General features: G+C 47.7%; 2 protein-coding genes and 1 pseudogene across 2 annotated transcripts; 2 read left to right on the forward strand and 1 right to left on the reverse strand.

Moving 5' to 3' along the window:
* The first annotated feature begins 18,163 nt into the window (after positions 1-18,163).
* Positions 18,164-20,657, forward strand: LOC123065915 (elicitor-responsive protein 1). The gene is made up of 5 exons (XM_044489108.1): positions 18,164-18,367; positions 18,473-18,538; positions 18,637-18,775; positions 18,895-19,033; positions 19,150-20,657. Exons 1-5 carry the CDS (start codon positions 18,301-18,303, stop codon positions 19,399-19,401), a joined length of 663 nt encoding a protein of 220 aa, XP_044345043.1. The 5' UTR covers positions 18,164-18,300; the 3' UTR covers positions 19,402-20,657.
* Positions 20,658-32,175: 11,518 nt separating this feature from the next.
* On the forward strand, positions 32,176-33,481 carry LOC123065916 (elicitor-responsive protein 1). Its single transcript, XM_044489109.1, has 4 exons — positions 32,176-32,491; positions 32,603-32,668; positions 32,787-32,925; positions 33,043-33,481. Exons 1-4 carry the CDS (start codon positions 32,425-32,427, stop codon positions 33,260-33,262), a joined length of 492 nt encoding a protein of 163 aa, XP_044345044.1. The 5' UTR covers positions 32,176-32,424; the 3' UTR covers positions 33,263-33,481.
* Positions 33,482-37,637: 4,156 nt separating this feature from the next.
* Positions 37,638-38,550, reverse strand: LOC123065917 (scopoletin glucosyltransferase-like; annotated as a pseudogene).
* Positions 38,551-71,804: the final 33,254 nt, after the last annotated feature.

Genomic DNA, 71,804 nt, shown 5'->3' on the forward strand with positions numbered 1-71,804 from the left:
CATGAGTCCGCCTCCATGAGCCTCTTGCAAAAGGAGAAAACAAAGAGAAGACTCGGGAATGCAAAGTTTGTTAGCTCTCATAAGATAATCATCCTTGATGTAATATTGTTCCCAAGATGTATGCATCAAACACTTAGCATAAGGAGTAGCAAAAGAAGGATCATGTGCATACAAGTCTTTGATGTGCTCAAAGCCAACAACATTCAACTCAAGTTTAGTGACAAGCGTGCAAATGCCGGATAGGGCATCCACAACTACGTTTTCCTTACCCTTAATGTACTTGATCACATAGGGAAAAGATTCAATAAAGTCACTCCATTTGGCATGACGCTTGTTCAACTTAGTTTGGCCTTTTAAGTACTTAAGCGTTTCATGATCGGTATGTATGACAAACTCATGAGGTCTAAGGTAATGTTCCCAAACATGTAGCACACGCACTAAAGCACACAACTCTTTATCATAGATGGGACAGTTAAGTTGAGCACCGGAGAGTTTTTCACTAAAATATGCAATGGCTCGTTTTTCTTGCATCAAAACTCCGCTAATTCCGGTACCACTTGCATCACAATGAACCTCAAAAGTTTTGTCAAAGTTGGGCAAAGCAAGAATCAGAGCATGAGTAAGCAAAGACTTGAGCTCATCAAAAGTGGTAGATTGCATGGGTCCCCAAACAAAAGGAGCATTTTTCTTACTCAAGGCATGCAAAGGAGCTGCAATAGTGCTAAAATCTTTCACAAAGCAACGATAAAAACCCGCAAGGCCAAGAAAGCTACGCACTTGCTGCAAATTGTTAGGTTGGGGGCAAGTTTTAATTGCTTCAATTTTAGATTCATCAACATGAACATCCTTGGAAGAGACAACGAAACCCAAGAAAACAAGCTTGTCAACACCAAATGTGCACTTTTTCATGTTTGCATAAAGACGTTCCTTGCGAAGGGTTTGCAAAACAGCCCTAACATGAATAATATGCTCTTTCATGGATTTGCTAAAAATAAGAATGTCATCAAAGTAAACCACAACAAACACTCCAATGTAAGGACGAAGCACAAAATGCATAAGACGCATGAAAGTATCGGGAGCTTCTGATAAACCGATAGGCATAACCAACCACTCGTACAAGCCAAATTTGGTTTTGAAAGCGGTTTTCCATTCATCACCTTCTTGTATGCGGATTTAGCCACTTTTACGATCAATTTTTGAGAAAATGGTGGCACCACTAAGTTCATCAAGCATATAGTCTAAGCGAGGAATGGGATGCCTATAACGAACGGTGATAGAATTAATGGGTCTACAATCAGAACACATTCGATAACTTCCATCTTGCTTAGGAACAAGTATAACCGGAACGGAACAAGGGCTTAAGCTTTCACGTAGATGTCCGTTGTCGATTAGTTGTTGTACTTGCCTTTGGATCTCCTTAGGTTCTTCGGGGTTGACACGGTATGGAGCTTTGTTTGGTAGAGGTGCTCCGGGGATGAGGTCGATTCGATGCTCAATGCCTCGTAGTGGCGGTAGTCTCGGAGGTAGCTCATCGGGGAAAACATCTTGGAATTCCTGCAAAAGAGATTTGAACACTAAAGATAGATCGTGAGAGGCGTTAGTTTTTGGTTCCCCATCCTTGCACACTAGGACAAAGTGCATAACACTTGATGGGTTCTTGCACACTTCTCTCATCTCACTTTTGGTGGCAAAAAGGACTAGGTTTTTCTCTCTAGGCGAAGAGGCGCTCAAGTGTGGCTTGTGACTCTCACTTTCTTTTGAGTGGATCACTCTCTCACTTTTTTCTCCACAATGGGTGGCTTGCAAGTAGGCGATCACTTGGCTAGGAGACATAGGTCATAGCACATATGCATTCCCTTTCATCTTAAAGCCATAGCGATTGGTACGTCCGTTGTGGATGACGACGCGGTCAAATTGCCATGATCGACCAACAAGGAGGTGGAAAACATACATCGGGACGACATCACACTCCAAAGTGTCCTCATATGCTCCAATTTTGAAGGAAACTTGGACCGTGTGCTCAACTCGTATACTGCCGAAGTCGCTTAGCCATTGGACCTTGTAGGGGTGCCGGTGCTTCCTCTTGACCAATTGAAGCTTGGTGCATAGTTCTTCACTTGCCAAGTTGTGACAACTACCTCCATCTATGATGACCTTGACGGACGTTCCATTGATGTCGGCCTTTGTGTGGAAGATCTGGCATATTTGGTCTTCTTCTTGTTGATGTTGAAGAGTCAAGACTTTGGAGACAACGAGAGCGGGGCTCAAATCCTCATCACAAAAGACTTGATCGTCTTCATCTTCGTTCACGCGCTGGTGCATGGCCACTTGATCAAGGGATTCCATCTCCTCTTCACTCATGGAGTCATAGGTTCCATCATCGTTGAGGATCATGGTGTGCTTGTTGGTACATTGGAAAGACTTGTGGCCTCGGCCGCCGCAAGTGAAACACTTGAAGGAGCTTGTCTTGACGGTCTCATCGGTCGGAGTAGATGATAAAGCGTGCGGCTTGAAGTTGCTTCTAGTAGGTGGAGGACGACTTGAGCTAGTCGAAGTTTTCTTGTAACTTGACTTGTCGTTGTTGCTTGAAGAAGGAGTTGGAGTCGTTGAAGCTTGGGTGTTGGAGAAGCCGTAGGTCTTGGATGAGTACTTGGCGTACTTGAAGTCATCTTACACTTGACGTTCGGCCTTGGTAGCTTGATGCATGAGCTCAATTATGTTGGAGTAGGGTTGGAAGTCGGCAATCTTCTTGATGGGATGATTGAGGCCATTCAAGAAGCGGGCCATAGTTTTCTCATCATCTTCCGTGACATTAGCTCAAATCATGGCTATCTCCATTTCCTTGTAGTATTCTTCAACACTCTTTGTTCCTTGCTTGAGGAGTTGGAGCTTCTTGAAGAGATCGCGATTGTAGTAGGTGGGCACAAAACGTGCTCGCATGACATCTTTCATTTGAGCCCAAGTGGTGATTGGTGGTTCACCTCTTGCTTCTCAGCGCTCAAGGACTTGTTCCCACCATATGAGCACATAGTCTTGGAACTCAAGTGATGCCATAGCAATCTTCTTCTCTTCTTCATAGTTGTGCAAACGAAAAAATTTGTCGACCTTCAATGCCCATGATAGGTACTCTTCGGGGTCATTGATTCCATTGAACTTGGGCATGGTGAACTTGAGCTTGCCATAGCGTTGCTCTTCATTGTGTTGTGGTCGATGGTGATGATGACGCCCTTGACGTGGAGGATAATCATCCTCATGTTGCTCTTGGCGTGGAGGGAGTCCATTATCAACTTGCTCTTGTTGAACTTGTGGTTGAGGAGGAACTTGTCAAGCTTGTGGTTGAGCTTGAGGAGATTTATGTTGCACTCGCGGTTGGTAGTTCCGCTCTTGGATTTCTTCTCAGAGTGCTTCCTCTTGATTGCGTCAATCCCGGTTGCGGTTGGCAATGGCTCGACTCGAATCTTGAAGGGCACATTGCGCCTCAAGAGCCTGTGCTTCACGTTGTTGTTGTTGAAGACGTTGAGCATCGGCGTCTTGTTACTCTTGATGTAGACGCGCTCGTTCTTCCTCTTGGCGACGTTGACGCTGTCGCTCTTGAGCTTGTGCAAAAGCAACTTGGTGTGGTTGAGGATGAAATACTTGCTCGTCGACTTGCTCTTGTGAATGCTTGTCGTGTAGAGGATTGCGAGATGCATGATGGTCTTGACGCGCGGCACGGCAAAGAGTGTTCGATGTCGGAGTACTTGTGCCGGAGAGGGAGTCGTCGGAGTGGCGACTTGAGTGGCTTCGTCTTGAGTACGACGAAGTTGAAGGATGGCGGTTCACCAACAAGGCGCGGATCTCGTCGATTCTTGCATCGTTCTCTTTCTTGTGAGCGTCGAGCTTGTTGTCGAAGTAGTCTCTTGTACGTTGCTCGGAGAGCCGCAAGTCGGTGGCGAGATTGTCGATGCGGTCGCTCATTGCTTGTTTCTCTTGATGCAATGCTCGTTGAGCACCGAAGAGGTGGCTCTTGGTTACAAATGAGGACATGTCATCGTCTTGCTCGATGAGGGGTGGATTGGTAGAAGAACTTGGCCTATCCATCATTCCAAGCAAAATGTGAGTGTTAGAAGGAGAAGAACTTATACCAAATGTACCTTGACCGATGTTGAAGATGGATCAAGATCACTCAAATGCGGACAATGAAATACACAATTGGTACCAATTCTTGTCGGTTCTCACACCTACACAAGTAAAAGCTTATGGTGGAGCTTGGTTAGGATGGTGGCACAAAACTTGATGCAATTGTAAGTGAGCTTCAATAAAGTTGGAAGAGATTCACAAATCTGCAAATGCAACAAGTAGACCAAGCAAGAAGTGGTACACGGAAACACACACGCAAAAAGATAAGTGGGATTGTGCACACCAAAAATGAGCCAAAATGTGGAGTCCACGAAAATGCTCTTGTTGCACAATACTAGAGAGACGCTAGCACGATTGCACAATAGGCGGATATGGAGCTTGTGCACAACCTACTATGCAAAAATGCAACTACCTCTATCCCAAGTATTCTATATGTATGGTATTTCGATGATATGATCCAAGATGATTGGATATGACAATCTTAATGTAGTATGATGCTATGGTTCTTGCTTATAAGCTCTTTGCTTATCTTTCCTCTTTGCTTAAAATCTTGGTTGGCTCTTCCACTTTTTGAGCTCTTTTCTCATGCAAAACATCACGAACCAAGATAGCAATTGTGTATGCGATGACAACTTCATGACACACAAGATGATGCCAATATATGAACCATTATGAGATGGTATGTATGCTATGGAGTATGATCACTAATGTGCACAAGTCACGTTGCCGGCAATACACAATGGCTAGTCTCGATGGGTAAGCAACGCAAAAGTAAGGCTATGTGGTTATCAAAGCAATTGCAAGGTATGACAAAGATGTCGTCGAGGTTACCGTCCTTGGCAATGATGAGTCCTTGCGAAGATGAGCGGTGGTGATGATGACGTTGAACCGTACCTATATAGCCGAAACACAATAGGACACGGGAACCACAACCCAAAATCTCAAAGACCAAAACGTGTCAAAATCGTCATAGGAGGTAGCGGTGAGCGGTGGTGGTGCTTTCGGAAAGTGGTGGAGGTATGCGGAAGTTGTTGGGGAATGTTGCAGAAAATAAAAAATTTCCTACGGTTTCACCAAGATCCATCTATGAGTTCATCTAAGCAATGAGTGAAAGGAAAGATGCATCTACATACCACTTTGAAGATCGCGAGCGGAAGCGTTCAAAAGAACGGGGTTGAGGTAGTCGTTCATGTCGTGATCCTATCACCGGAGATCCTAGCGCTGAACGGACGGCACCTCCGCGTTCAACACACGTACGGTCAGCATGACGTCTCCTCCGTCTTGATCCAGCAAGGGGGAAGGAGAGGTTGATGATGATCCAGCAGCACGACGGCGTGGTGGTGGATGCAGCAAAACTCCGGCAGGGCTTCGCCAAGCTACTGCGGGAGGAGGACGAGGTGTAGCAGGGGGAGGGAGGCGCCAAGACTTGGGTGCGGCTGCCCTCCACCCTGCCCTCCTTTATATAGGCCCCCAGGGGGGGCGGCCCTGGGAGATCAATCTCCCAAGTGGGGCGGCGGCCAAGGAGGGTGGAGTGCCCCCCAAGGCAAGTGGTGCGCCCCCCCCCCCCACCTAGGGTTTCCAACCCTAGGCGCAGGGGGGGCCGGGGGGTGCACCAGCCCACTAGGGGCTGGTTCCCCTCCCACTTCAGCCCACGGGGCCCTCCGGGATAGGTGGCCCCACCCGATGGACCCCCGGGACCCTTCCGGTGGTCCCGATACAATACCGGGTGACCCCGAAACTTTCCCGATGGCCAAAACAGCACTTCCTATATAGTTTTCTTTACCTCCGGACCATTTCGGAACTCCTCGTGACGTCCGGGATCTCATCCGAGACTCCGAACAACATTCGGTTTGCTGCATACTCATATTCATACAACCCTAGCGTCACCGAACCTTAAGTGTGTAGACCCTACGGGTTCGGGAGACATGCAGACATGACCGAGACGGCTTTCCGGTCAATAACCAACAGCGGGATCTGGATACCCATGTTGGCTCCCACATACTCCTCGATGATCTCATCGGATGAACCACGATGTCGAGGGTTCAAGCAACCCCGTATACTATTCCCTTTGTCAGACGGTATGTTACTTGCCCGAGACTCGATCGTCGGTATCCCAATACCTCGTTCAGTCTCGTTACCGGCAAGTCACTTTACTCGTACCGTAATGCATGATCCCGTGACTAGACACTTGGTCACTTTGAGCTCATTATGATGATGCACTACCGAGTGGGCCCAGTGATACCTCTCCGTCATACGGAGTGACAAATCTCAGTCTCGATCCGTGTCAACCCAACAGACACTTTTGGAGATACCTGTAGTGCACCTTTATAGTCACCCAGTTACGTTGTGACGTTTGGTACACCCAAAGCACTCCTACGGTATCCGGGAGTTACACGATCTCATGGTCTAAGGAAGAGATACTTGACATTGGAAAAGCTCTAGCAAAACAAACTACACGATCTTGTGCTATGCTTAGGAATGGGTCTTGTCCATCACATCATTCTCCTAATGATGTGATCCCGTTGTCAACGACATCTAATGTCCATAGTCAGGAAACCATGACTATCTGTTGACCAACGAGCTAGTCAACTAGAGGCTTACTAGGGACGTATTGTGGTCTATGTATTCACACGTGTATTACGATTTCCGTATAATACAATTATAGCATGAATAAAAGACAAATATCATGAACAAGGAAATATAATAATAATGCCTTTATTATTGCCTCTAGGGCATATTTCCAACAGTCTCCCACTTGCACTAGAGTCAATAATCTAGTTACATTGTGATGAATCGAACACCCATAGAGTTCTGGTGTTGATCATGTTTTGCTCGTGAGAGAGGTTTAGTCAACGGATCTGCGACATTCAGATCTGTATGTACTTTGCAAATATCTATGTCTCCATCTTGAACATTTTCACGGATGGAGTTGAAGCGACGCTTGATGTGCCTGGTCTTCTTGTGAAACCTGGGCTCCTTGGCAAGGGCAATAGCTCCAGTGTTGTCACAGAAGAGTTTGATCGGCCCCGACGCATTGGGTATGACTCCTAGGTCGGTGATGAACTCCTTCACCCAAATTGCTTCATGCGCTGCCTCCGAGGCTGCCATGTACTCCGCTTCACATGTAGATCCCGCCACGACGCTCTGCTTGCAGCTGCACCAGCTTACTGCCCCACCATTCAACATATACACGTATCCGGTTTGTGACTTAGAGTCATCCAGATCTGTGTCGAAGCTAGCGTCGACGTAACCCTTTACGAGGAGCTCTTCGTCACCTCCATAAACGAGAAACATGTCCTTTGTCCTTTTCAGGTACTTCAGGATATTCTTGACCGTTGTCCAGTGTTCCTTGCCGGGATTACTTTGGTACCTTCCTACCAAACTTACGGTAAGGTTTACATCAGGTCTGGTACACAGCATGGCATACATAATAGATCCTATGGCTGAGGCATAGGGGATGACGCTCATCTCTTCTTTATCTTTTGCCATGGTCGGGCATTGAGCCGAGCTTAATCTCACACCTTGCAATACAGGCAAGAACCCTTTCTTGGACTGATCCATTTTGAACTTCTTCAAAATCTTATCAAGGTATGTGCTTTGTGAAAGACCTATGAGGCGTATCTATCTATCCCTATAGATCTTGATGCCTAATATGTAAGCAGCTTCTCCAAGGTCCTTCATTGAAAAACACTTATTCAAGTAGGCCTTAATGTTGTCCAAGAATTCTATATCATTTCCCATCAAAAGTATGTCATCTACATATAATATGAGAAATGCTACAGAGCTCCCACTCACTTTCTTGTAAACGCAGGCTTCTCCATAAGTCTGCATAAACCCAAACGCTTTGATCATCTCATCAAAGCGAATGTTCCAGCTCCGAGATGCTTGCACCAGCCCATAAATGGATCGCTGGAGCTTGCATACTTTGTTAGCATTCTTAGGATCGACAAAACCTTCCGGCTGCATCATATACAGCTCTTCCTTAAGATAACCATTAAGGAATGCCGTTTTGACGTCCATCTGCCATATCTCATAATCATAGTATGCGGCAATTGCTAACATGATTCGGGCGGACTTAAGCTTCGCTACGGGAGAGAAAGTCTCATCGTAGTCAATCCCTTGAACTTGCCGATAACCCTTAGCGACAAGTCGAGCTTTATAGATGGTGACATTACCATCCGTGTTCGTCTTCTTCTTAAAGATCCATTTGTTTTCTATCGCTCGCCGATCATCGGGCAAGTCAGTCAAAGTCCATACTTTGCTTTCATACATGGATTCTATCTCGGATTGCATGGCTTCTAGCCATTTGTTGGAATCTGGGCCCGTCGTCGCTTCTTCATAGTTCGAAGGTTCTCCGTTGTCTAACAACATGATTTCCAGGGCAGGGTTGCCATACCACTCTGGTGTGGAACGTGTCCTTGTGGACCTACGAAGTTCAGTAGCAACTTGATCAGAAGTACCTTGATCATCATCATTAATTTCCTCTCTAGTCGGTGTAGGCACCACAGGAACGTTTTCCTGAGCTGCACTACTTTCCAGTTCAAGAGGTAGTACTTCATCGAGTTCTACTTTCCTCCCACTTACTCCTTTCGAGAGAAACTCTTTTTCCAGAAAGGATCCGTTCTTGGCAACAAAGATCTTGCCCTCGGATCTTAATTAGAAGGTATACCCAATGGTTTCCTTAGGGTATCCTATGAAGACGCATTTTTCCGACTTGGGTTCGAGCTTTTCAGGTTGAAGTTTCTTGACATAAGCATCGCATCCCCAAACTTTTAGAAATGACAGCTTAGGTTTCTTCCCAAACCATAATTCATACAGTGTCGTCTCAACGGATTTAGACGGTGCCCTATTTAAAGTGAATGTAGCTGTCTCTATAGCATATCCCCAAAATGATAGCGGTAAATTGGTAAGAGATATCATAGATTGCACCATATCCAATAGAGTGCGATTACGACATTCGGACACGCCATTACGCTGAGGTGTTCCAGGCGGCGTGAGTTGTGAAACGATTCCACATTTTCTTAAGTGTGTACCAAATTCGTGACTTAAATATTCTCCTCCACGATCCGATTGTAAGAATTTTATCTTTCGGTCACGTTGATTCTCTACTTCATTACGAAATTCCTTGAACTTTTCAAAGGTCTCAGACTTGTGTTTCATCAAGTAGGCATACCCATATCTACTCAAGTCATCAGTGAGAGTGAGAACATAACGATATCCTCCACGAGCCTCAACGCTCATTGGACCACACACATCAGTATGTATGATTTCCAATAAGTTGGTTGCTCGCTCCGTTGTTCCGGAGAACGGAGTCTTGGTCATTTTGCCCATGAGGCATGGTTCGCATGTGTCAAATGATTCATAATCGAGAGACTCTAAAAGTCCATCAGCATGGAGCTTCTTCATGCGCTTGACACCAATGTGACCAAGGCGGCAGTGCCACAAGTATGTGGGACTATCGTTATCAACTTTACATCTTTTGGTATTCACGCTATGAATATGTGTAACATTACGTTCGAGATTCATTAAGAATAAACCATTGACCATCGGGGCATGACCATAAAACATATCTCTCATATAAATAGAATAACCATTATTCTCGGATTTAAATGAGTTGCCATCTCGTATCAAACGAGATCCAGATACAATGTTCATGCTCAAACTTGGCACTAAATAACAATTATTGAGGTTTAAAACTAATCCCGTAGGTAAATGTAGAGGTAGCGTGCCGATGGCGATCACATCGACCTTGGAACCATTCCCGACGCGCATCGTCACCTCGTCCTTCGCCAGTCTCCGCTTATTCTGCAGCTCCTGCTGTGAGTTACAAATGTGAGCAACGGCACCGGTATCAAATACCCAGGAGTTACTACGAGTACTGGTAAGGTACACATCAATTACATGTATATCAAATATACCTTTGGTGTTGCCGGCCTTCTTGTCCGCTAAGTATTTGGGGCAGTTCCGCTTCCAGTGACCCTTCCCCTTGCAATAAAAGCACTCAATCTAAGGCTTGGGTTCATTCTTTGACTTCTTCCCGGCAACTGGCTTACCGGGCGCGGCAACATCTTTGCCGTCCTTCTTGAAGTTCTTCTTACCCTTGCCCTTCTTGAACTTAGTGGTCTTATTGACCATCAACACTTGATGTTCTTTCTTGATTTCAACCTCTGCTGACTTCAGCATTGAGAATACTTCAGGAATGGTCTTCACCATCCCCTACATATTGTAGTTCAACACAAAGCTCTTGTAGCTCGGTGGGAGCGACTGAAGGATTCTGTCAATGACCGCCTCTTCCGGGAGGTTGATCTCCAGCTGGGACAGATGGTTGTGCAACCCAGACATTTTGAGTATGTGCTCACTGACAGAACTGTTTTCCTCCATCTTACAACTATAGAACTTGTCGGAGACTTCATATCTCTCGACCCGGGCATGAGCTTGGAAAACCATTTTCAGCTCCTCGAACATCTCATATGCTCCGTGCTTCTCAAAACGCTTTTGGAGCCCCGGTTCTAAGCTGTAAAGCATGCCGCACTGAACGAGGGAGTAATCATCAGCACGTGATTGCCAAGTGTTCATAACGTCTTGGTTCTCTGGGATGGGTGCTTCACCTAGCGGTGCATCTAGGACATAATCTTTCTTGTCTGCTATGAGGATGATCCTTAGGTTCCGGACCCAGTCCGAATAGTTGTTGCCATCATCTTTCAGCTTGGTTTTCTCTAGGAATGCGTTGAAGTTCATGTTGACATGAGCGTTGGCCATTTGATCTACAAGACATATTTTGCAAAAGTTTTAGACTAAGTTCATGATAATTAAGTTCATCTAATCAAATTATTTAATGAACTCCCACTCAGATTAGACATCCCTCTAGTCATCTAAGTGTTACACGATCCGAGTCGACTAGGCCGTGTCCGATCATCACGTGAGACGGACTAGTCATCATCGGTGAACATCTCCATGTTGATCGTATCTTCCATACGACTCATGTTCGACCTTTCGGTCTCTGTGTTCCGAGGTCATGTCTGTACATGCTAGGCTCGTCAAGTTAACCCTAAGTGTTCTGCATGTGTAAATCCGTCTTACACCCGTTGTATGTGAACGTAAGGATCTATCACACCCGATCATCACGTGGTGCTTCGAAACGACGAACTTTAGCAACGGTGCACAGTTAGGGGGAACATCTTGAAATTATTATAAGGGATCATCTTATTTACTACCGTCGTTCTAAGTAAACAAGATGCATAAAACATAATAAACATCACATGCAATTATATAGTAGTGACATGATATGGCCAATATCATATAGCTCCTTCGATCTCCAACTTCGGGGCTCCATGATCATCTTCGTCACCGGCATGACACCATGATCTCCATCATCATGATCTCCATCATTGTGTCTTCATGAAGTTGTCACGCCAACGACTACTTCTACTTCTATGGTTAACGCGTTTAGCAATAAAGTAAAGTAATTTACATGGCGTTCTTCAATGACACGCAGGTCATACAAAAATAAAGACAACTCCTATGGCTCCCGCCGGTTGTCATACTCATCGACATGCAAGTCATGATTCCTATTACAAGAACATGATCTCATACATCACAATATATCATTCATCATTCATCACAACTTCTGGCCATATCACATCACATGACAATTGCTGCAAAAACAAGTTAGACGTCCTCTAATTGTTGTTGCATCTTTTACGTGGCTGCAATTGGGTTCTAGCAAGAACGTTTTCTTACCTACGAATAACCACAATGTGATTTTGTTAACTTCTATTTGCCCTTCATAAGGACCCTTTTCATCTAATCCTCTCCAACTAAAGTAGGAGAGACAGACACCCGCTAGCCACCTTATGCAACTAGTGCATGTCAGTCGATGGAACCTGTCTCACGTAAGCGTACGTGTAAGGTCGACCCGGGCCGCTTCATCCCACAATACCGCTGAAGCAAGAAAAGACTAGTAGCGGCAAGCAAGTTGACAAGATCTACGCCCACAACAAAATTGTGTTCTACTCGTGCAATAGAGAACTACGCATAAACCTCGCTCATGATGCCACTGTTGGGGAACGTTGCAGAAAATAAAAAATTTCCTACGGTTTCACCAAGATCCATCTATGAATTCATCTAAGCAACGAGTGAAAGGAGAGATGCATCTACATACCACTTTGTAGATCGTGAGCGGAAGCGTTCAAAAGAACGGGGTTGAGGTAGTCGTTCACGTCGTGATCCTATCACCGGAGATCCTAGCGCCGAACGGACGGCACCTCCGCGTTCAACACACGTACGGTCAGCGTGACGTCTCCTCCATCTTGATCTAGCAAGGGGGAAGGAGAGGTTGATGACGATCCAGCAGCACGACGGCGTGGTGGTGGATGCAGCAGAACTCCGGCAGGGCTTCGCCAAGCTGCTGCGGGAGGAGGACGAGGTGTAGCAGGGGGAGGGAGGCGCCAAGACTTGGGTGCGGCTGCCCTCCACCCTGCCCTCCTTTATATAGGCCCCCAGGGGGGTGCCGGCCCTAGGAGATCAATCTCCCAAGGGGGGGGTGGCCAAGGGGGGTGGAGTGCCCCCCAAGGCAAGTGGTGCGCCCCCCCCCCCCCCCACCTAGGGTTTCCAACCCTAGGCGCAGGGGGGGCAAGGGGGGCGAACCAGCCCACTAGGGGCTGGTTCCCCTCCCACTTCAGCCCACGGGGCCCTCCGGGATAGGTGGCCCCACCCGGTGGACCCCCGGGACCCTTCTGGTGGTCCCGGTACAATACCGGGTGACCCCGAAACTTTCCCGATGGCCGAAACAACACTTCCTATATAGTTTTCTTTACCTCCGGACCATTTCGGAACTCCTCGTGACGTCCGGGATCTCATCCGGGACTCCGAACAACATTCGGTTTGCTGCATACTCATATTCATACAACCCTAGCGTCACCGAACCTTAAGTGTGTAGACCCTACGGGTTCGGGAGACATGCAGACATGACCGAGATGGCTTTCCGGTCAATAACCAACAGCAGGATCTGGATACCCATGTTGGCTCCCACATACTCCTCGATGATCTCATCGGATGAACCACGATGTCGAGGGTTCAAGCAACCCCGTATACCATTCCCTTTGTCAGACGGTATGTTACTTGCCCGAGACTCGATCGTCGGTATCCCAATACCTCGTTCAGTCTCGTTACCGGCAAGTCACTTTACTCATACCGTAATGCATGATACCGTGACCAGACACTTGGTCACTTTGAGCTCATTATGATGATGCACTACCGAGTGGGCCCAGTGATACCTCTCCATAATACGGAGTGACAAATCCCAGTCTCGATCCATGTCAACCCAACAGACACTTTCGGAGATACCTGTAGTGCACCTTTATAGTCACCCAGTTACGTTGTGACGTTTGGTACACCCAAAGAACTCCTACGGTATCCGGGAGTTACACGATCTCATGGTCTAAGGAAGATATACTTGACATTGGAAAAGCTCTAGCAAAACGAACTACACGATCTTGTGCTATGCTTAGGAATGGGTCTTGTCCATCACATCATTCTCCTAATGATGTGATCCCGTTGTCAACGACATCTAATGTCCATAGTCAGGAAACCATGACTATCTGTTGACCAACGAGCTAGTCAACTAGAGGCTTGCTAGGGACGTATTGTGGTCTATGTATTCACACGTGTATTACGATTTCCGGATAATACAATTATAGCATGAATAAAAGACAATTATCATGAACAAGGAAATATAACAATAATGCCTTTATTATTGCCTCTAGGGCATATTTCCAACGGATGTATGCGTGGGCACTGGGGAAAAATTTGGCGAAACTAGGCGGAAAAGGGTGCAGAGGATGGAGTTGCAGCCGCCAAGGGCCTGATGTCCGGGCCAGGTGCCGGATGTACGGGGGACTCGGCTGGATGTTCGGGCGCCTGAATCGTGGCCGAACAAGATGAACTCCACGGGAAAAAGGGCAACTCTGGGGCAAAATTCGGACGAATTTGTGGATGAAAATTGCGGAAAAAATGGGGAAAAGCTAGATCCACTCGATGCAAAGCAGATCCGTGGATCAAATCCAACAAAATTTCATCACACCAACAAATCACAAAAAAAATTGGGGCTATTTTTGGTGGGGATTTTCGGATTTTAGGATGAAAACAACAAAATCAAGCTAGAAAACACGGGGTAGGGGCTCCAAAAACATGATCAACATGGCTCATGATACAAAGATGATGTAGGGCGGAACCCTAGGGGCCGATCTTTCACGTTTGAAGAGGATCCCTATGAAGAACACGAAGAACACGAGGAGGGGAACGAGGGAAATCACGGGGAAAACACAAGGGAAACACTCAACCGACAAGAGTAAGGTCACACATGCGCTAGATCATCAAAACACAAAAGAGAGATACAAGATCCAAGTCCAACAAGGGACGATACAAAGGGTAACTGGTTCTTCTCCGTGAGGAGGTCTTGATGATTGTCTTCTTCACAAAGGAGGTCTTGAATCCAAGATGGATCTTCTCCGAAGAGGCTGCGGTCTCTCACGATGAGTAAATCTGTATGGATGAGCGAAGCTCTATCTCACAAATGAGCTAAATCAATGCTAACCCTAAAACATAGGTGGAGAGCGAGTATATATAGTCTAAGGGTGAAGGGGTACAAGGGCCACGACCCAAAGGCACTGCACGTAGGCAGGGGGGACCAGATGTCTGGGCGTCGGGCCGGATGTCCGGGCCTTCCCGAGACGCCGGATGTCCAGGCTAGGGGGTCGGATGTCCGGGCTGGTGGAGTAGGCCTCGGTGCTCTCTGGATGGAGGGGCCGGATGTCCGGGTGAAGGGGCAGATGTCCGGGGCTTTGGGAGGCACCAGATGTCCGGGACATGGGGCCAGATGTCCGGGCTGTCGATGTTGCTTCCTGAGCATTCGGTGATGGAGGGGCCGGATTTCCGGGGATCGAGACGGATTTCCGGGCTGGACCGGATGTCCGGGCCGGGGCCGGATGTCCGCCCGCTGTAGCATCTGCTGCAAACTCTTGGCTGCGGGGTCGATCTCTAGGGGCCGGATGTCCGGGGCCATGGCCGGATGTTCGGTGCCTGGAGGCTGTCATCGTCTTCTTCCCTTGGTTCTCTTCTTCCGTGGACTTGGGGGCTTGGCCATCTTCGTGTGCATCCTCGGGAGGGCCCTCTTGGTACCTAATCATGCACAACATTCCGGACTTAGGCAGTAGCCATGTCTCGAGAGGATCATCTGAGATATCACTAAGGAGAGAAGTCGCCTCGATCTCGAGAGCTCTAGCTCGTGCTCTAGTCATGGGTCCTCTTGGTGCTTGGTGAGACGATGGTAGGTCCATGGGGATGACCATAGGATGCTCCGCGTCAATTGGGCTCGTAGTTTCATAGTTGTCTCAATTGCATGTCCATCCTCGTCTTGGAACTTGGCTCGTAGTTGTCTAAGTTGCAAGCCCACCCTCGACTCGCAACTGGAGCCTGTGTTTTGTTTTTCATCCCAGTTACAAATCCACCATTCACTCGCATCTTGGCCCATAGCTTGTTTCATCCCAGTTGCAATTTGACCCTTGACTCGCAACTAGGCTCGTAGTTTATTTCATCCCAATTGCAAGTCGACCCTTGACTTACAACTGGGCTCGTAGTTTCGTAGATGTCTCAGTTGCAAGTCCATCCTCGACTCGCAACTTGGCTCGTGGTTGTCTAAGTTGCATGCCCACTCTCGACTCGCAACTGGAGCTTGTGTTTTGTTTTTCATCCTAGTTGCAAATCCACCTTTTCACTCGCAACTTGGCCCATAGCTTGTTCCATCCCAGTTGCAAGTCGACCCTTGACTTGCAACTAGGCTCGTAGTTCCGTAGTTATCCCAGTTTTCTTGTCTCCTCAGTTTTCAACTCCATCCCGGCTTATTACTAGCACCGAACCTTTTTTTCTCCACTCCTAGTTGCAAGCCCACTCTGTATTTGCAATCAAACTTTTTCTGCCACCTTTATTTTTGCGAGTAGGCCATCTTTTTTTATTATGCACCCCTGTTGGATGTCCACCACTGACTTGTAATTGGGCTCCAATTTTTTTTGTCGCAGTTACAAGTTCACATCAACTTGCAAATGCGGTGAGCGACCAATTTTTTTTCTGAGGTACAAGTCCATCTTCAATATGCAAAATGCGAGTCCCGACCCTGGCAGTTACTAGTTCACCTTCTCTCTTTTTTTCTTTAGCCGCTCAACAATTTTTTTTTGGTCTGAATACTTTTTCTTCAAATGTCCCAATTGCAACCCACATTTGACCCTTTTTTTTGAACTTTTTGAAAGATATGCAACCGAGTTGGAGGGACCTAAGTTTCATGTGTCTTTTTTAAAGCCACCATTTATATGATTTTTAGTTTCCAACCCATTGAGTTAGTTCCCCACCTTTTTTTGAAATCTCATAGTTGTATACAAATGAGATACACCCTTTTTGAGTCATGTCCTTTCAGTATATAATGCTAGTTTATCCACCAATTCGAAAAAAAAAACTGAGTTTCCAGAAATGATTTGTATTTTTAAAATAAATCAGGTTTTCAAAAATTGTATTTAACAATTCGGAAAATCTTATAGAATTGTAAAAAAATGTTCATTATTTTTAGCAGAATCCGAAAGATGTTCTCATTTTTAAGTTCTATTTAAAAATCAAACAAATTGGGAATTTTATTTTTTTCCTCGGAAATTTCAAAAATTGCTCGTGTTTAAGAAAAGCATTATTTGTGATTCCTAAAAAGTGTTCAAAATTTAAAATTTTATTTGCAGTGTTTCAAGTAGTGCTCAGTTACGCCACTTCCATTAGTTCTTCAAACTTCTCACTACTTCTTAATCATGGCTAGCTGTCTGGTGCACTGTTTGTTGTGTTTGTGCATATATAAGAGGTGGGTGTTTTGATTTCTGCCAGACGCATCATTCAATTTTTTGCGCGGGAAGGCTGCCACCGTTGGCTGAGGACGCGCTCGACGAGAACATCAATTTTTTGCGCGGGAAGGCCCAGTTGAGCTTCTAGGCTGGGTGTCGTAAGTGAGAAAAAATAAACGCAACATCAAGACAAACAAACAATACAACAGATTTAGGCTGGGTGTCGTAAGTGAGAAAAAATAAACGCAACATCAAGACAAACAAACAATACAACACATTTTTTTATTTACATCAATACAACAAATTGTTTTGTTAGATGTCAACGTGTCTAAAAAAGTTAGATGTCAACGAAAAGGGCCACATATAATGTTGTCAGGTTAGATGTGATACAATATCTCACATCTAGATGTGACATAGACGAACCCATTAATTTTCTTTTTTTTTTATTTCAAAAAAAATTATTTTTTATATATATTTTTTCAAATTTACTGTTTACCCCATGCAGAATAGCCGCTCTCGTTTAGGAACCTCGGCCGTCTGGTCTTCTATAATGTTTTTCATAACAGTTTTGCTAAAGCACGTGTAGATGTGCCATAAGTATTACACATCTAAGTCCTATGTCATTGATTTTACGCAGAGATTCATGTGAGTATTTTTTTCCAGATATTTGATTGAGTCACTTAGTTGTATAATAACTATGACACATCTAGAAGTATCTAGACAGTCAAAACGCGGTCGAGTTACATTTCCGCAGATATACGTGAATAGATCCGAGACCGCGATCCAAATAGGTTTCTTTCTTCCATGTCACCGCGTAGAGAATTTCATAGACGTCAACAGAGCACGCGCGCGCGGCCCATAGCAAAGGTTGGTGATTGGCAAGTAAAGACGTTAGTCCGGGCAAAACGAAGGACTCTAGTTGTCGTGTCTCGAGGCTCAACCAGTAATAAAGTACAGTAGTTGTCAACTTGGGCTAAAGAAGAGTAAAGCTCCACCTTGTTTCCGTGCGGGAAGGGAAGGAGAGTAGAAACAAAGGGGAGCTTTGAACCGGTCCAAATGGCGTGAGCTTCCTCACGCTTGGCGACGACCAGCTCCTGTACTGCACCCGAGGAACCAAATGGTATATAAATACGCCGGCGCGCGTCAGTCACGGCACCTCAATTCCAAACGCGAGCCGCAGGAGAACAAAGACGAAAGAGAGAAAGACATTCATTCGGAAGGGCAGAGCAGCCGACTGCCGACCGGCCGTGGGAGAGGATCGACTTCGAGTGTTGGTTGGCTTTCCGGCGAGAACGAGAGAGCAAATAAAATGGCGCGCGGCCTTCTGGAGGTGCATCTGGTCCACGCCAAGGGCCTTTCCGGCACCGATTTCCTTGGTGAGTAGAGTACTCCACTGCACGCGTGTTCTTGGCTTCGATTTGCTCCGTTCTGTGTTCGGTTGTGGACGGAGATTGAATTTTGTGCTTGCCATGTATGTGCAGGGAAGATAGACCCGTATGTGGTGGTGCAGTTCCGGAGCCAGGAGCGCAAGAGCAGCACCGCCGGAGGTCAGTCCCTGCTTCCCTTCCATGCAGCTCTGTTTCTCTTGGTCCACGAAATATAGTTTTGCTGAACGAATCAGCCGCGTGGCGTGCCTGTAATGCAGATGCGGGGAGGAACCCGAGCTGGAACGAGGTCTTCAGGTTCCAGATCAACTCCTCCGCGGCCAACGTGCAGGATAAGCTTGTCCTCCGGATCATGGACCACGACAACTTCTCCAGCGACGATTTCCTCGGCCAAGCAACGTGAGTAAATTCTTACTCCTAGCTGCGAAGCACCAGCATTTCAGCAGCTAATTGAAGTGGCAAATTGAAGACGAAAGAAAGATCTGAATCCTATTACTGAATATATCTCTGTGGTGCAGGATCAATGTGACTGACCTCATCAGCATGGGCATGGAGAGCGGCACGTCGCGGCTGAACCCGGCCAAGTACAGGGTGGTCACCGCCGACAACTCGTACCACGGCGAGATCAAGATCGGCATCACCTTCACCGCCGCAAAGGTAAAGACATGCGCGCATTTCTGTGATTTTGTACAGTGGATGGTCACCGCCGACAGCTCTGTTTCTCTCTCGTGGACTAGCGTGAGTTTTAATTGGATGTTGATGCCCATTGTCAGGTTGAAGAAGACGGAGCACAGGTTGGGAGTTGGAAGATTGTATTTCCTTGTGTGTTGATTCTGTTACAGAGATTACAATATATCCTCGAGAGAGAGGGAGAGAGGACCCGGGAGAGTAGGCACGCAGGCCCAACGGGTCGGAGGAGATCCATAATTCTAGGATCAGACTACGTACAGTATATTACAACACAAGTACAATGTACACTTGTCAATACCCCCCTCAGCCGGAACACCATTAGGAAGGGTGTTTAGGCTGGACCGAAACTCATGAAAAATCTGTGAAGGAAGCCCCTTGGTGAACACATCGGCATATTGGGAGCTTGACGGAACATGAAGCACGCGTACCTCGCCAAGTGCCACACGATCCCGAACAAAATGCAAGTCTATCTCGATGTGTTTGGTCCTCTGATGCTGAACAGGATTGCTGGCAAGGTATGAGGCACTGATATTGTCACAGTACACCACAGTAGCACGAGTTGGTGGCACCTTGAGCTCGAAAAGTAGCTGCCGCAACCAGCAAGATTCGGCCACACAATTGGCAACGCCACGATATTCAGCTTCAGCACTCGAACGGGAGATGGTGGGTTGTCGTTTTGAGGACCAGGAGATAAGATTGGTGCCAAGATAGACACAGAAACCGGACGTCGACTTGCAGGTGTCCGGGCAACCTGCCCAATCCGCGTCTGTATAGGCCGTGAGATCCTTAGAGGGCGAACGAAAAATCTGTAGGCCATAGTGAGAGGTGCCTCGGAGATACCGGAGAATGCGCTTCACAAGCTGCATGTGGATATCGCGGGGTGCATGCATGAACAAGCAGGCTTGTTGAACCGCATACGCAATGTCGGGTCGTGTAAGAGTTAGGTATTGTAGTGCACCAGTCAGACTGCGGTAATAGGTGGGGTTGGAAAGCAGTTGCCCATCATGAGAGGACAACTTGGCGGTGGTGTCAACAGGGGTGGAAACCGGCTTGCAGTTGAGCATGGAGGCGCGCTCAAGAAGCTCTAGGGTGTACTGTTGTTGACAAAGAAAGAGACCGGAGGCGTTGGTGGTGACGTTGATGCCTAAGAAATGGTGAAGAGCACCAAGGTCGGTCATAGCAAATTCCTTCTTGAGGGCGGTGATGACAGAGTGTAATGTGGTGGGTGTGCTAGCGGTAAGGATGATGTCATCCACATAAACGAGCAAGTACGCAAGAGAGGTGCCATGATGCAAGATAAAAAGTGACGAGTCGCTCTTGGAAGCACGAAACCCAAGTGAAAGCAAGAAGGCTTGGAAGCGAAGAAACCAAGTCCGGGGCGCTTGCTTGAGACCGTAGAGAGACTTACGAAGGAGGCAGACATGGTCCGGCTTGGAGGAGTCAACAAAGCCAGCCGGTTGTGAAGCATACACTGTCTCATTGAGTTCACCGTGTAGGAAGGCATTTTTGACGTCAAGCTGATGGATGGGCCAAGAGTGAGAGGTGGCAAGGCTCAACACGACCCGAATTGTGGCCGGCTTGACCACAGGACTGAATGTCTCCGAGTAATCCACGCCTGCTTGCTGAGTGAACCCACGAACAACCCACCTTGCTTTGTACCGAGCCAAGGAGCCATCAGTGTTGAACTTATGGCGAAAGATCCACTTTCCCGTAACCACGTTTGCACCTGCAGCCTTAGGCACCAAAGACCAAGTAGAGTTATTCATTAAAGCATTAAACTCGTCGAGCATCGCCTGGCGCCAATGGGGATCCTTGAGTGCCGATTTATAGGTGGGTGGGATTGGAGAGATGGGTGTGTGGGATGCATCAGCGAGGAATAAACGGCGTGGCATGAGAAAACCAGATTTGGCACGTGTGGACATCTTGTGTGAGTTTTGGGGTGGCTTTACGGGAACGGCATGCTTCGGGAGAGGTGTCGTGGTGTTACTGGTGGGCGCGGAAGCAGAGGGAGATTTGGTGGGACTAGCAGCATGTGCAGCAGAGCTGGTGGGCGGCAGATCCGAGGTGGATTGGGAGGCAGGCGTGTCGTGGGAGACCGGCGCGGCAGTCGGGGTAGATCGTGCAGGCGATTCGGGAGACGCAGGCGACGTGGGGTGCGTGGAGGGGGCGGGCGACCGGTCAGCGCCAGCGGATGGGGGTCCACCGGGGGATCCGCCTGGGAATCCAGCAGGAGGATCCGCATGGGGATCCGGGAAGGGGGGAGGGGCAGTTTGTGCATGAGGATTCTCTGTGGACGTGGGGAGTATGTGGGCTGGTGGGTGTGTTGTGTATGGAAAAATTGTTTCGTCGAAAATAACGTGGCGAGACACTATGACGCGTTGGGAGGTGAGGTCGAAACAGCGATAACCTTTATGTTCGAGGGCATAGCCGAGGAAAACGCAGCGGGTAGAGCACGGAGCAAGCTTGTGATCCATGGTGGCATACAAGTTTGGAAAGCATAGACAACCGAAAACGCGAACATGATCATAGGTTGGGGGTATGCCATGAAGAAGAAAATGAGGTGTGTGAGGAGCTATAGCACGGGATGGCCGCCGGTTGAGCAGGTAGGTGGCGGTGTGGAGAGCCTCGACCCAAAAGGGAGGGGGTAAAGTGGCTTGTAGTAGTAGGGTGCGCACTATATCATTGGTCGTACGAATCATGCGTTCGGCCTTGCCGTTTTGTGGGGACGTGTGAGGGCAAGAGAAGTGATATGAGATGCGGTGGAGAAAAAGGTGCGAAGAGGTGTGTTGATGAACTCGCCGCCGTTATCACATTGCATGCTTTTGATGACTGTGTGAAATTGGGTGTGAACAAAAGTGAAGAAGCGTTGAAGGACGGTGGAGGTGTCAGATTTGTTGCGTAGGGGAAACGTCCAGGAAAAATGTGTAAAATCATCCAACACAACAAGATAATATTGAAATCCAGAAAAACTTACAACCGGAGATGTCCACAAATCACAATGTATTAAATCAAAAGGAGCATAAGTCTTGCTAAGAGAGGAGGGGAAGGGGAGGCGTGGCTGGCGGCCTAGTTGGCATGCACTACAAGGAGAGAGGGGTGCCTTATTACATTCACTAAGAAAATCTTTGAAGAGGGAAGCAAGTGTTTGAGCGCTGGGGTGGCCGAGGCGACGATGCCACAAGTCCAAGGGAGTGGTGGCGAGGAGTGTAGACGCCCGAGCTGATTTATTGCCGACAAAGGATAGAGGTCGCCATGGCTAACGGAGATCATGAGAATTCTCCGAGTGCGAAGATCCTTCACAAGAAAACCACACAGGTAAAATTCAATAAAACAAGAGTTATCCTTAGTGAATTTACGAACAGAGATTAAGCTAGTGACAACAGAGGGAGAAACAAGAATGTCGGTAAGTCGAAAACCGTGAGGAGGTAGAGTGGTAGAACCAGCAGCAGTTACTGGAATATGATGCCCATTACCAACAAGGATGCTAGACGGTAAATGCTTTAAGGAAGAACTAGACTTGGCAATGTTACCTTGAGTTCCGGTGACGTGGGAGGAAGCGCCGCTGTCGAGGTACCACTCGGGCGCCGGGGGAGCGGGGTAGCCACCGTTGCTGAAGGCGGCATTCAGCATGGCGAGATGATCCCACGAGGGCTGAGGCGAAGAGTAGACCGGTGCGGGTGGCGTCGGGGGCGTGTAAGCATGGTACGCCTGAGCGTGGGCACCCGGGCGGGGGCCGAGCACGCCAGCCGCGTTGGGAGGGATCCAGCCAGAACGCGGTGCCGGGAGCGCCATGCCATAGGGGGCGAAGTAGCCGGTGAACGGAGAGAACGGCGCTGGAGAAGGCCGGCCACGCCCGCCGCTGTCACCACGGCCACGGCCACGCCGACGGCCGCGTCCGCGGCCACGATCACCACTATCGCTGGAGCGTTCGCCACGCCCACGACCGGAGGCAGGAGGGGCCCCGTAGGGGGGCTCGTAGTTGGTGCTGGAAGACCGATCAGCACGGTCGTTGGGGGCGCGTCCACCGGCGTCGGAGGGGCCGCTCGACGAGCCACCGCCCGTCATGGCGAAAGCCGAGGCGCTCTCCTCCGCCGCGCGCTGAGCCTGGGACTCCTCTGCCAGGATGACGCGGGAGAGGACGGTGTCGAAGGGGAGTGTCTGATCACCAAGAACGACCCGAATTGTTTCGAGACGCTTGTCGAGCCCGTGCAGGAACTGCGTTGTGAGATCCACCTCTTTGACAGCGTGGTCGATGTCGGCAAGGGCGTCGGTGAGCTGCTTCATGCGGCGCGCGTACTCCGAGACAGAGAGATCCCCCTGTTTGAGATTGCGGTACTGGCGGTTGAGGATCATAAAGCGGGCTGCGCGGTTGGCGAGGAAATAGTCCTTGATCTTGTGCCAGAGGGCGAAGGTGGTGGTGGCGCCGACGACATGATCACACATGGTGTCGGAGAGGGTGGCGTAGATCCACAGGACAACATGGGCATCCAGCTCAAGGTAATGGGACGGGGCGTTGGGTGGTGGCGGGGTCTCGATGAGGAAGGTGACGCCGTAGCGAACGAGCACCATGAGGAAGAATGTCTTCCACTTGTGGTAGTTGTGATCAGCGGGATTGAGGAGAAATTTTATGTTGTTGGTAATGTGGTCATGGAAGATGGAGCCGCGCGTGGTAGGGGCGGGTGGGTTGTGGGAGGGTGGGTTGCCAGAGTTGAAGAGGGGAGCGAATTGAGAACCAGAGGCGGCGGAGGAGTTGGAGAGGAACGAAGGGGCCGTACCGAAGATGAACGGCGGGGACGAGGCGGCAGAAGTGACCGACGAGGTGGGAGCGGCCGGCGCAGTCGAGGTGGAGAGAGAGCCGGGCGACGTGGCGGCCGGCGAGGAGTCGTCGGAGAGGAGAGGCTGGGTGTCTAATACCAAGTTGGAAGATTGTATTTCCTTGTGTGTTGATTCTGTTACAGAGATTACAATATATCCTCGAGAGAGAGGGAGAGAGGACCCGGGAGAGTAGGCATGCAGGCCCAACGGGTCGGAGGAGATCCATAATTCTAGGATCAGACTACGTACAGTATATTACAACACAAGTACAATGTACACTTGTCAATATTGGGGGCTGGGTGCAGAGCTTTCGTGAGCAGAAGGTCTGAGGGTCCGGTCGGGGTCCTTCGGTCGTACTCCAACCGAAGTACATAACTAGTGGTGTTGGATGTGGCATGCTGCGTGGCTACTATGCCAACAGCATCACATGCCTATGATTGCAAAAGTGTATGTATGCTGAATTTTGTAGCACTTTAGATGTATAGTCAGAGGCAGCTTAACTTAGCCAAATTCATTTATGATTAAGATTCTTTTGAAACACCATACATTCTACCGTGTTGGATTCTCCAGTGTTGAAGGCTTGTTCATGCCTTGATAACTTGGTAGTTTGTACAAGGAGTGCGTTCATGTACGAAGTTTTCATGCCCGCCTCAACCTGGGGCACTACTTATATGGGAGCAGCCCTGACTAAGTATTTTATGTACCACAAATGACATGCTTTAATAATTTATGATAATCTAGCTGCACTAGAGGACTGTAATCATGTTTTTCCTTTATCTTTCTTTTTTCGTCCCGCGTCGCTCCGTCACCAGGGCGACACGGGCGTCGACCCCAAGCTGCCAAGGCGGCCGACCCCTCCAACCCCTCCTTCCCCCTCACCGTCGCCGGTGCCTCCCCATTAACTACATAGGGTTGCAACATGTTGGGTGGCATGAATAGATGCAAATCGAGATTATCATCTCTCAACCCCCGTCTATTTATGTTGGATACAACAATAACTTTGTAATCGCCATGTTCGACAGAACCAATGATTCTGTCTGTGTCAGCTAAGTTTTCTACCAATGGAAACTACTTGGGTCGGAGCACATGTCCCAAGTAGATGTTTTCCTACATGACCAACAGAACTTTGCTATGACCGGTGAGGGGTATGCATTCGTCTAGCATCCGCATAACTATGGTAATGTCTATGATTTTTTTTACGTTAGGTTGGTTAAGTTGGTACAAACGCTATGCAATTACTTATTGAAACACACATTTTCCTTGTCGGTATAAACTAGACCCATTGAGAATCCAATCACCAATCTTCGTATATCTCAAGAAAGATGCTCAAGTCATTCTGTGGTGCGGGCCGGGTTCCTCATGCACTGATGTTGGTTCATTCCCATGGCACCAATGGTTCTGTTTGGATCATGGGATTAGAGCTAGTTTGGGTTAGTTGGAGGCTCAAATAACTCAAAAGTATCCAAACAGGTAGGGTTAGAATGGGTTAGTTCATCTAACCCAACTATCCCGGTGAAGAGGTGTTTATTTGGGTTAGAGCGGGTTAGAAAATAACTCTAACTCTAACTGGGTTAGAGTATCCAAACAGTGCCATGAAGATGAGTTGCCATATTTGCTGGGTCAAGTTGCACTTTTGGATGTATGCACATGCGCCACTCCCATATTAGTTCGGTTTCAGCTTCACTCTCTGCCTGCTCGCTATATGCCAGCGTTGCATCATGTGCATCGATTCCATTGCCTGCGCGTACCGCAGCACGAAAAGAGTAAGTGACCATCGAGATCAGCGTACAGTACTAGCTAGCACAAACTCGTTACGGTAGCGAGATGGTTGGACCGAACTAGGTCTCTGTCTCGCTGTCTGGCAGTGAGAGATGGCAGCATGCAATGCACGCCGGCAGCGGCAGCGGCACGCATTTGGGTAGGAGACGTCCATTTTGGTGTAAACTGTACGTCGTACTACGTGGCAGCACCCATCTTAGTATCTTACCATCTACTGCATGAAAACTACTGCACCTCTCTGCCCTGCGTCAATATTAACTGCACGCATGAGCCAAGCCCGGTTCTGTTCAAGTCCGGTCGTTTTGCGTATATTTTTCGTGCTAATTTTTTGGTAAAAACATTAATTGGAACATTTCAGCACCATTAGACGTACTCGACCTTCAGTAACACAAAACTGATGAGTTTGGTAACTCGATCCTTCAGAAGATAAGAAATATTTCTTGTGACACACAACGCAAAATTTTCATCAAACTAATCTCGAAAATAAAGAAGAAGAAAACAAGCCACAAACACATCACAGCAAGCTGCAGTTTTAGCACAGAATCAAACTAAGCTCCATGCATTCATATAATAACTAGCTCTAAAGAGTACAAACTCGATCCCATGCTCATCTCCAACCATATGCACATCATGCATCGATCTAGCATTCCAACAGAGCAGCATGTACACCAATTAACCCTAATTAGTGCCACATTGATCAATCATTAGCTAGTAGCTTAGACTGGAGTGCTGGACGACATAGCATAGTACTGGACAAGCTTCGCTAGGCATGGATGCATCGATATGTTTGTAGGAATCAAAGGGCTACCACGGCGGCGACGAGTGCGGCGATGCCTACAATGAAGAAGACGCAGAGGGGCACGAAGAGCAGGACGTTGTGGGCGATGAACATGGCCGTCTCCACGTACATGTGGCCGGGGCAGCCGCTGAAGGCGACGGCGGCCGCAGCAGTGAAGGCGTCCTCGAGGTGGAAGTAGGTGAAGACGCTGAGGACGTGCGCGAAGGCCGCGAAGGTCCAGCCGACGTGCAGCCGCCTCCATCTCCAGGCGTCCGGCGCGAAGGCGGCCACCGTGGCCGCCGCTGCCTGGGCGCCGGCGGGGAGCAGCAACAGCAGCCCCTTGGCGCGCATGGTCGCTGCGTCCACCTCGGTGGCCGCGCACTGACCTCCCCGCGGCTTCAGCTGGGGCTGGAGGGTGACGGCGCAGAGGGCGAAAGTCGCCGCCGCCCAGCCGAGGGCGAGGTGCACCTTCGCCACCGCACGGATGGCTCCCGTCGCCGCCCTGGCACCATCTCCACCTGCAGCTGCTGCTTCACCGCCACCGGCAGCAGCCCCACCTCCACCAGCATCCATCGCCGGCGCCGCACTTCGGGCAGTGTGTGTGGAGTGTGATTTGTAGTGTGGCCTGTATGCGCGCGCGCGCGGAGTGTGGCCTGTGCCGAACGTGCAGCCACGGAAAATTCAGAGAGGAGTTATTGGTGGGAAGAGGAGAGACAAGTAGGTTAGGTTTGTAGCTTCAATCCGTGATAGCCAGTTCGCAAGATGAGAAAGTGAGGCATTGCAGTTGGCGTGAATGAACGGTAGGATGGGGAAACTCTTTAATTTCGTTTCTAGTTTCTCTTTATCTCTCTGTGGCTTGACGACTAAGCGAACTTAATTGCTAGCATGTACTCCCTCTGTGAAGAAATATAAGAGTGTTTAGATCACTACATTATGGTGGTGATGGTTTAGATCACCACTTTAGTGAAACATCTTGCATGCGAGGCCTCCACTCACATGCATGCATATTTCAAGATTTTGTTGTTGTTATTGACAAATGGTGGTTTCAACTAATGTTACAATACCCCTACAAAATAATGCACATGCGAGCGGTACATCCGACAAGATTAAGCGCACGACTTACTCTGGACCCCAAAACGGATGCGGTATTTGTTCATGGACGCGCCTATGAACAACGATACGGGAGTCGGTCATCGAACCACGTCCACATACATTTCAAACGGGATTTGAATAAACCGGAGGATTTTCATGCAAACCGGATGATTTTTATTTAAACAATACCACGTTCATTATATTTTCGACACACGTTTAAACAAAAGCGTCCAAACCCTAACCTAGTCTAAATCTCCGCCGGCGCCCGTCATCCAAGTACTTATTATTCCCCTCCGTGTCCATGTTCGGCGGTCATGAGCCTCGGGAAGTGAAGGTGCGGTCGTCGGCGAGGAAGAGTAGGACATGGGACACGAACTGGCCCACATGGGACATGAGGTGCCACCGTCTCCCATGCCCTACTCCTCGTTGGAGTCCACGAACTAGCCGTCGTCGGTGGAGGTGAGGTCGACAATGGATTTGGGCGAGCCGACATTGTGCTCATAGCGGCGCTAGTGGTGCCTAGCTGCCATCGTGCCCGCCTATGCGTCCGACGACGACGCGCGAGCGCTACGCGCGGCCATATAGAACATCCACTGCTCCTCAACGGAGTTTGGGTTCTCCACGGCCATGGCCTCCTCACTGGCGAACTCGTCATAGATTTGGCCCTGCGCCATAGGGCGAGGTTGTAGCACTGCTCCTCCTGCGTCTGCCAAAACACCGACACCGGCTTCTCGTCCATCATGTTGGCATCGAAGTGTGCCTCCGTCTACTCCATGGTGAGGCCAACATGGATCGGCGCGGGCAGGGGTGCCGGATCTTCGTCGGGGGCTTCCTCCATTGTCGGGTCATTGTCGCTCACCTCCGGGGAGCTCACTGTCAAGCCTATTTGTATCCTCCATGCATGATGGCCCTACCAGCAGGCCACAAGGCCAGCCACCTCATGCTTCTTCTCCATCGAGAGGCTCTTCCACATCGCTCTCGAGCTCATGGTCATGCCGAAGGTGGTGCACAAAGGAGGATTGGAAGCGGGCGTGCTATGGTGCGGATGGTGTCGGGCGAGGCCACGTTTAAATAGCGGGTGCCAGCGATTTACTTCATCCTTTGCGACCCTAAAATCCTGCACTAAGCATGAATGATGTGTGTGTATCCAAAACCCGAAACCCGGTCTCTTCCATAAGAGCCCGCTATACCTACCTATGGGTCGAGAAAAACCTTCCAAGTAAGTTTTCATCGACGCACGAGCATCAAAGTTATCATTTAATTAAGCGTGCTTTTTTATTGGAAGAAAATTGAACCTTTATACAAACTTGTGATGTGGGCATAAAATCATAATAATAACGCAAATGATCACCATTATAAGAGGTAATGTAAAATAATGTTCCTTTCCAGTAAACTCTTGTGCAATCAAAACCCAAAAGCCGCATGTCAACCTCGTCTTCTCTTTGAATAGCCTATTTTTTAATTCTATGTTGAGTCAATTTTGTTTATCCTCCCTAGTCTCTAAAGTAAACATAACATGCTAGAGAAAGATCCGTAAACATATAAAATTAATGATGTATATAACTATGATAGATTCATTACTGTTAACATTATCCTTGAGATAAATAGATTTTAGAAGCTAATCACTTGCTAAACTTTAAACCTTCCTTTGTGTCCAGTTAAAACATATTTGTTCTAAACATTTGCGCCAAAGTGCTTGCTAGTTATGCAAAAGACTAAAAGATGGTTGAGCATGTGATATTTGTTGATTAAACACCTCTAACATAGACCCTTCTGAAAAAATAAGAGGAATGCAATAGTTTAGTAACTGAGAATGTGGTTTGTTATAATCCAGAAACTTTTATTTTTGAAACTTTCGCATGTAAAGGGTCTCATGACCTTTGATAAAAATATGTAAGATGGGATTGTTGTCTAGAGTGTTTGCTCGTGAAAATAATTAGCAATGTTGTCATTTCCGTATTCTTTATTATCGGCTCCTTGCCTCATGACTATACGCACATGTTGTTATTGGTATGGGTATATTTACTAATGTGGTTGTGCATATCTTCTTACTGTAGTTGTGTTTGTGGTTAGTCATAGTTATGTAGGGAACCAAAAACCTTTTGCGGATCATTCATAAGGCATGTTGTTCATGGGTTGCTTGGCTTCTTGGGAGTAATAGGTCTTTCCGCCAAAGACGCAACGGGAAATAAAGTATAGTAAATGATTTCGAGGTTCAGCGGGAGGGGAGGGGCGTCGAAACGGAGGTTGAAACCCCGGGCCTCTGCTTCAATGTGATGCCCACAACCAATTTTATTAGAGTTGATTCAAGGCAACAAGACCAAAGACATTAATAAACGGAGTACTACATAAGAAGCACAATTATGGTAGACCCATTACAATACATGAGTTTAACACGCACGACTAAATCAACTTTTTCGGCAACAACACCCTCAAGAAGGGATACACGCCCTCACTCCATCGTCGCCCTGCCCAGCCGGAGATGGTAAAGACAAGGATTTTCATTCTAGTTGCTGAGGCCGACCAATAAAGGCCAATACATCAGCAAGGAGACAATGTCTTCAACAAGGCAACGATGGGAGTAGACCTGTTGTAAAATAGACCAAACCAAATCAAATTCCGAGGTTATGAAGTAAAACTAGCACAAGTTCAGGCTGGTAAAGGAGGCTTCTTGTCGCTTTTGTTTTCACGCACGTTTGAAAGAAAACAGGGGGAAAAGAAAAAAAGATCCCCTGTTTTCTTGTGTTTGATGAACAATCCTTTTCATCCTTTCGTAGGCGCTTGTATAAGAGCAGCCAAGCTTAGCATCTCCAGCCGCGCCCCCAGGAAAGCCTCTCCAGGCGATTTTTTCGCGCCGTCGCCGAAAAAACGGCCCAGTCGCGTCCCGAGGAGCCCGATTTTCGCCGACTTGGGCCGAAAACAGCGTCGGCAGACCCAGCCCGAACCCGACGCGCTGGGGGCGCCCGGGGGCGCCGGGGCGAGCTGTTTTGGCGCGAAAAAGACGCGGGCCAGCCGCGTCAGCGACTCGGCGCCTCGTCTTCCCCCAACGGCCTCGGTTCCCGCGGGGAATCAATGGCAAGGCTACCGCCGGTCAGCCTTGCCATTGATTCCTCACGGGCGGCGCTTCACGGGATGGCGAACATCCCGGCGCCGCCGGACATGCGCGCCGGGCCAACGGGGTGGAGACTCAGCGCCGGGGGAGTGCCCATTCCCCCGTTGCCCGACGCCGTGGCGAAGCCGAACTACTTCGCCGAGGAGGTCGAGATCGTGCGCGCGTCCCTCACCGACGCCCAACTCTCCCTCCCCCAGTACGCCGCCGACAACCACGCGGCCTGGGCGGCGTATTTCGAGTGCCGCCAGCAGCAACGATTGGCGTCCACCAACGGCGCGCCGGTGGTCGGCGGCCGACAGAACAGCGAGGGGCGCCACCTCTGGTGGGGCGTCCCCGACCGCACACTCGAGGGCGTGCTCACGTACCTCGAGGGTGGCAACGACCCGCCGTTGGCGTACCCCCCGGCGCAGCACCGACGCGTCAGGCCATGGGCGCCAAGGAGGTTCGGGTCCTCCTCCTCCTCTTCCTCCTCCCGATCCTCATCGCACTCCTCCGGCACTCCGGTCCTGCTCGGCGTCAAGGCCGAGCCCGCGGCGGAGTCGCCGCTCGGTCGGCGCACTCGCAGCGTCGGCATCGTCATCAACGAGGGCGGCCGGCGCGCCTCCTCCTCGTCGGCTCCTCCGCGCTTCGTCAAGCCAAAGACGGAGCCGGGGCTGGCGCCGGTGAAGACGGAGCCGGGGCTGGCGCCGGTGAAGGCGGAGTTCGACGACGACGACGCGGCCCTAGAATGGGCGCGCCAGGACTCCATTGCGATGGAGAAGGCGCGCCGGGAGAAGGTGAAGGAGCACCAGCGCGTCGCCCTGCGCCGCTTCGAGGAGCGCCGACGCGGCCGCGATGAAGACGGGGTCGTCGTCCTATGCGACAGCGACGACGACGACGACGCGCCGCCGCCAGTCCGCCATGGCGACGCCGGGTCCGGCAGGGGTGCCCGCGTCAAGGAGGAGAAGGCCGACGACGACGATGGCGGCGACGACTTCAGCTCCTTTCTTTTTTAGATTAGGTTAATGTAATGAAAATGCGCGAATTTCGCCGAAATTTGCCATATTTAACCGAAATTTAACTACTTTTTATCATAACTTCGCCGAACGACTCTTTTTTTTTAATACGCGCCTGGGGGCGGCCATGGGGGGCCGACGGCTGGGGACCGACTCGCCCCCAGAGCCATTTTTTGCGCCGGCTCACCCCCAGGCGGCGCTTTTAGACGCTGGAGATGCCCTTAGCCGAGGTCAGATGTGAGAGGCCAACGGCGCCTATCGCTTAAATATGTGGCGTCGAGACCAAGTCCTGCTACGTTGCTATGGATCTAGGCCAATTCATGCGAGACCACGGTCCAACTCCAAGTACGTTTCTCCTTCCATGTCACCGCGTGGAAATCTTCGTAGGCGTCAGCAGAGGCCGTAGCAACACTCGGTTTCTCGCATAGAAGCGGTCGACGTCAGTGATGGCAAGTGAAGCGGGTCTTGAACCAGTCCAAACCGGCTATAGAATGGCGTGAGCTTCCTCACGTTAGCGACGACCAGCTCCTGAGTTTTGAATGGATCCGTAGAGCGGCAGCCGCCAGCCATCCGAGGAGCCAAATGGTATATAAATACGGCGGCGCGCGTCGGTTACGGCACCAACAAATTCTGAACGCCAGCCGCAGGAGAACAAGAGCGACAGGCCTAGTCCTAGACGAAACAGAACAAGACACTCCAGTCAGAAAGGGCAGAGCAGCCGGCCGGCCGTGTCCGTCGGAGAGGGTGAAGATATATTGGTTAGCTTTGCAGCGAGATCGAGAGAAGAATGGCGCGCGGTCTCCTGGAGGTGCATCTGGTCGACGCCAAGGGCCTCTCCGGCACCGATTTCCTCGGTGAGTAGTCCACTGCACGCCTTCCTTCCAATTTGGGTTGGCTTCGATTTGCTCTGTTCTTGCGCTCAGCTGTGGATGGAGACTCATCTGATTTTACCTCTATATGTGCAGGGAAGATCGACCCGTACGTGATCGTGCAGTACCGGAGCCAGGAGCGCAAGAGCAGCACCGCCCGAGGTCAGTGCCTTCTTCCACAATCGCACTCGACCTGGTCCACCGTTGACTTGGACAGTTGGTCCACCAGCAATCCATACCTATGGCTATGGCGATTTCCTAACGTTGCCTTCTGATGCAGATGCGGGGAGGAACCCGAGCTGGAACGAGGTGTTGAGGTTCCAGATCAACTCCTCCGCTGCCAACGTGCAGGATAAGCTGGTCTTCCGGATCATGGACCACGACACCTTCTCCCGCGACGATTTCCTCGGCCAAGCAACGTGAGTAAACTCTTAGTTGCTGCGAAGCAATAGCGTCAGCAGATAACTAAAATGGCAAATTAAAAAGAAAGAAAGAAAGGTCAGAATCCAATTACTGAATATATCTCTGTGATGCAGGATCAATGTGACCGATCTGATCAGCATAGGCATGGAGAGCGGCACATCGCGGCTGAACCCGGCCAAGTACAGGGTGGTCACCGCCGACAACTCGTACCACGGCGAGATCAAAATCGGCATCACCTTCACCGCCGCAAAGGTTGATGCCCATGGCAAGGTTGAAGAAGATGGAGCACAGGTTGGAGGCTGGATGCAGAGCTTTCGTGAGCACAAGGTCTGAGGGTCCGCTCGGATCCTTCGGTCGTGCATAATTAGTGTTGTTGCCGTGTTGGATGTGGCCAACCGTATCATATGCCTATGGTTGAATGATGTGACTCCAAGTGTGTATGCTGCATTTTGTAGCACTTAAGTCAGAAACTGTCCAATTCTTGATATCTCCAACGAGAACAGCTTAGGATCGCCAAATTCGTTTATGATTAAGATTCTTTGAAACAACATACATACTCCGTGTGGAATTCTCCATCGTTGAATGCTTGTTGATACAGGTAACAAGATGGATGCGGCTATACATCAGTCGACTGATTTTTCAATTAGGGCCCGTCGATCGTTGTGGACCGTTGGATGAATATCGTACGGCGCCTGAACCTTCTTGTTCCTCGCCTCTTCTTCTTCCTAGATCATCAAACGCGCTACCGGCCGAACCGTCGACGGCGCTCCCGCGACCGCCTCGCCGCCCCGCCCTCCCCGGAACCGCCCCCATCGGCGGTCTAGCTGCCGCCCCCGGTCATCCCTCTAGCCCCGCTCGTGTTTGGGTTTTTTCTCCGGCGAAGTGCGCCATCGCCGTCCACCACCGCCCTCACCTTAAACCCTAAGATCGATAATGAGGTAGCCCTTCGGCAAGCCCCTTCCTTTCCTCCGGCCAACTCTCAAAAATCAACTGACCCCACTTCAAAAATCTGTCGACTGTTATTTAGCTAAACTGTAACGAGATACTACGGAGTCCAGTTCTCTAACACTAGTAAGAGCATCTCCAACCGCCGCGCTATATAAGCGCCGCGCCGCAAATTTATGGGTTTTAACGTGGGGTCCATCCATGTCACATCTAGATGTGAGATAATATCTCACATCTAACATGATATTATCTTAGTTGATTTTTTTTGTTTGTTGTCTTTCATTTTTGTTGTTGTCCAGCCTAGTGTAATTTTTGTTTTTAGAGAATCACCCAGCATGACTAAAACAGAGGGCCACCCAGAGCATGCTCGCATGGGCTAGCCTTACCGCTTCCGCTGCTCCCTTGCTAATGCTGCTAGCCGTCGTACTAGTACAAACGACAGCTCGCGTCCCTTCGTGTTGTTGCTGCTAGTTGTACTACTATACTACACAACAACTCGCGTTTCTTTCTGTTGTTGTTGCTAGTCGTACTACAACGCTACACTACACGATAGCTCGCATCCTTCTCTTCTTACGACGGAGATAATCTCGCTAGTATATTAGTTTTATTTCCAATAAACATGTGAGAGATGAACACATTTTGATTATTTTTTTATAAATAATCAACGCGAATAATTTTAGAATAATGAATAAATTTATGAATTTTGGAACATTTATTAAATCCTGTAAATTTATAAAAAAATACAAAATAATCTGAAAAATGAAAAAAATTAATATTAACTTTTGAAAATAGAAAAATTAAAAGGAGAGAAAAAACAATAAATAAAAAATGATAAAATTAAAAAACAAAAAAACATGAACAAAACAAAACAGAAAACATATCCTAGCTACTTGGGCCGGCTCATCTGCGGTTTGTTCGCTGTCGAGGATGGACTTGCAACTGGGACAAAAAAATGTCGGACCCCCAATGGCAAGTCGAGGGTGGACTCGCAATTGGGACTAAAAAAGTCAGCCCCTAGTTGTGTGTTCTGTTTAGACTTGCAACTGGGACAACAAAGGTTGGGCCCCGGTTGCGAGTCAAGGGTGGACTTGCAACTGGGACAAGAAAAGATCGAGCCCCAACTGCGAGTCGGCCGTGGACTTGCGACTAAACACAAAAAGGTCGGGCCCCAGTTGCGAATCGAGAGTGGACTTGCAATTGGGAGTAAAAAAACTCGGGCTGCAGCTGCGAGTCGAGGGTGGACTTGCAACTCGAACAAAAGGTTGGACCCTAGTTGCGAGTTGATGGTGAACTTACAACTCAGACAAAAAAAGTTTGTCCCCAGTTGCAAGTCAAAGGTGGACTTGCAACTCGAACAAAACAGGTCGGGCCTGAGTTGCGAGTCGAGGGTGGACTTGCAACTTGGACAAAAGAAAATTCTCGCCCTATTTGTGAGTCGAGAGTGGATCTGGAACTAGGACAAAAAAGGTTGGGCCCCGAATTGAGGTTGGACTTTCAGTAGAGATAAAAAAAAGGTCGGACCTCACTTGCAAGTTGATGGGGGACTTGCAATTAGGAGGGAAAAATCACGGGCCCCAGTTGCGAGTCGACAGTGAAATTGCATCCCGAAAAATATGTCGGGCCTAGTTGCGAGTCAAGGGCATACTTGCAACTTAGACAAAAAAAGGTCGGACCCCCAGTTGCGAGTTGAGGGTGGACTTGCAACTTGGACAAAAAAGGTCAGGTCCAAGTTACGGGGCGAGGGGGTTGCAACTAGGACAAAAAAAGATCGAACCCTAATTGCGAGTCAACGATGGGCTTGCAACTAGGGAAAAAGGTTGAGCCCCAGTTGCGAGTCGACGGTGGACTTGCATCTGGGACAAAAAATGTGAAGTCCCAGTTGCAAGTCAAGAACGTACTTGCAACTGGGACAAAAGATGGTCGGACCCTAGTTGCGAGTCGAGAGTGGACTTGCAACTGGGACAAAATGATCAGGTTCCAGTTGCGAGTCGAGGGTGGCTTGCAACTTGGACAAAAAATGATCAAGCGCCAATTGCGAGTCGAGGGGACAAAAGCGAAGACTAACATGCCTAGGCCAACAACAAGATACGCAAAAAACAAATAGCGACAATCACGATAGAAGATAGAGCGCTTGGAATTGGGAAAAGTATGAGCCTAGTTGCGAGTCGAGGGTGGACTTGCACCTGGGACAACTATGAAATTACGAACCTGTCAAGGGTAGACCTATAACTAGGATGCAAAATAAAACACAGGCAAAATAACAGGGGTCAAAGGTCGTCAGTGAGAAGATGGGGATAAGCTTCATCGTCGAACCCCTAAACAATGACATATATGGGTCCATATGGAAAGAAACGCGAGAACATGATGACACAAAACAAATGGGACAAGAGGACGCGTGGCAAAAAATTGACGAGTGGACACGGACGTGCATGTTTGGTTTGTACGAACATTAAGACAAACAAATAAGACAGTTATAGACCTAGACAGAGCTAAACATTCATCTAGATTGATTTTAGCAAATCTGAAACAAAAAAATCTAGCTACACGGTCAAACCAAAAATAAAACAAAAAAGGGAATAAAAAGACATGTGGCCCTCCAAAAAAACTAAGCCCACACAGAAAAAACCAATACACAAAACATAATAACGGTCCACTAAAAAATATGATATCTAGTCTCACTGCTTTACGAGGGATAAACAGAAAACACGACACAACGACAACAAGCACGACTCAGAAACACGTGTACCTAACAGTATATGAGTTGGGTAAAACATTGTTAACTCTCATTTAGATGAGAATTAGCAAACGAAACCGAAACGAGTGCCCGGACCGCGCGGCAAAAATGGCCTAACAAAAGACGCATGCGCGAACATGTCAACAAGTAGACACCAATCACACGACGCGACACAATAGTGCGCATGACAAAAATAACCAGCGATCAGGATTTGCACGACATTCAAAGCAAACATATGACAAAGTGAAAACAAGTTCATGAATTTTAAACTAACAAATAAAGAAAGAAGGAAAAAATTAAAAAAAGTAGAAAATGAAAATAAAAACAAAAAACCACGAATTTAAAACTAATTCACAATTGAAAACAAATAATGAAATAGAAAAAACAAAACAAAAAATAAATAAAACGGAAACAAACAAAAAGACAAATAGTGAGAGTCAAATGAAAGTTTACAAAAATAGAAGAACTAGAGTTGAGTCGTTTCACAGATGAGGGGCCCACTAGAAAAGCACAGCCGACGGTGAAAAAAAACTAAGGCCCACTAGATGAGGGGCACGTGAGTAGACTATAGACAAAAAATGGCCTGCCAGCCCAATATCACCAAAGAAACACGACAACGGCCCGACCTGGCACTAGCACCTGGACATGAGCTACGCGCGAGACGAGGCTCAACGAGCGAGCGCACTAGCCACACCATCACGTTTTCCACAAATATTAAAGATAGGTGATCCAACGACTCTAGAATTAGATGTGAGATAGTTATTTCACATCTAGATGTAAAATAGCAAATCTGTTTAACGCGCGCGCAATCGCTAACCGAGCTCCAGCGGCTGTTGGAGATGCTAACAAATTTCCCAACAAACGATTTCAGATCCCTCTACAACAAATGCACGCTGCCCCTGCAGATAGCATACACATACACTGATACACACACACACAACGGGAATGACATGAACACTAATTTACAGTGAATAGCTCGCCGAGCTAACCGATGAACTGCGAAATCGAGTGACAGCTAGAGGATCACCATTAGCCATCGGCGGTACATCCGACGGAACTCCGGCGGGCGATCAACTCCTCCATGAACTGTCCGGCGTCATCGTATGATGACCCACCCTTCTCCACCGCGCCCCTTGCCATCACGCCGAGCTCCTTCGCCTTCTTGCGCATGGCGGCGCCATCGCCCTCCTCCTCCATCAGTCTCCGGATGGATTCCGCTATCGCCTCGCCAGCGATCACCCGGTGGGTCTCCACGCTAGACGCGTACTCCTCGGCGCCGACGCCCACGCCCACCCCGAGGACCTCCACGACCAGCTTCTCGTTGTAGAACTGGTCGACGTACCGCGGCCACGTCACCATCGGCACGCCGGCGTTCACGGCCTCCAGCGTCGAGTTCCAGACGCAGTGTGTCACGAACCCGCCGATGGCAGGGTGGTTCAGGATGAGCACCTGCGGCGCCCATCCTCGGACGATGTACCCACGGTTCGTCGTCGGGAACCCGCCTGGCTTACACGGGTCCGAGGATGCGGCGGCGCCGTCATTAGCGATGACCCACACGAAGTTCTTGCCGGAGAGATCGACGCCGCGGGCGAGCTCCCGCATCTGCTCCGGCGAGAAGCTGGTCATCGAGCCGAAGGAGACGTACACCACCGAGCTGGCCGGGTTCGCGTCGAGCCACCGCAGGCAGCCGGCGGCGTCCGGCGAGAGCGCGCCGGCGACGGCGCCTCTTGACCGGACGTCCTCCAGGCTGCCACTGACGAGCCCGACCGGCCCGACGAGCCACACGCGGCGGCGGAGCTGCGTGGCACGGTAGTGCTCGGCGTAGCCCGGTTCCAGCTCGCGGAAGCTGTTGAAGATCTCGCCGTAGCTCGACCGGTCAGCGTCGTGGGCGATCTGGAACTTCGCCCACTGACGCGGCCGCTTCACGGCCGGGGTCCATCATCTGGCGGGAGCCCGACGTCGGGGAAAGGCACGACGGTGATGGAGATCGGGGTGCCGGCGGCGCTGCTGTTGTTCGCGCAGTCGACGACGGAGCGGATGGTGAGGGCTTGGACGGGCGTGGTGAGGACGGTGCACCTGACGCCGCGAGCGGCGAAGAGTGCGGCAATTTCGGCCATCGGTATAAGGTGGCCAGGAAGGAGGAAAGGGAAGAAGAGGATGTGCAGCGGCGGCTCGTCGTCCTTAGTTGGCGCCATGGCTGCTACCCGTGCAGGTTGCCCAGATCCCGTTCCTGTAGCTAGAGAGAGCGGATCGGATGCTCGTCAGTGGTGATCACCTTTTTTTTTTTTTTTTTGAAACGAGGCAAAAGCTTTGCCTTATATTGATAAAGAAGGAGCAAGAACAACAGCAAGGTGGGAATGGCTTAGGCCATCCCAAAGGAAAAGGAAAAAACAAAAACAACAAACAGATCAGCCCACAAGATCCGCCAGGTTTTTTGCTCCCGCTAGAATCCAATCTTTTGCTACCTCTCTTATCTTGTGCATGACCACCACCGGCAGAGAGGATTTCTTGTTGAAGACTCTCTCATTTCTTTCCTTCCAGATTTCCCAGGTGATGAGCATGATAGCCGTTTTTAGACCTTTGGGAGAGGAAGAGGGCGACCTAACTAAGGCCTGCCAGTAGTCCACCACCTTGGGGCGACCAGAGCCCATGTTAAGCAGTAATTCCGGGCAGGAGAGCCAGGATGCCGCCGCGGACCAGATCCTCTTGGAGTAACGGCATTCAAAGAGCATGTGTCTCGCCGTCTCAGGGGAGCACCGGCATAGCTGGCAGGAGGGCTGGTGTGGCCATCCACGTTTGGCCAGGCGATCCGCGGTCCAGAGGCGATTTTGGACGGCGAGCCAAGCGAAGAAGCGGCATTTGGGAGGCGCCCACGTTTTCCAGACAATCGAGCCGAAGGAGCAAGGCAGCGCGGTCATGAACTGCGCCTTATAGGCGGAGCTCGCAGAGTAGCATCCATTTGGGGAGAGGGTCCAGATGATGGAATCTTCTATATCTGGGGAGAGCTGGATATCTGAGATGAGATCCCATAGCTGGACGAACTGGCCAATGTGCTCTGCCGTGAAGGCCTCCACCGCAATATCCGCTACCCAGGTATGTTCAGTAAGGGCATCATGGACCGTTCGGTTTTTCCTCCTCGAAGCTTTGAAGATCAGAGGTGCCATATCTTTCGGTGGCTTGCCGTCAAGCCATGAGGAAGACCAAAAGGAGGCCTTCTTGCCATCCCCGATAGTAACACGAGTCGCGGCGTTGAAGAGCTGTCTATCTGAGGCATCGTTAGGAGTTTCAAAACCTACCCAAGGTTTTCCAGGAGCCTTCCATTCGTCCCAAAGCCAGCGAAGTCTAAGGGCGCGGGAGAACCTTTCCAAATCTAGGATCCCCAACCCACCAAGCTCCTTAGGGCGGCAGACCTTCTGCCAGTTGACCTTGCATTTCCCACCGCTGACAGATTCCTTGCAGTCCCATAGCATACCGCGACAGATCTTGGCCATAGCCCTTAGGAAGCCTTTATCCACTTTGGTAGCGGTCAGGAGGAAGATCGGCATGGAAGAAAGGACAGATTTCACATAAGTGCAGCACCCCGCCCGATTTAGGAATCTTCCTTTCAGAGGGTTCAACCTTGACGCAGCTTTATCAATGTATGGCTGAAGGTCGGTCCTTCTGAGTCTACCAAGCGACAAGGGCAACCCCAAATACTTGAGAGGGAACTGGGTGATAGTCGCCGAGAAGTTTGCCAGAACTGCGGTGAGGTCAACATCGGAGCAGCGAATTGGGGCAATAGAGCTCTTAGCCACATTGGTCACCATGCCCGTAACCTCCCCGAAGCCTTGAAGAATATTTGCCAGGCAGGATATATCCTGCACCGAAGGGGCAATGAAGATGGCAGCATCATCAGCGTAAAGAGAGATCCGAGGATGTTGTGAACCTCCAGGACTTTCGCTCATCAAACCAGACGCAGTTGCTTTATCCAGAATTTGTTGCAGCGGGTCGATGGCGATATCGAAAAGCAGGGGGGATAGCGGGTCTCCTTGGCGAAGTCCTTGGCCGTGAGCAAAGTCCTTACCGGGGATACCGTTAAGGATTACTCTAGAAGTGGCCGAGGAGAAGAGGCTGGATAGCAGAGCACGCCATCTAGGAGGAAAGCCGAGACGGCGCAGAAGGTCGAGTAGATAGTCCCAGCGAACTGTGTCGAAAGCTTTGGCAATGTCCAGCTTTATGAGGAGAGCCGGAGTTTTGCTGCGATGGAGACTGCGAGCGGTGTTTCTGACATACATAAAGTTGTCATGTATGGTTCTTGTTTTGATGAAGGCACTTTGGCAGCGAGAAACAATAGCATCCATCTTCAGACCGAGCCGGCGAGCCATAGCTTTAGCGATAATCTTCGGGACCACGTGGATGAGGCTTATTGGCCTGAAATCCGTGATGGCTTCCGCACCGTCCTTCTTTGGAATGAGGACGATGTTAGCTGTGTTGAGGATGGCGAAATTAGAAGCTGACTGCTCGGAGAAAGAAGTGATGGCCCTCATGAGATCATCTTTGACAATATCCCAGCATGATTGAAAGAAAGCAATGGAAAATCCATCGGGGCCGGGGGCCTTTTCTGAAGGCATATCATCGATCGCCTCCTTAATTTCCAACTCAGAGAAGGGGAGGTCGAGATCTTCCAAAGCATGGGTGCTAGGATCAACGACCATCCAATTGAAATCTAGCTGCCGGAGGGGAGGGCGACCCAAGGTCTTGGAGAAGTGTTCGAGAATGACGTTCTCCTTAGCCAACCATCATTATGTTTGAGCCTTTGGATATGGTTCTTGCGTTTCCTCGAGTTAATCCGCAGATGAAAGAACTTTGTGTTGGCGTCTCCATCGCGAAGATAGTTGATTCTGGAGGCCTGACGTTTTCTAGAGCGTTCCAAGGCCACCAACCCTAGAATCCATCTTTTAAGGCCAGCACGGAGGGCCCTCTCTTCCGTGGACAGGGGGCGAGAATCCTGGGCGACATCTAACTGGAGAATGACCTCCAGAGCCATGGAGAGCTAAAGCTTGCAGTTAGAGAAGAGACCCCTGCTCCAGGATCGCAAGCTGAGCGCGGTGGTCTTGAGCTTGTGGTTGATTACGTGCACCGGCTGAGTGTGAGAAGAGGGCGCTGACCATGCCTGTAGAACCGTCTCTTGGAAACCCGGCATTTTAGTCCAGAAGGTTTCAAAGCGGAAAGTCGCAGGTTTACGGGGCCCACTCTGGTTGGAAAGGAGGAGGGGGCAGTGGTCCGACAAGGATGACGAAAGAGCGTGCAAGACATGACTTTCGAAAGTCAAATCCCAGCTCGGGTTGCAAAAAGCGCGGTCCAGCCTCTCGAGAGTGGGGTTCTCCCTTTCATTGCTCCAGGTGAACTTCCTGTTATGTAGTTTAATCTCCTTGAGATGGCAAGTATTCAGAGCACGCCTGAACTGGCCCATGAGACGAAGATTCAGCTTATCATTGTTCTTGTCTTCCACTTGAAGGATGAGGTTAAAGTCACCAAGGATGAGCCATTTCTGATCGTTGTTGGGAGCAGTGGCGATGATTTCGGCAAGAAAAGCTCCTTTATCTGTGTCAACGCTAGGGCCATATACTGTGGCGAGGAGAAAAGAGGTGCTGCACTCACGGATGGTGATCTGGGCGGAGATCAAAAAGCTGCCAATGTGAACGTTTGTAACAGAGACTTGATCTTCATTCCAGAGAAGAAGAATACCACCTCGTGTGCCAACAGCTGGCTTGTGAGCGAAAGATCTGAGCTTAAAACCACCAATGTAGGCCGCAGTTTGCTGATCTATGAAAACAAGTTTGGTCTCTTGAAGACACGCGATATGGCAGGGAGTGTCTGACAGAAAGGCGTGGACCGTGTCTTTGCGAGCTTGGTCGTTCAGGCCTCGAACGTTCCAGTCAGCCACGTTGAGGTTGGGACCGATCATCTTAGCAGCTCAGAAAAGAAAGCCAGATAGTAGATGAAAACGGGGGTGACATGCCCGCCCCCAAAGCTATTGCATAGCATCAAGACTGAGACAAACATGCCAAAACTAGGGGCCATCGAACCACGAAACCATAACCTGGTCTCCATCTAAGCAAAGTCTTTCTGAAGGCTAGAATCAGCTCCACCCGCACCGCCCATGGCGATCAGTGCATTATCCGCATCCATGATGCTACGAACGTTCAGCTTAAAAAGCATAGCTAGACCTTCAATGGTCTTGTCTGGCAGCTGAGTCTTGAACTTGCTGATGTACTTCTCCCTAGCTTGAATCAGAGGCAAACCTTCGGCATCACAGCCCATTTTGTTGAGGAGCACTTGTATCGCCTTATCCATAGCGTGCATCACCGGCTTAGCACGAAGGCGCTCGCTGCGACGTGCCTCAGAAGGGGGCACAGCCACAGCTGGTCGAGGACGTGGTGTGATCGCAGCAGGCCGCGGGAGGAGCGGCACAGGCGGCCTGTCGAAGAGATCTTCCACCGAGCTCAAAAAAGGCGTTTCGGCCGGCGCAGACTCGAGCTCCGTGGAAGGCGTCTCCAGCTCCAGCAAGGTCGGGTCGGATGGGGCCTCGACCGCCTGGCCCAGCTGCCCGTTTGGCTCTTGCATATGAAGTGGCTGGAGCGCCACCTCATGCCCCAGAGCATCGGAAGCTACCTTCTCCATGTCGTCGTCCCAGACCTCCGGACGTGGGGCTGGAGCAGAAGCGGGAGCGGCGACGCTTGACAAGTGGGTGCAGCCATGGGACACTCCTCCACGGGGGCTTCATCTTCCCATGTACTCTGTGGGGCAGCCTCAACCGAGGGTGGCAGCGAAGCGAGCTTCGAATTCAGGACGTCAGGTACGCCTTTGATGGCCAGGGACCAGTCCCGGCACGGCTCCTGATGCGGCGAGGCGCGACCGAGCGAGGTCAGCATAGGCGAGTTCGGGAACGCTCCCAAGGCCCACTGTGCAGCCAGCAGCTGTCCCGGCGCGAAGACGGTGGGCGCCGCGGAGGGAGTGGTAGGCGTCATCGGCTGTAGAGGTTTCATGGTGGCGGAATGCAGCGCGGTCTCAGGAGCAGCAGAAACTGAATGCTGGAGCTGCACCAGGACGGAAGCCAGGGCTGGGGGCGTGGCTACAGCCGGGGTCGCGTCCTTCTGGTTGTAGCTGCGGTGCCCGCGCTCGCTGTTGTGGTGGCGAGAGGAGCGATGGTGTCCATGGCTGCATCGACGGTTGTCCAGGGGTGCGCGCCGGCCGGAGTCTCTTGCGCGCGACCTATCCCGAGCGTGGCGAGGAGAATGGCGGTCAGCGTCACCATCATCGTCATGTGGATGGCGTGTGGTTGGCCTGCGATCATCACAGCGTCGTCCAGCGCGGGATCGGCTGCGGCGGCGTTCCTCGCGGCTGCGTGAACGGGAGCGTCTGGAGTTATCATGGCCAATGTAGCCCCGCGAACGGGAGCGGCGCGCCTCCACACCGTCCGCAGGCCGAGAGCGGGAGCGGCGCGCCTCCGTACCGTCCGCGGGTCGAGAGCGGGAGCGGCGCGACCCCTCAGGCGCAGGTCTTGAGCGGGAGCGTCGAGAGTCGCCGCGCCTGGCTTGAAACCTTCCCAGGTCCTTCTGGTCGCGGGCGTCCTTGTCGCGCGGGCGGAGGTCACCGAGTGGTGGGATCGCCGCCGGGAGGACGGAGCCGGCGCCCGCATCCACTGGCATGCCATCTATGGTGCCCAGGTGGCAAGGCGGGAGGGCGTGCACTCGCGGCCTGAAGTCCGAGATAGGGGCGTCACCATCAAGCACCGGTGCGCCGTTGAAATCCTCGATGCGGTCGATGTGGAGAAGTACCCGGAAGGTCATGCCCCTCTTCCACTGGTCCGGTCTGTCCTCGTCGATGCGAATCCTTGAAGAGAGGCCGCAAGGCGCTTTGTTGACGAAGGTGCACCACATGGCCTTGGCGATGCGGCGCGGGGACGGCGTCCAGACCCACATACCGAACGATGAGGTGACCTCCATCGTGGTGAAGCCGTCGTCGAATCGTTGCACCGCGCAGTTCCGCCCCACAAGTTGGTCCACGATTTCCGGGCGCCAAGCGAACGGCGGCAGGCCGTCCACCAACACATGGGCGCGGTAGTGGAGGTCAGCGTTGTAGCCGTGCGAGACCGCACGCCATGGCCGGAAGTGGACGTCGAGCCCATCAAGCTTGAAGCAGCATCTTTCAGTGCGCATCACCCGGTCGCGGAGCTCGGCGGAGGAAAATTTGACGATGTACTGCTCGGGGAAATTTGACGATGTACTGCTCGACGAGGCGAGGTGAAGGAGCACGGGGAGGCAGCTCCATGGACTTGTTATTTGTCGATCCGGACGGAGTTGAGGGAGAGGAGCAGCGAGGCGAAGGAGAGGCCGCTGGTGGAGGTCTGGCGGGCGTTCATGGCGGCGGTGGCCTCCTGCTGGTCCGGCGGCTGGGCTGCTGGTGCAGGTCCTCGAGGAGCTCCTCTCCTCGAGCGCTCGGGCGACGAGGACGAGGTGTAGGGAGAGGCGCGGTCGCGGCCCGGCACTATAGAGGGAGGTGCGCCATGGGGTCGGGTGCGGTGGTGGCGAGAGCGAGGCGGGGTCTGTCGAGGAGAGGGAGATGGGATCGGGCAGAGGGCATCCTCTCCTGGCGGCGCAGACGATTAATGTGTGCTGCCGCGGCGATGTTGACATTGCACGAAGGGATCCATGCCCGCCATGTTCGGTACGCTATTGATGAAGCTGCAGCAAGGACTGGCAGATCGAAAGTGAACTTTCTCGCGGTGACAAAGAAGCCAACGTTGATTCTTTACATCAAGATGTATGCTACAGTATCTCTGGTAAAAAAAAACATGTGTGCTAGTATCTTTTTTTGTGTATAAAGAACGATTCATGCTATGCGATTAGAAATTAATATAATGATTGAATGAATGCTTGAACGAGGTTGGTGGCTAACCATCTTAAATGGAGTTGGATAAATGTTCATAAACATGCAAAATACAGTTCCAGCTGTTCTGTTGTGTTAATGTCATGCCATTTAAAAACGCTGGTCGGCTGCGTTTAAACGTTTCTGTGTCACGGGTACCCTTTAATGGCATTTAGTAAGTGTGGGCCTGCCGTTTCTGTGCTGGTTTGTTTTGCCAAGTTCATTTTGCATGTCTATAATTGAGGTGTACTGCTCCATCGGTTCATCAGGTATTACCTCATGGATGATGGGATATCTCCCCAAAGTTAAATGTAAACTACATGCGTTGTTGTAATAACAAAAATGGCGGGAAGGTTACGCGAAGCAACTCTTTGTCTCTAAAATTAGACACGATGGATTAATTAGTGCAGACAACAATAATACCCCTAGTACAACCTTCTTCAACCTGCCTGCTAGGAGAAGACAGAACAAGATGACCATGGCATCAAACTACAGCGACAGCAGAAGGTTAGCTACCCATTAATTTTGCTACTGTAGCAAAACCTTTCCTACGCTCAAAATATGTGCTCGGGCGAGTTTTTGTTATTGTTTCCTAGGCTTGCTGGTATCCTAGTACATGAGCTTGCAATGCCCCCGCAAAAGGCGAGCTTGCAATGTCCACCAGCTGATTCTGAACAGGTAGCACGCCCAGAGTCGGTGAGAGGACCTAATGCGACGTGATGGATTAGATCATTGGAAGGATTAGTTCGTCAGCTCCTCCAACTCACCTTCTAATGATGGCCATCAAATGAGAAAGGGGAGCTTCCTGGGCTAAATGAATACATGTTGGAGGAACTAATAAACTGGACTAGAACATGGAGGAGCACATTACAGAAAGAATTGCAGGGAAGACCAGCAGTTGAACAAAGTCGAGGAAAATGATGAATGCGAGGAGATGAATGCATAGCAGAGAAACTGATACATGTAAAGGTTTCAGTTGTAAATCAATAGTCCAAAACATGTGATGACACTAAAATACTTCACTTTCCAACTTCAACAACGCTGGATGGAGAGAGATGGTGGTGCAGGCTTCAAATGGAGTTAACGTTCCCAACATGTGCCTAGTAAATGAGGTCTGCTCCTAGTAAATGAGTTGGGTCACGTTTGTCAACCATGTGGCCCCTTGTGCATTGATTGTTTTGTGGAATACAAATCCAATACTGCAACGAGGAATATTCAATATACATGATATGCACTGCTTATGGTATGAATACGATACAAATCTGAGAGAACTGGATGTTGAGATAAAGACCTCGCGTGGCGCCATGTTTACCTATGCATTTTCGATAAAGAACGAATCATTGTGTTGTCTGTCCATAAGAGCACCTAGAGCCGGACTCCACGGGCATTGATCGGTCACACCTCATACTTTCTTCAATGCATCCGCATCTCATATTTCATCCTACAAATCCATAAAAACCATACAAAAGAGTTCCTACGTACTACATACATCATACTAACCCAAATTAAGCTTTGTCGTCGGAGATGTCCACGATGTCTGTGCTATGTGCCGGGTAGTTGGGTGTGTCAGAGGACTCCGATTCCTCCCCATCCATATGTGCAAGCATCTCATCGACGTCCACGGCATACGCCCTCTCCGCCTCCTATAGACGACGGCGCTTGGCCTGCGCCGCCGATTCCGATTGAAGGGAATCGAGGATCGCCTACTACTCCGCCTGCAAATCTGCGACCCCAGTGCCCACCATGTCCTCCTCTTCTTCCTCCTACTACTCCTCCCCATCCTCGTGCTCCTCCTCCCCCTCCTCCGGATCTACCGCATTCAGAGGTATCCCCGCGGCGATCCGGGCTTCGCTCCTTGCCAAGATCTGCTCAAGGAGCTGCAGCCGGCGCTCCGGCGTTAGATATGTTGCCCAGTGGCATGGGGGCATGGCTACTAGAGGAAAGTGGCGGGCGTCGAGCGGAAAGTGGCAGCAGCAGACGGGAGGGGCAAATGTGAATGGGCAGGGGTTCGGTGCAAGCCGTCAGCTTAAATAGATGGAATTTAGCCTCGGGCGGCGAGACAGAGCGGTGCCACGCGACGTTCACACCAACACCAGAGGAGACGCCCGTCGGACCGTTGGGTTTCTGGGCGATTCTGTGTGGGACCAGGCCGTCAGTCCAATGTGGCAGATGCGCCCGGGCGCGCTCCCCATATCCGCCGCATATTTGAACTGGATATGAGGGCGTCGGTCAGCCCCGACGTCTGAGGCCCGTTTGAGACGCCTGTCTGGGTCGGTTTTTGTGACCAGTCAGTGATCGGGCCGCCCGCCTGGGCGTTTGAAATAGGTTTGGGGCGCCCGACTGCAGATGCTCTTACTCCTACATATTTATACATTTTTTCAAAAACTAAAATATGTAAACAAATTGACATGATCTTTTTTAACACAATACACCCAGACACTCATACATGTGCACATACACTCATGCATATGAAGGCACGCACGTACCCTACCCCTACGAGCACATCCAAGAGACTGAGCCGACACATCATCCCAACATTGACGAAGTCGCCACAAACACCTTCATAATCGACGAGAACATCTTCTCCCACTGGACGCACATCGTCGGAAGGCCTAAAATAAATCCAGAAAATTGCGACCACTAATACCAAGTTTAGGATTTGAATTCTGATGGGATGGTTCCACCACAAGGAATCTAACCTTCCGAGTGACACGAGGTGACAATCCATGACGCCCACACACTGGCTTTCAGTCATAAAGACACTAGTACTTGGGTCGGCTGTCGCCATGGCCCATTAAACCGATGTTATTTATTTTATGTTGTTTGTTTCGACCACATGTATTTGATTAATAAATCTTAAAAAAATTGTCAAGTATTACTTGAAAAAAATTAAAAATTATTGCAGGAAATAAAAAATGTGCGCGCACTAGATAAAAGTTGCTAATGTGTAAGAAATAAAATATTCACAAATTAAAAAGTTAGTATATACTAAAAAATCATAAGTTTTTCAAATATAAGCATACTTATAAAATATATGTGCATATACTATAGAAAAATAAAATGTTCTTTCATGTGGGGCTAGCGAAAGAATGTTTAGTTCCACAAAGAATTGACAAACAAAACACGTACAAAGAAAAAAACAAAAAGGATGAAAGTTTTGACCGAAAAAGGAAATTAGAAAGTGAAAATAAAAGAAGAAAAAGCAAAAGGAAAGAAAGAAGCGAAAATAATAAGATAAAAGCAGCCGAGGAAGCACCAAAATGGGTTGGCCCATGCGCCTGCGGGTCATTATGCTGACGATTTATGAGCATCGTCAAATAAGAATTATCGGGCCAGACGACGCCCACAAGGCGTTGTGCGTCTATGGGCGAGTATATAGCATAACACTGCCGATTTTAAGACAAGTGTTTCGTAGAACTTCCTATTTTTTTTCGCTGATACTCAGCAAAAAGTTTTTTTTATATATATAAAAAACCCAAATGCATGTTTGGTTAAAAACTAACTTGTGCTATGACAGGGCGGACCCACCCATCAGGGCGATAAAGACGAAGAGGGTCCTGACGGTCGTCAACCGCTCGATTTGGTCGGATCCTAGTCAACACAATTAGGTTTTGGTGCAATAAGGTTTAGGATTTCGGTCGTGGTCACGCTTTGCATTTTGGGGATAAAATGCAATTTGATTGTAGTGCTACTGCAAATAGGGAAATTACAGTTCAGAGCAATTGTAGATTGTCAATGTGTCGCATAGTTAAAGTAGTGGTGTGTTAGTAATCTAGTGTTAATAATTAGGGGGTCAGTGTTAGTAATTTAGTGTAACTAACTCGGGGTTTAGTGTTACCAATTCAGTGTAACTAGTTTGGGGTTTGGTGTTAGTAATTTAGTATTACTTAATTGGTGGTTAATACAATACCTTGCACATTCATTGTCAGTTTGGATGATGACAAGTGAAAAGTAAAATTGCATTTCCAAGGCAGAGACAATCTGAAAAGAAGCTATTCTCTGTCAGGCTTAAATTTTCTCACTTAGCTAGCACTCATTGAGATAGAGGGCTATGTGGCACATGGTTACAAGCACTACATGAAAGAGAAGGAAAATAGGTGAAGGATAGTGATTTTAGATAATGAGGCCAAGTACAAGAAATGATTGCCAACTGTGATGATCAACAAATTCTTAACATCACAATGATCAAGGGAACTAAACACACACTAGAAAAGAGGGATGGATCGGGTCATTTTGGTCGGTTCCGACCTGACCTAGCGGTTCACGGGCGTTAGGGCACTCCCCGTCTGTCTCGGCCTCACCGCGGGGCTGACCTATCATAAAACGTTTTAGTTTTAACCAAACGACCATTTGGATTTTTTTAAACGAAAATCAACTTTGTGGTATGTATCGTTCTACGCTTGCCTTAAAATCGATAGTTTTATGTGTACTCGTCTATGGGTTGCAACAATCATAACCTTGTACGGGGTCCAGTTCTGGTGGATCCTATATGACGCCTGTTAGCGTCAAATTGGTGCAGCTTTGCTGAAGCCGAGCGAAGCAAGCGACCAACATGGGCCGGCCCACTTATAGCGAGGAACCAGTTTTGGAACTTTCCAGAAGGTTCCCTTAACCGGTTTTCTCCTGTTTTGTTTTGTCTTATAGGTTTTTTTGGCTTTCTTCATCATTTTTGTTTTTCGTTTTCCTTTCCATTTTTTCTGCTTATTTCTTCTTTTTTCTTCTTTTCTACTTTTTTTCGGATTTCTTATTTTTCTTTTTTCCAATAAAGTCAAATTTTCGGCAAAATGTGCAGTATTTTCAAAATTCATTTGAATTTCCAGAAAATGTATGAAATTCCAAATTTTCTTCATGTTTTTAATTTTTTTTTCATATTTTCAAATATTGTTCATGTTTCAAAAAAAGTTCAGAATTTCTTTTTTTTCACCGTATTGAAGAAAAATGTTCACTCCTGTATAAAAAAAGTTCATCGTGTATAGAAACTTTGTTCAAGTGCATTTGAGAAAAAGTTCATCGTATATTTTAAAAAATCAAATAATGTTCAAGGTATACTAAGAAAATGTTCAATGAGTATTTTAAATTGTTCATGTTTCAGAAAATTGTTCAGATTTTCAATATTTATTCACAATTTTTTGAAAACATTCATGTTTTAAAAATGAATATTCGAAAATAACTTACGATTTCCAAACATTTGGTCGCATTATTAAAGAAATGTTTGAATTTTAGGCCAAAAAATGTTGGAAAAACCCATACGTGCCGCTTTTTAGATTTTACTTAATATAGTGCTCCATAGCAGCCGTACTCAATCCCTAGCTCAGCTTGCTATCACTGCTTGTAGGCATTACTAGTTCGGGAGTTCGACTCCAGCCGGAGCGCTTTTATTTTTGTGATTCGCTCTGCGCCTGCGAACTGGGCTGGACCATTTGCACGCCCCATTTAGCGAAAGAACCTCGTTTTGACGCTAACGAGCATCGAGCAGGAGGGGACCTCCTATCTGCCGCATTCTGCGGCAGACTGGCGGGGTTTCGCATGGGGTACTCTTTCTCTGGGCCGGCCCACGCAGAAGCAGCCGGTGGTGAAAAAAACAACGCAAAATCAAGACGCCTCAGCCAGGATTCAAACTCACGACCCGATGCTAGAAAAGACAGTACATGACCACTGGAGCTGATCACCGCTTCTTTCAACAATGCAGCGCTAAGTCTCTTAGCACTAACAAAACCGACATATCAAAACATTTTCCATTTTCTCAAACATTTAAATAAAACTCTGAATACTTTCAAAAGAAATTCTGAACAATTTTCGTAATACATGAATAAGTATTGAAAAAATTGCCCAATTTTTGGATAGGTAATATAATTTTAAAATGGAAAGAATGTTTGAATTTGTGAACAAATTTTGAAAACTGGGAACATTTTTTCAATCCCAAGTTTTTTACAAACACGAACGTTTTTTGAATATTTGCGAAGAAATTTATAAAGAAGAACATTTTTGGATTTATAAACAAATGTCCGAAAACTGAACAATTTTAAAACAACATTTTGGACAACAAGGACACATGTTTTGCACCTGTAAACAAAAATTGTAACTGTAAACAAAATTTATCAAAAAGCAAACATTATGATCATTATTGGAATTTGTGCACAAAAATTAAAAATCGGAACATTTTTTGGAGTTATGAACATATTTTGAAAGGAGAACATTTTTTTAGAAATTCAGAACATACTTCGAAACAGGAATTTTTTAAAAAAATTTATGAACATTTTATTAAAGGTGAGCAGTTTTACAAAATATGCGAACAATTTGTAAAAAAAATCATGATTTTTTTGGAACTTCTGAACAAAATTTTAAGAACCGGAAATATTTTTTAACTTCAGAACATTTTTTGAAATTTCAAACAAATTTTAGAATTCTGGAAAATAAAAATAGAAAGAAAAAACAAATAGAAAAATAATTACAAAACAAATAAAAAAGAAAAAGAGAAAAGGAAAGAGAAATACAAAAAACTTGAAACAGAAAAAACGAAAATGGAAAAAAGAAAACCAAAAAAAGGCAAACACGAACATTTTTTAAAAAAGGGAACATTTTTTAAAAAAGGGAACATTTTTTAAATCCCATAACATTTTGTTTAAAATGCGAACATTCTTTGAATTTATGAACAATTTTGGAAAATGCGGCCATTTTTTAAAAAAATGATGGTTTTTTGAAAGTGGGAACAATTTTTGAAACATCAACTTTTCTCAAATAAATTGAAAAATAAAAAAGAAACGAAAAAAGCAACCGAAAAGGAAACACGAACAATTTTAGACCAAAGTTAGAAATAGAAAACAATTTTAAAAATTCCAAACAAATTCGAAAGTTGAACATTTTTTGAATATGTGAACAAAAGTTGAATACGTGAAGAAAATATAAAACGAATATGTTCAGAAATTCATGAACATTTTTGGAAAATTGCAAACAATTTTTGAAACAGAAACATTTTTTTGAAATCGTGAGCATTTTTTTAAAAGTTGTCAAAATTTTGAACAAAAACATTCTGAAGAATTTTGTTAACACAAAATATTTTAGGAAAATTCTGAACATTTTTCGATAAATGCATACAATTTTTAAATTTATGAACAAAATTTGAAAACACGAGCATTTTTTAAATTTTGAACATTTTTGTAAAAGCGCGAACATTTTTTTGAGAGAGAAAACATAAATTTGAAAAACAGAAAAAAAGAAAAGAGAAAGAAACAGAAATAGAAAATGAAATCGGGTTCAGGAACCTTCTAGAAGGTTCCTAAAACCGGAAACAAACCAGCTGGGAACCTCTAGAAGGTTCCCAAAACCGGGAGTGCTGGAACGGTTAAAACGGGCCGGCCCCTTGCGTCGCTGCTCGGTCGCTCGGCTGTGCGAAGCGCCGGCAGTTTGACGCAACGAGCAGCAAATAGGATATTCCGAGCAGGAGTTCTCTCCAGTTCCTAGTTGCACAAAAGATGCCAAGCTTGACCGTACGTTCTAACGGGCCGGCCCATCTGAGCTTACTGTCTTTGCCCTTGCTCCCAATTTTGAAAAGCATCCTACAAGGGACGTCCTATTCTGCCCAGCACGAACCCCCCCCCCCCCTTTGGGCCGGCCCATGTGCGGGGCAGGATCCCCTAGCTTTTATTTATTTTAATTTTTTGTTTTTATTTCATATTTTCCTTATTTAGTCTAAAAAATAATTCAGGATTTAATGAAAGCTCCAAATTCTTAAATTATGGATAATTTTTCAAGAAAGCATAAAGTGTTCGTGAATTCAAAGGAAAAGCTCATGATTTTGAAAATGCTTGGGAAATCATAAAATTTTCACTGATTCAAAAATATTGATTATTTGGAAAAATTACAATGATAAAAAAAATTAAAGTTAAACAGTTCAAAAACTGCTTGCAAATATTCATAAATTTGAAACATGTAAATATATTTCAAACCACATTCATCAAAAACAAAAAATATCATGATTTCGAAAAATAATCACAGATGCGACAAAATACACTGAGTTTCAGGAAAATTTTCAAAATAAATCCAAAAATGTTAATGAGTTCGAAAAAAGTACCGATTTAAAAAAAAAGTTTGTGAATTTGTATTAAATGTTTATTAATTTCGAAAATATTTAAGAAATGTTCAGGAACTCATGATTTCAAATATTGTTCTTGACTTTTAAAGATGTTAGCAAAATGAAAAGGAAAGACAAATAAAAACATAAAATAAACACAAAGAAAAAATGAGAAAAAGGAAAATTGTGAAAAAGAAAAGGACGGAAAAACCTGACGAAAAACAAAGAAAAAAAAGTAAACCAGTTTAGAGAAGGTTCTAGAACCTTGCCAAAACAGATGGGGAAGAAACACGAAATGGGTCATCCCAAACAAAGGCCCGGCCGCACGCGGGGGGTGCACGCTAGGTCGCTAACGCGCGGCCTACGCGCAAAATAGCGCTAGCTTCGGTGCACGGCTTTGGGAAGAATCTAGAGGCTTTCGATTCCTAATTTCATGTGGTTTTTTCTCTGTGTTTTTGGGTGATTTCCTTTTTTTTAGTTCGTACGGAAATTCAAATTCACATTTTTATAAAATCGTTTTTTTAATTCGTGAACTCTATTTGAAAATCAACAAATCGTGCTCGTGAACCTTATTTTGTTTTCTTGAACATTTTCCAAACCCATGAATTTTTATAAATCCTATGTTTTCAAATTTCCTAAATATTTTTAAAATCCATGAACCTTTTCAAATTCATGAAATAAATTCTAATTACCAAAATATGATTCCATGAATATTTTTTCAATTTTTTTTGATTTTTACCTACGTGAACTTCTTAAGAGATTGTAAAAAAATGAATCCATTAAGAATTTTTCATAAAAAAATTGAAATCCATTAAGAGATTGGAAAAAACTTGTGGCTTTTCATGAACATATGTTGAACTTGTGAATAGTTTTTGAAATTGAGATATTTTTTGTATTCACAAATATTTTTTATAATTCCTTAATTTTCTAAAACATTTGAACTTTTTAACAAAAATGTAAAAAACATGGATCCCTGAAATAATTCATAAAAAAATCCTAGTTTGCTTTAAAAATACTTGTGAAGTTTTAAATTCATGGACATCTATTGAACTTGTGAATATGTTTTGAATTTGTGAGCATTTTTTATATTCACAAGAAAATTGAATTCACGATATTTTCAATTATGTAAACTTTTGAAACTCCTGGTTTTTTATAAGCTCTTTTAAAAAAATCATGATAAATTTTCGGAATGCACAAAAAAATTATTCAAGAAAACTAGATTCCTGTTTTTTTTTACAACCGCAAACAGCTGCAGCTAAAAGCCAGAAGAAAAAAATGAGACTGCAAGCATGCGTAGAAGACCAGGTGGCCTCGGGCAAGCACACCACTGGGCCTCGGCCGGCTCGTGGGTAGTGAGCGCCATAGCAACTTCTTGGCGCCTCAAGCGCCAAATAGGAGCTCTTGAGTTTGTTTACCTGCAGAGAATTTGGTTCATATAACTTGTATTCCCTCCGTCCAAAATTACTTGTTGCAGAAATAAATAAAAATAAATATATCAAAAACTAAAATACATCTAAATACATTCATTTCTCTGACAAGTACTACCTGGTACCTAGGGAGTAATTACGGACCGAGGGAGTACTATACTAAATAAATTCTGGAAATCGAAGAGGCCTAATGTACTCCCGGTTCCTACTCAGCGTTACAAGCATATCAGATGAATGTAAATCATGCATTGGTCCTCGCCTACACTACATACATGCCCCTTCAATCCTATGAGATTCCCGTCACTACCACCATTTCACGTCGTGTTCCGACACTCTCTTTCGGAACTTATTCGGAAGTTTGTTGAGGAAATTTCGCGGCCCAGCTCCATGAGTGTCGCAAACATGCCAAGGCTGAACTGTCTTAAAATCATTTGGGCTTGAGGCCGAAGCTTCTTTCAGTTCTTCACTCACTTGTGGAAGCACATGTCCTTCTCGTGTAGGGACGGCAGATCCGGAATCAATCTGGGATGCGTCGCCATGCCTAGTTAATGCGAGATCCACGGGACCATCTAGTATTATCTTCTACAGTGGAGAGAGGTAGACCTTCTAGAAGATAGGCATGTGCGATCATTGATCATTGATCATTGGAGAGGGAAGAGTGAAGCAGGAACGAGTCAGTCCATAACAAGAGGCTTTCTGGAATCTGAATCTGAATTACGATATGATGTCCCCTATCTACCGGCTTCCGAGCGCCAGGGAAGCTAAGGCGGACATTGTTTACTGTACACTTTTTTTAGGGATAACTAACTGTAGGCAATTTCCCTGTACAGAGCATCAGCGGCTATCTGTACGCTTTCTGTTGCAACTTTTTGCGCATGCCCGGGCTTGTTTATAAACCATGGTTTCTTCCGTGCAGCTCCACTTGGTGCAAGTGAAACTAGTGAAGCAAAGATACGTCCGGAAACAGAGCGCCCATATATAGCCCTCGTTTCTGAAAGCGAGGTTAGTAAGATAAAGAAGAGAATTACTTAACGAAGAACGCAATTACCACAAGAAAAGGAAGAAACGAAACGAAGAGTGCAATTGCATTTTCTTCTCTTTTGCCGCATATCATCAAGGTGACATGTGGGCTGACATATTTCACGGTCAGAGCCAAGACCGCTTCAAACCAATCATGCAACGGAGATGCGTTTTCCTTTGTTTATCGACCAGATTAGAGATTCGAGCTACGTACATGCTGGGCAACTCCGCGACTCGAAGCCGCTAAAGCCAAGTCAAACGCGACGTCTCCACTATTCAGCACCTCGTCCAGGCGCCAAACATTGCAGACGGGGCGGGCTGTCTGAGGCTTGGTCCGCACGGATACAATGAACCTGGACGCTGTTTGGTGCGTCTAATTAACAATTCCCTTGTGGAGGCTCATCCGTTGGACAGTCATGGAAGGGTCAGTTGGTCACTGGATTGCCGGGACTTGTATATAGGGACAAGTTGTGCTGCTGCGATGCTTCGTTCCATGCATGCATGATGGCGCATAGAAACGTTTGTTTAATTTCATGAAGGTAGCGCCAAGGCACGAGCTAGAGTTTTTAGAGCAACTCTAGACCCCGCATCCGCCCCGATCCGTAAAATAACCGCCAAAATGCGGGTATAGGTCAGAAAGCCTGCGCGATCAGACCCCGCATCCCGCCCCGGTCCGTAAAATTTTTTGGGGGCGCGGCAAATTCTCCGCCACAACCCGAGAAAACGCGGGATTTCCCCTCGTGGCTGCGGTGCCCTGCATCGGAGAGAAGCAGTTGGCGGAAGGGACATTTCAGCCCGCGCGCTTTCCCCCCTCCTTCCGCCGCCGCCCGCCCTTTGCTTCCGCCCGCGCGCCACCGGCAATTCCGGCCATATCTGCGGGGGGGGGGGGGGGGGGGATCGCTCCCGGTGGCCGCCCCACACCCTCCCGCGCCGAGCCGCTGCACCGCCCCTCCGGATCCGGCAAGAAGAGCCGCCCCCATCGCCGCCGTCGCCGGGGATCGACCACCGTCGAGTGCACCCCCTCGTCACCGCCCCGGGATCAGCCGCCACCGATGAGTCCCTTTTTTGTGATTTTTGCGAGCTACGTAGTAGATTGACGCGCCGGTGTGCGTGTAGATGGAGTTGACCCCGTGCGAGAAGTTCTTGCTATCCGATTCGTCCGATTCGGACGACTCGGATGTTGAGAGCATGCTTGCGAACTTCTAGCAGCAAACATTAGTCATGGCGCTTGCCGTGACGGAGCATGAAGACGAGCACCGGAGGAGGAGGCGAGGATCGACTGTCGGTCGTTTGTGCATTCCTCGAAATCGCCATCTTGGAAACGAGATGTTGATGCAAGACTATTTCACGGAGAATCCTACATATCCTCCGCACCTCTTCCGGAGAAGGTACCGAATGCGCCGATCCCTCTTTGTGAAAATTGTTGAAGCTTGCGAGGCAAATTGCCGATATTTTACTCAAAGAAGAAATGTCGCGGGCTTAAAGGGATTTAGTACATATCAAAAAATCTCCACGGCTATGCGGGTGATTGCATATGGCGTTCCGGCTGACTATGCCGACGAGTATCTTCGCATTGGTGAAGATAACACAATTGAGTCAGTGCGTACATTTGCGGAAGTGATCATTCGTGTCTTCGGTCGTGAGTATCTTCGGGCACCCAATGAAGATGACACAAAGAAATTGATGGCATCAGATGAGAGGAGAGGCTGGCCTGGTATGCTAGGTAGCATTGACTGTATGCATTGGAATTGGAAAATTTGCCCCAAGGCTTGGCAAGGAATGTATTGTGGCAAGTCTCGTGATGCAACAATTGTGCTAGAGGCCGTAGCATCCGAGGATTTATGAATTTGGCATTGCTTTTTTGGTATGCCAGGTACTCTCAATGGTATCAATGTGTTGCAATGGTCTCATTTATTTGTTAGGCTTGCTAGTGGTGATGCTCCTGCTTGCAACTACACTATCAATGGGCATGAATACACAAAGGGGTACTATCTTGCAGATGGTATATATCCTCCTTGGTACACATTCGTCAAGAGTATCAAAGAACCCAAAACAAAAAAAACAATGTGAATTTGCAAGGGTGCAAGAGGCAGCTCGAAAAGACATTGAAAGAGCATTTGGTGTTTTGCAATCTAGGTTTGCCATTGTCCGTGGTCCTGCTCGTTTTTGGGATAAAAAATCTTGAACAACATAATGACATGTTGTGTTATCCTGCACAATATGATTCTTAAAGATGAGAAAATATTGAACTTAAAATTCTTTTACGACAATGTGGGTAGCCGTGTCAAACCAGCAAGAGACCCAAACCGCATTACAGCTTTTCTTCAGACATACAAGGAGATTGGAAATGCAGACACCCACTTTCAACTTCAGGAAGATCTCATTGAGCACCATTGGCAAAGGGCCGGACAGTGACTTATTTTTATATTCATTTGTATTTGTATTCATGACAAATTTTGTATTGCACTATTTAAGTTTGCTACGGCTATTTGAATAATTATTTGTAATGCGGATGATTATTGTATTATGTTTGATTGGAATAATGTAGTTTGTTTCTGATTGTTGAATTATGTTCTATTTGATATTTGCGAGCTGATGATATGCGGGATGCAGCAGCGCACAGAGCAGACCCCGCAAAGCCGACCCGTAAAAAGGAATATTCCGCGAATATACTTTTTTACAGATCCATTTGGGGGGTCTGCATCTGTGCCAGCCCAAGCCGACCCGCAAAAGCTGTTTTGCACGAACTACAAACGCGTTTTGCGGGCCGGCGGGATGCGGGGTCTGCTAGAGTTGCTCTTAGTCTACCTAGTGGCTACCGGAGTAGGAAGAACAAAGAAGAGCCACGGTCTTCCTAGCCAGCCGCCGCCTCCAAAAAATTAGGGTTCTCTGCCTTCCGTCGGCACCGACGCCGGTCCATCCCGTCTCCGGTGGCCTTAGGGCCAATGAGATGGGGTGGATCTCGGCCCTTGCCGGTGGGAGGGTTTGGTTTTTAGATTTTTTTTTTTGAGCTTTGTTAGGGTTTGCGTCCTGCTCAGGAAGGCGAGGCGGCGGCGGCTCACTGAAGATGGAATAAAGATCTCTCCGCCTAGCCCCCGTTTCGGTGATGCGTTTAGCATTATCGGTGGGTGTGTGGAGGTGTGTCTCCGGCAGATCTAACTGTGGTGGATTTGCTCGGATCTGTTCATCGTCCATCTTCGTTGTGTGTCTTCAGTTTGGATCCTTTTGATCTACACTCTTCATCTGCAGCGGTTGTTGTTCTGTTGTGTTGGTTCTATGGGGCCTTAGCACGATGACTTCCCGACTGTCTACTACAACAATGACAGTGGCGCGCCTTCTGCTCGCTTCAGTGCTTATAGTGGTCGCTAGGTGGTCTACGGATCTTGATGTAATTTTTATTACTTCTAGTGTTCATTGTAGTACCATGATTGAAGATGAATAGATTGAAAGTTTTCTCGCAAAAAAATAGTGGCTACTGGAGTAGTAGAGTGTTTTCAATTCACAATTCACACGGTTGTTAAAACACACCAGCACAAAAAAAAACATAGAGTTATGGTGTCATGCCCATTGAAATCTAAAAAGATCTTAGTTTCTTTGTGCATCACATGAAAATAAAACATTCTTCCGAAAAAGTTCGAGTGAACACTAAAATTCCTCTAAAACATAGTATTACAAATTAATCCTTGGAAAAAAAATCTTATAGGGTTCAATTTTAATTATCAAATTGTTTGTTTCAAAAGCTCTGTAAATTCTTTGAAAAATAGTTGTAAAGATTCTAATCATATAAAAATCATTTGAATCAACGATGCCTTATTATCGCGGTAGGAACACCAGAAAATCCTTGTAGAAATTTCGCACCAGACAATGCCTTCAATTTTTTCAACTAGATTATCTTTTTGCATAGTACACAAATGTGTGCAATATTTAATTAAAAAAATACAAGCGCATATCAGATTGTTGCTTAGAGAAAAAGCTTCGCATCCAACCCTATACATTTAAACTTAACTAAGGTTCCTAGTCAATCTTCTCTATATTAAAATAAACATACAAAAAAGTTCTCATATCTAAAACATCAAATATACATACTCCAATATATATAGCACAAAAATATGTCATGATGATACTAATTTGGTATTATTAATATTAGTAAAAATTGTGTTATATTTTATTAAAAAATGTTGTTTCTGAAACCTTTTGAAAATATCCCGGTACTTACTTTTATGGCTATGTTTGGTATCGCCCTAATTTGTTACAAATCCCACAAATGAAAGATACCAATGTTATTTAGAGACAGAGTGTAAGCATAAACCTCATAGATTATTATTTTTAATGATAGGACTGTTTATAAAATGCACTACTTGGACGAGAGCAATCTTAAAATATTGCTCCAGTAAAACATAAGCGTGAAAAATATCTGCGATGCACGATGATAAGCTTCGCTACTACTCCTACTCGCTGAAGCCTGTCCTGCTGTCTGGTCCCGAAGAGATTCCAACCAGCCAATTTTATCCTTTTGGATGTCCTGTATCTTTTTGTTTTTATTTGAAAGCCTGTCGAGGCCTTCTGGAAGAAATTGGCCTGGTATTAACTCTACTACTTGCTTCTGGAAGAAATTAAGAAAAGTAACCAGAGCGAGATTTGCATGCAATAGTAGTACTCCAGACACTGTATTACTCCCTCCATTCCTAAATACTTTTCCTCCGTCCGAAAATACTTGTTAAAAAATTGATGTATGTAGATGTATTTTAATTCTAAATACATCCACTTTTATCATTTTCTCGACAAGTATTTTTGGACGGAGAAAGTATAAGTCTTTGGAGAGATTTTACTATGGACCACATACAGAGCAAAATAAATAAATCTATATTTTAAAATGTATCTATATACATCTGTATGTGGTACATAATAAAATATCTGTAAAGATTTATATTTAGGAACGATGGGAGTAGTTTGTATTACGTGCATGATGAAAGTGAGACACTGTCCGGAAAACAAACCCCAGAAAGGACCATTTCTACACGAAATACAATCCTGACACGATGATGTACACGTCTCAGTCCTCGATCCGACGCTGTTGAAATGTCTTCGCGTCGGTCTCAATTAGTATTTGGTACTGGATTTTGCACTTCTGGCTGGGGCGACCATTCCTGGACGTACGTGCATTGTCTCTGCATGCATCCGCATCGCAACGGTGCACTGACACGATGATGCTGTGCCTGATCGCGCCCGCCGTGCCGGGCTGCCCGCGTGTCGATCGGCTACCGTTCGTCCTCGTGCTGGCTCGGGCCAGTATGTCGCAGCGCGCGTGGCTGGCTATGGACCGCCACGTGCGGACGTGCCCACCCGGAACTTGGCGGCCAAGCTAGCTAGAGTAGCTATTTCGTGCGCATCGATGCACCCGGTTCATGCACCGGCACCAAGACCAGGACGAATTAGGGTTCCACAAAAAACAATTGCAGCCTGGTATACGTGTGCGAACAAGTTATGTCAAAAAAGAAAAGAAAAGAACAAGACTCTTTTTTGGTGAGGGAAAACAGGACATTCTTCTCCAGCCTTGAGGATTGGAGAGACAGGTCGCTGTCCCGTTTCCGCTTGATGTCGCGGTTTATGTCGTGCGCTTGCGTTTCAATCCAGCTTTGGCCGCGCTAGTTTATGTCCAGTTTTTTCTTAAGATTTCCATTAAATACATTTTCTTTTTTTTTAAACCCTGCCATATCTGTACCTAATAATAAAGCAATTTGGGGTGAACCAACCTGTGGTTAGATGGTTAGAGAGACTGTGGTATCCCCAGCCCACCAGGGTTCAAATCATGGTGCTCGCATTTATTCCTAAATTTATTTCAGGATTTCCAGTGATGCACATTCAGTGGGAGGAGACGTTCCCGTCGACGAGGAGGTGCTCATAGGGGTGAGTGTATGCGCGTGTATATGAGCGCTTGTGTCTGTACTGATGTTCAAAAAATAAATAAAGTAAATTGGGTTTCTTTCGTCAGTCATGGCATTTTCAGAAAAATCCCTCTATTTCAGAGAATTCAACCCGCAGTCCTGTTTTAAATTAAAACGAATCGTTATTTCATATTTTACATAAAAATTTCTGTCTTTTGTTGAAATCAACCCGCCGTCCGGGTTTGAGTCACACCTGAACCGTTATTTTACATTTTTCGAACCCCCCCTAATGTTTTAGGTAATTTATACGCGGATCATATTTAAGTCAAACAAATGCTTTTTAAATCATCCATATCTTTTAAACCGTAACTCCGGTTTGAACATGCTATATATCAAATTTGATTAAAAAAATATGTAGAATATGAATATAAGATTATTTTCACCTGTTAAGTATTTTTAAATATTATTTTGGAATATATTCAAGTCAAATAAATGATTTTCTAAATTATTCGTATCTTTTAAACCGTAACTTCGATTTTAACATATTATATATGAAATTTTATTAGAAAAATGTGTGGAATCTAAATATGATGTTAATTCTACTTGTTAAATATTTTTAAAATATTGTTATGGGAGCAAACTTATAATTTATAGTGTAAGATCCGTTTCTTTTCATACCGGCGGCGACCCGGATTGCAAATAAACACCCCACTATAACAATATAGGAAAAAGAAAACATCAATAACTACACATGCATACCTCCAAAAAATGTCGCAAGGAAAAACAACAGATTTCTCATCGCGAGAGTGAGAGAGAGAGAGGGAGAGAGAGAGGAAGAGAGAGAGAGGGAGAGGGAGGAGAGAGGGAGAGAAAGACGCCTTAGGATTAACCATATTCAACACACGTTTTTTGTTGTTTTGTGTAAACACCGAGGCCATCGCCGGCGAGGGTGAGAAGGAGGATAAGCGGCAACACAAATATGATGCCTCGCAAAAATAAAGAAGATGGACCTATTGTGGTCTTGGGTGATGGTTGTTGAGTTAAGAGTGTGTGTTATGTTTTCTCTCCCGTTGCAACACACATGCTCTTTTGCTAGTATTGATTTAACAAACATGTTCATACAATCGTCTGTTACAACTTCAGCCACGCAGGATGGAACACTATTAAGAAGCACACCATCACTCCTATTAACAAAACTGAACTTTGCAATCTCGTGCGCCACCCTATTGGCCCTTCTGTTAATCTTGGATATCTTGAATCTTGTCATCAACCTAGAAATGCTCGATACTTCCTTCTTAAGATCAACAAGAAGAGACTTATCCAAAAAATCGTTTCCAGAAAGGAGGCCACAAAAGAACAGTGGGTTTCTAAAATGACGGGCTTGTGGAGAGTAATACCGATGTACAACCCCGCAAGGGTCGCCCCGCTTCATCCATGTTGTTACACGCCCCAATATAATCCCACGAAGAAATGATCACTTCTCCGCTATGGTTCCTCGCAACCACGCCCACACTCGCAGCGCTCATGGCCTCCACAAAACTTGCATCAACATTAACTTTAATGAACTCCGGATCGGGGCCTGCCAATTCACACCTTTTTCTTTCACTCCATTTGTATTAATTAACGCTTCCATCTTTTCCTTACCTTTGTTACTCACAGGACCCCCCAATTGTTTTGAATAAAACTCACCGAGGCAGATATAGTTTCGTTTCACTTACTAAAGATCAAATCATTTCTCATGTGTCAAGCCCTCCAAAACATGAACATAATTTGCTCCCGAACGGTGAATTTAACTGATCCAATAAAATAATTAGCCAATCTGGCCCAGGGAATTTAAGTATTAATCATCTAGCAAGTTACAGACCTCTCTTACCGCCATACGGAGTGCTCGAGCCTTGGGGCAACTCACCAAAGCACAAAACACGCATTCATCTTCGACGCGACAAATCGAGCACAAACCAATGGTAGTTTTATGGTGTTTAACTTGATTTACTTGAACCGCCACACTGTTCGTAGCAGCACGCCAAGCAAAAATTCCGATTTTCTGAGGGACCTGAGCCTTCCAAATAATATTCCAAAATCTCCTTTCTCCATTCATAGCATCACTAGAGCTCCCTGAATCACTCTTAGTGTTCTTTAAATTCAGCGCCAGCTATACACACTTTTAACCGAGAACATCCCATTTTTCTCGTAGTGTCAAGCAACAAAATCTCCCTCACCGAAAGACGATATACGCAACTTTAAAATTTCCTCAACATCATGTGGATAAAATAGATGCCTAATCAGATTCTCATCCCATCTTTTAGAACCACTCATGAATAAATCAGACACACATCTAAGTCTATTCCTGTTCTTTTTTGTAGAAATTTGAAGACTCGAATATCTAGGCAGCCAATTATCCCTCCAGATATTTATACTCGCACCATCAACAACTCTCCAAATGATACCCTTCTTCAGCAGCTCAAGGGCATGCATAATACCTTGCCAAGTAGCCGATGTCACTTGGATTACAGTGTCCAGCAGATGCCCATGAGGATAGTACTTTGCTCACCTTTGTGCATAATGAGTCCGGAAAAATCAATAATCGCCAAGCTTGTTTTGCGAGGTGCGCTTGATTAAATAATCTTAGATCTTGAAAGCCCATACCTCTTCATGTTTGGGTCTCGTCATCTAATCCCACACTATCCAATGAGTTTTCTTTCTGTTTTTCTTGTCACCCCACCAAAAATTCCTAATGATCTGAGATAACTCTTCACAAAGAGATGCAGGAAATTTAAAGATGCCCATTGCATAGACCAGGAGCGCCTTTATGACTGACTTAATCTGGATTTCCTTCACCCCGCTAGAGACGTATTTTTTTATCCAGTCCGAACCCTGCTTAAGCGCTTTATCTTTTGTAGACTGAAATTTGCCCGCTTTCATTCGTCCTTCTGGCACAGGTAAACCAAGATATTTATCCTCGAAACCATCAGCCGTAATTTTGAGAATCGCCAATATAGAGACCTGCTTTTCCAGACTACACCTTTTACCAAATAAAATGGAACATTTATCCGGGCTTAATAGTTGCCCCATTCCCTCCCCATAATACGTCAAAATCCTTCTGATGGCCAGAGCTTGCTCCAAAGAACCCTTAAAAAATAGGAGGCTATCATTAGTAAATAATAAATGTGAGATACCTAGAGCATGTATGTTCAGCGGGAACTGCTGGATAGCCCAACTCGCAGAAGCATCATTGAGTAACAACAAAAGGGCCTAAACCACAAAAAGGAACATGTACGAAGATAATGGGCCCCCCTGCCTGAGACCCTAAGTAGGTTGAAATGAGGCTAGCAGTTGGCCACTAAAACGCACTAAAAAAGCACTGACGTAACACTGAAGGAAATATGCCCTAGAGGCAATAATAAAGTTATTATTTATTTCCTCATATCATGATAAATGTTTATTATTCATGCTATAATTGTATTAACCGGAAACATGATACATGTGTGAATACATAGACAAACTGGATGTCACTAGTACGCCTCTACTTGACTAGCTCATTGATCAAAGACAGTTATGTTTCCTAACCATAGACATGTGTTGTCGTTTGATTAATGGGATCACATCATTAGGAGAATGATGTGATTGACTTGACCCATTCTGTTAGCTTAGCACTTGATCGTTTAGTTTGTTGCTATTGCTTTCTTCATGACTTATACAAAGTTCCTATAACTATGAGATTATGCAACTCCCGTTTGCCGGAGGAACACTTTGTGTGCTACCAAATATCACAACGTAACTGGGTGATTATAAAGGAGCTCTACATGTGTCTCCAAAGGTACATGTTGAGTTGGCGTATTTCGAGATTAGGTTTTGTCACTCCGATTGTCGGAGAGGTATCTCTGGGCCCTCTCGGTAATGCACATCACTATAAGCCTTGCAAGCAATGTAGCTAATGAGTTAGTTACGGAATGATGCATTACGTAACGAGTAAAGAGACTTGTCGGTAACAAGATTGAACTAGGTATTGGATACCGACGATCGAATCTCAAGCAAGTAACATACCGATGACAAAGGGAACAACATATGTTGTTATGCGGTTTGACCGATAAAGATCTTCGTAGAATATGTAGGAGCCAATATGAGCATCCAGGTTCCGCTACTGGTTATTGACTGGAAACTGTTCTAGGTCATGTCTACATAGTTCTCGAACCCATAGGGTCCGCACGCTTAACGTTACGATGACAATTATATTACGAGTTTATAGTTTTTTATGTACCGAAGGGTGTTCGGAGTCCAGGATGTGATCACGTACATGACGAGGAGTCTCGAAATGGTCGAGACATAAAGATTGATATATTGGAAGCCTATATTTGGATATCGGAATCGTTCCGGGTGAAATCGGGATTTTACCGGAGTTCCGGGGGGTTACCAGACCCCCCCGGGGGGTTAATGGGCCTACATGGGCCCTAAGGGAGAAGAGGAGGGCCGGCCAGGGCAGGCAGCGCCCCCCTCCCCCCTAGTCCGAATAGGATAAGGAAGGGGGGGGGCCCCTTTCCTCTTTTCCCCTTCCCTCTTCCTTCTCCAACAAGGCAAGAGGGGAGAGTCCTACTCCCGGTGGGAGTAGGACTCCTCCAGGCGCACCCCTAGGGGCGGGCCGCACCTCCCCCCTCCCTCTTTTATATATGGGGGCAGGGGGGCACATCATAACACACAAGTTGATCTTCGTGATTGTCGGTGTCAAAACCGGCGGATCTCGGGTAGGGGGTCCTGAACTGTGCGTCTAGGCGGATGGTAACAGGAGACAAGGGACACGTTGTTTTCCCCAGGTTCAGGCCCTCTTGATGGAGGTAAAACCCTACGTCCTGCTTGATTAATATTGATGATGTGTGTTACAAGAGTAGATCTACCACGAGATCAAGGAGGCTAAACCCTAGAAGCTAGCCTATGGTATGATTGTTGTTTGTCCTACGGACTAAAGCCATCCGGTTTATATAGACACCGGAGAGGGCTAGGGTTACACAAAGTCGGTTACAATGGTAGGAGATCTACATATTCGTATCGCCAAGCTTGCCTTCCATGCCAAGGAAAGTCCCATCCGGATACGGGACGAAGTCTTCAATCTTGTATCTTCATAGTCTTGGAGTCCGGCCGATGATGATAGTTCGGCTATCCGGACACCCCCTAGTCCAGGACTCCCTCAGTAGCCCCTGAACCAGGCTTCAATGACGACGAGTCCGGCGCGCATATTGTCTTCGGCATTGCAAGGCGGGTTCCTCCTCCGAATAATTTATGGAAGATTGTGAACACCAAGATAGTGTGCGGCTCTGCAAAAAAAATTCCATGCGCCACCGTAGAGAGAATAATATTTACACAAGTTCAATCTGCTGACGTATTTGGTGGCGTGACGTCACACCACTACCAAGCCTTTACGTGAATCGTTTTTATCGTACCACCTCAGTGTGTTTAGCTAAGCGGTTTCCTTGGCACGTCTTGTCGAAGCAAAGATCGTGTTCCCCTTATTCCAGGATTCCCATCAATACGGATGTGGGTAACCCAACCGCGCCATTGATTGCGGCGCTTGGGAGATAAGCGAGTTTTATCAGGCCGGTGGGGACACATGTTTTTGTCCGTCCATATAAGGGGATAAAGATCCAACCCTTTTACCTGCACCTTCTTCCTCCTTGGCTTATCCATCTCCGCGAACTCGAGCTCCAGTGCCCAAGTCCGCACATCTCACCTCAACCTCCTCCAACTATGTCCAGAGTGGGAGGCAAGTGGATGGCCTCCTCCGTCATGGAGGGGCACATCCAGAAGCTGCGCAGCGCCGGATATTTGTCCAGCAACATCGCGCATCGGCTCCCCGACGAGGGAGAGCTCATCCCCACCCCCAGGCCCCATGAGAGGGTAGTATTTCTTCCCCATTTCCTCCGCGGACTGGGCTTCCCACTCCATCCCTTTGTCCGGGGGCTCATGTTCTACTACGGCCTGGATTTCCATGATCTGGCCCCGAATTTCATCCTCAACATCTCGGCGTTTATCGTCGTGTGTGAGGCCTTCCTCTGCATCCAGCCCCACTTCGGCTTGTGGCTCAAAACCTTCAGTGTCAAGCTGAAGGTTGTGAAGGGAAGCCAAGCGGAGTGCGGAGGCGCCATGGTGGGCAGGATGTCCAACGTTACATGTCTTGAGGGCACTTTCGTGGAAACCATTAAGGGGTGGCAATCGGGGTGGTTCTACATCACCGAGCCGCGTGACCCTGAATGGGCAGCGGCCCCCGAATTCAGATCTGGCATCCCCACTCGGCTCACCTCCTGGAAAGAGAGCGGCCGGACATGGGGTGATTCGGAGGAGCTGACCGGACTCCAAGCCTGCATCCAAAAGCTAGTGGACAAGAAGCTCAAGCTTGTCAACATAGTCCAGGTCATGCTCATCCGCCGGATTCTCCCGTGCCAACGACGGGACTTCAACATGTGGGAGTTCGATCCGGCGCAGCACCAGACTTTGAGCGGGCTCTTCGACACTACGTACGAAGATGTCTGGAAGGTGCTGTTCAAGGGCGCCGAGGCTCCCGCATCCGCTACCGAAGATCGCGGATTCAACTCGCAGCGTCCGACTGACGAGGTAAGTGATTTTGTCCTTTACGGGACGCTTGTTTTCCATAGTTTGACTCTATGCGGGATCTAAACTCCCTTTCCTTTGACAGGACTGGCTGGCGAAGGCCGAGCGGACTATCTGTCCGGCCCTATTGCCAGAGGACCCAGCGGACGCCCGCTTAATGGGGCTGCGGGCTCCAGCACCCACGTGGTGCCGGAGAAGAAGGCCAAGAAGAAGGCCACGGGGACTCGGAAGAGTTCCCGTTTTCAGGTGTTATCGGATGATGACTCCGAGGCCGACTCCTCTCACAAAGGCAAGGAGGAGGAGAAGAAAGCCTCTCCCCCAGCGGGGGGAGGGAAGAAAAGGAAGGCCTCCCCAACGAGGGAGGCCGAAGGGTCCAAGAAGGGAAAAACTCTTTCCCCGGACTGCTCTGCCAACGCCAGCGACGACGACGAGGACTGGCCTCCAAGCGCCAAGCCCCTGGCGAGATCGTAAGTATTGGGACTCCTGAATAACTTCATGGTTTTTCTTTTCGCCACGTAATGTCTTTCTAATGCCGCATACAACCCTGCAGTCCGCCCAAGGATGATCTTCCCGCTTCGTCGAGCATGTCCTTAGGTGCGTCGGATATGGATTCTCTTCCAACCGCCTCCACCCCCCGTGATGCGGACGATGCCGAGGTGGGATCCCGTGAAGGGACCCACCAGGAGGAGGAGGCCCCGTAGGTGTCACAGAACAACCTCCCGGACTTTGCACCGGACTCGGCCCCGGAACCCATAGTGGCTCCGGAGTCCGGCGGGCAGCCCCTTCGTAAGAAGGGCAAGACCGTGACGCCGGCAGCCTCCGTCCAACCGGAGGCGCCGGATAGCTTGCTGGAGGCTCTCTATGGCGCCTCCATCAAAGAGGAACACCGCACTGTTATGAGTGCAGTGATTCAGAAGGTTCAGCTCGCCAAGAGCGGGCTGACCGAAGCCTGCAGCAGCCTTCTAACAGGCTTTGAGGTAAGAATTCTGATATATGTAAAATAGTACCGCATAGACAGTAGCCCCTGATGCTCGGTTCGATGTTCGGAAAGAAAAGCCGGACTGAGGATCTAAAAAGATATACGCAGGAGTCATAAAAAATATGTCAATATGGGATTTGCAGGCTGCGCTGCTGACCTCTGCCGCATTGACTGTGGAGGTCAATGCTTTGAAGCAAAGCCTCGAGCGGTCCGAGAACGAGCTCGGCCGTGCCAAGAAGCAGCTCGAGGACAAGGAAGGTGAGTAACACCTTATTAAAATTGTACCTTACAGAAAAGGGTTTTAGTTGCAAGAAGAATGACAAGGATAACATGGGTATTGCAGGGGCCACTAACGAGGTGGCGACCCTGAAGGAGGCAGTGGCCGCGGCCGAACGCAATGCGTCCGCGGAGCACACCGAGCGAGAGAAGCAGGAGGCGCGGGTGGTGGAGGTACAGCAAGAGCTCCAGGATCTCGTGGAAAAGCATGAGAGCCTGGAGCGTGACTCGAAGACTCGAGAGTCTGAGCTTGCATCGGCTCTTGAGAGTGCCAAAGCCGCTAAGGCCGAAGCCTACAAGGCCCTCCAAGAAATCGAGGCGTTGAAGAAAATAGCGGCGGGTAAGGCATTTTTCATGCAAAGTAAGCATGTGAGTGTTAATTACCTGTTACTTACCCGAATTCGGAGCTCTCCAGGAGCGTTCGCAGATCTTCCTCGCAGCGTGTTCGATGCTGCCGCGTTCTACCGGGCCGAGGAGGGGAGCTCGACGGAGAAGGTCTTCTGGTCTCAGTATGCTAAGGCCGGACATCCGGTGCCCCTTAGCGACCAGCTGAAGCAACTGGTCGAGCTCCACAAGGTGGCCGAACAGGCCATGAAGGGCCTCATAGTTCGGCTGTGGCCTAAGGAGGCCATGCCTGGGAGCTACTTCGGCCTGGTGCGGCGGCTGGTGGATGCGTGCCCGTGGGTTGAAGTCATCAAGCGCTCCGCCTGTATTGAAGGTGCCCGTCGGGCCCTTGCCCGCGCAAAGGTGCACTGGGGCAATATGGATGACCAGAAGCTTGTGACGGACCCGCCACCGCAGGGCAAGGAGCATCGCACGCCCGAGATGTATTATAAGAGTGTCCTGAAGGGTGCCCACATTATTGTGGGTGAGTGCTCCAAAGATGTAATATTTGAGTAGACTCGCATTTTGTTATCCTGTGCGCTGAAAACTTAGTTCATATGCGCTAAGCAACGCTTGTTAATTTAAAATATTACCTTCTGTGCGGCTGTTTATCAAATCTGAGAGATGGCAAGTCATCGGCTTCAGCCCCCATGCCACGAGTGCTGGGGTGTTCGGAATAAACTTGAGCACTCTTGTTCCCATTTTTGGGTCCATCTAGGGAGGCGCTCAACACAACGAACAAGGCAACCGGACTTATAGTGCTTGAACACTCTCACTTAGCCATAGAATTCTATAATTTTAAATTTCGGCGAAGCCCCTAGTCTTCGGAAGGCCGAATTTGGGGCGCTATCCACGCCTGGGCCGGACAAAGCTGGCTCCTCGCTCTAAGCGGCATAAGTCTTTAGGGACTCGCAAAAAACCTCTTGAACAGCGACCGGCTCTCGCCTCATCATGACGGTCAGTTTTAGCTTTCTCCACTGAGGCGCTCGCCCAGCTCAACTGGGGCGCAATCGCAGTGGTTCTCCCAGTGCTACCTTAGCCGATACAACGGAACATAAGGTACCAAAACATGGGAGCCGGGCAAACCCAACTATTGACCCAAGACATGATTCGGAGCCGATGCATATAATGCTATAAGTTCGGGGTGCCGCACTTGTGAAAGTGTTCGGACTTATCACACCATGATGCGGGAAACATAAGCCCCTGGTGTATTTAGCCGTACCAAAATGTACGGATGCAACATGTCATAAATGAACATATGTATAAGAAAGAAATGCAATTGGAAGCAAAAAGGTGCTGCATTACTTATTCAAGAAAAACTGCTGTAAATGCAGAATGATACAAATGGTGCGATAAGCAAGGGATGGGACTATTAAACATGTCCCCCTCCAGGGGTAGGCTGCGGAATGGTGCATAAAACAGATTTAATGCTCGTAATGGAGACCACCTGGATATTCGTTGTAGCCTTTCTCCTTCCCTGGCTATTGCATCGTGAGTTCGGCAGGTCTGCTGCCGGACAGGGCCTCGGACGAACGGAGTCCTGTGGGTAAAGATAAAAAGAAAAAAGAAAAAAAGAACGACACATTTGAGAGCCCCTGGTGTGGTTGATCCGCATTATGGGCCTATCGTGGTCGTGCCCCTCTCCCC

This window comes from Triticum aestivum, chromosome 3B, assembly GCF_018294505.1.
Source record: "Triticum aestivum cultivar Chinese Spring chromosome 3B, IWGSC CS RefSeq v2.1, whole genome shotgun sequence".
In the NCBI taxonomy this organism is placed as follows: domain Eukaryota; kingdom Viridiplantae; phylum Streptophyta; class Magnoliopsida; order Poales; family Poaceae; genus Triticum; species Triticum aestivum.

Bases quoted from the DNA above. Each gene is read 5' to 3' on its own strand.
- LOC123065916 (XM_044489109.1), top strand. From the start codon at position 32,425: ATGGCGCGCGGTCTCCTGGAGGTGCATCTGGTCGACGCCAAGGGCCTC. The intron at 32,669-32,786 runs GTCAGTGCCTTC...CTTCTGATGCAG, and splicing joins CAAGAGCAGCACCGCCCGAG to ATGCGGGGAGGAACCCGAGC. The intron at 32,926-33,042 runs GTGAGTAAACTC...TCTGTGATGCAG, and splicing joins GATTTCCTCGGCCAAGCAAC to GATCAATGTGACCGATCTGA.
- LOC123065915 (XM_044489108.1), top strand. From the start codon at position 18,301: ATGGCGCGCGGCCTTCTGGAGGTGCATCTGGTCCACGCCAAGGGCCTT. The intron at 18,368-18,472 runs GTGAGTAGAGTA...ATGTATGTGCAG, and splicing joins TTCCGGCACCGATTTCCTTG to GGAAGATAGACCCGTATGTG. The intron at 18,539-18,636 runs GTCAGTCCCTGC...CCTGTAATGCAG, and splicing joins CAAGAGCAGCACCGCCGGAG to ATGCGGGGAGGAACCCGAGC.